The 72089-nt window shown below is 44.8% G+C and overlaps 1 pseudogene; it reads right to left on the bottom strand.

Moving 5' to 3' along the window:
- Nucleotides 1-22490: 22490 nt before the first annotated feature.
- LOC147718434 (uncharacterized) lies at nucleotides 22491-53200 on the bottom strand (annotated as a pseudogene).
- Nucleotides 53201-72089: the final 18889 nt, after the last annotated feature.

The raw sequence follows: 72089 nt of genomic DNA, 5'->3' as shown, positions 1-72089 counted from the left end.
AAAGATCAGTTCAGCAGATGAAGAGAAAGAAACCCCTGGTCACAAGAACAGCACGGGTATTGTGCTCGTGAAAGTCAAGGATGCAAAGGCCTCTATCCAGCATCACAGCTGATTTTCCACTGTAGAGTTGGGAAGAAGGCACACCTGTCCAGCCTCGACGACGCTCACGATTGTTTTTGGGCTAATGAATGAGTCACTGAATTTGAGCATCAACTAGTTCGAGCGACCATGTGTGTGTTACTATGCAATCGCCCCGACGGGCGCAGGGGTCCCTTGAGTGAGCTGTCCATTATAGTGGGTGAATGGCGGGCAGACGGTGCAAACCACGAGTGTGTGGGCGGGGCCAAACGGGCAGGGCTACCATGCGAGTTCACATGCCTCTTGTGTGTATAAAAGGTCAGAGAAAGATCAGTTCAGCAGATGAAGAGAAAGAAGGTCCTGGTCACAGGAACAGCACGGGTATTGCGCTCGTGAAAGTCAAGGATGCAAAAGCCTCTATCCAGCATCACAGCTGATTTTCCACGGTAGATTTGTGAAGAAGGCACACCTGCCTCGACGACGCACAGGAAGGGCATGTTGTAACTATTTTAGGATGGCGCCGGCAAGCTGCCAGCGCCATCCTAAAATACTTACTAAATTAGCTTCAACAGGAAGCTCTAATAGATAAAATAAAGCAGGTGCGAGCACCTGCTTTTTATTTTATCTATTAGAGCTTCCTGTTGAAGCTAACTAAGTAACTATTTTAGGATGGCGCTGGCAGCTTGCCGGCGCCATCCTAAAATAGTTTCAAGTTGACAGGCCTGCCAGGCTTCAACTTTTGCCCCCGGAATCCGCCGCTCGCGGATTTGCGAATTCGCGGTAAATTCGCGGGAGTTCGCGGATCGCGAATTTACCGAAAATTCGCAAAATCCGCGAGCGGAACGGATTTTGCGCTCATACTTAAATGTTACACTCCTTAGCTGCTAATAAAAAGGCGGGAGACTCTACACAATTAGGTGAACGGGAAGTCAACAATAATTCCCAATTAATATCCCCTTGCAAAACTGTTCCCCAAATAGTAAAAGGGCCTGCGATAAACAGTGACAACAGAGTAACTGACCCGAGGGGTAGAGATCTGGGCATTGAGGCAGGCCAGTGCCTCACAGGGGGTCTGCAGTCTCATCAGGAAGTCGGTGCTCAGCCATCTAAACCAGCCATGGGCCCAATTTATTCTAACAAGTCGGCACAAGGTATAGACAACCGATCTACCTTAGATCTACCCCCCCAAAGCACTCCTTTAGTGGTGGTTTTGGCCAAAGTCCCCCCTCTCCGTCAAGGGGAAAGAGAGAGGTACTATTTTCAATTAAAGAATAAGGTTACTCACTGGTTTTCACAAAATATTGAGGATGGGCATATGCTAGGTTACAATATAATCATGGCCCGCCGAGTTGCATGGTTGGGAAGCTCCAGGGAAAATCGAGAGGGTAACTGTATAGTCATAAATTTTAACAGTCTGAAACCAGTAGCTAGGATCCTTAGGGAGTCAGAGCGAAGTACAAATGGACAGGGGATAGAAATACTGCCCGTGGGTTTTTTTTACAGACCAGGCAACCAGGGTAAATGTAATCACTGGAATCCCATGAATAAGACACCTGCAAATAATTTTCGCTTTCCATTGGGAACAGGAGGGTGGAATATAATACCCATGAAAACAAATAGAGCTTGGCACAGAGGAGACCCAGGATATATCACAGAAGCTGAGGTCACAAATAGATTTAATATCCTCTCAGGCCTCAACGACTGCGACTGACTGTGTAATAACCAAGCCAACTGTCACTGGCAGGAAAATACTAATCCTCTTCCTGTTTATCCTTCATTTCGGGTTGATATGATAAATGAAAACACTGATCCTGTTGCAGTTATCGGATACGTAACGGCCTTTTCTACTCCCCCAGTAGGTATCCCCCCAGGTCTTTCTTATGGTGAGAGGGATGGTTTGGGAAAGCTAGTTTCATGGAACATAGCTGGCATGGGCTTTAAACAGGATTGGTTAAACTTTGCTAATACTTTCGACGTGTGCATTTTCCAGGAGACGTGGCTGTGTGAACCCTCCTTTGCCCTGGGGTATCTGAATTATTCGGTTCCAGCAACGAAAGGGCCTTCAGGGCCGCCCTATGGGTGGCTTGACCATCTGGGTCCGGCAAAGCATGTTGCTATCTATCAAGGTGGTCGAATTTGGAAGTAAAGATATCCAATGCATTAAAGTGGATTTGGGTCCTCTAGGACGGCTTGACATTTATAATATCTATGCCAGGGGCAACAAGGGTGGGAGGTCAGAAGTTTTAGCGGCTTTGGCCTACCTCCTTGAAACCCTTTCGCCGGACAATAACATTATCATAGCCGGTGACTTGAACCGCACTTTTGAACCTTTGGCCATTTGCGACGACTTTGTTAGGGAGGAAGAGGACAGGCAATGGGGGGTCCCCAAATTAGAACTGAATACTGTCACTCGATGGTCGAAAGACATTGTCTGTTTAAATGCTATTTGCCTCGAAAGGGTCTTAAGGGCACTTAACAGGAGGACCAAGAGTGACAAGGCGGGGGCATGCACCTTTGACAATGGGCGATACAGGAGTAGAATAGACTATGTCATGTGTAGCTTGAAACTGTGGAAATTAGTCTGCGATATGGAAGTTAAATGGAGGATCGAAAGTGATCATAATCCGTTGTGCGTTGAGCACAAATGGTGGACACCCGACAATGAAACCTCAACTTCAGGGAGGGGTAGTGCCCCTTCGGTTGTCCCCACAAATGATATGCGTAGATTAAAATGGCCTTACGTTTTGTCCAACCAATGGTCTATGGACTACATTAAGGCTGAGGCGGCTAAAGCGATAACTGCCATGGAGCAGGTCAATCCAACCATATCATGTCCAAATACAGTAACAGAAATCCATCCCAATTGTTTTTCTAAAATTAGGAACCATTTTCTGAAACTAATAAAGAGGACTAGTAGGGTAACTATCAAGCCAGCAAAGTGGTATAACTCCCAGTGTAGGAACGCCCGCTTGGCTTTAGGCACCGCAATCAAGAGGGGAGAACTGAAGGCTATTCATATTGCTAGAAAGGCCTGTAAGGATAGCATATTCACAGCCAAGCAAATGTGGGATGAATCCCATTGGAATGAGCTAAAGAATGTGAGTGGGAAAAAAGACTCCAGGCTCTTTTGGAACATTGTAAAATGGGGCAGGGGTGGTGTTTCTGATCCTCCTGACAATAACGTATCGGAGGAGGAGTGGGTCAACTATTTTAAACCCGAGTATGCTGAAACGCAATTTTGTCGGGAGATGGCTGGGTTTAGGCCGGTTTACTTTAAAGATAACTCCTTTAGTAATAATGAAGTAATGATGGCCCTCAGTTCAGTGACTAGCGGCAGAGCCCCAGGCTTAGACAGGGTCCCGGCGGATCTCTTTATTAATGATAAAGAGCTGTGGTGTAAATATATTTTTCTTCTTGTTAATGCAGTGGCACAGGGTGCTCCCGTACCGACATCCTGGCAAGGTGCAATTATAATACCTGTATTCAAGAAGGGTGATCGATCCAAACCCGGGAATTATAGACCCATAAGCTTAATTGACACCATCCAAAAGGTGGTGGGGAGGATGGTTGTCAATAAGCTTTTGATCTGGGTGGAGGAGAACAACGCCCTGTCTCTGTTCCAAGCCGGTATTCGGAAGTCCATCAGTACGATGGACCAGGTATTCCGATTTACCTTACTGCAGTGGCGAACTGTGTTGCTGGGCGAGGGCAGCCTGTACGCAACATTTGTCGATTTGCGGGCTGCCTTCGACCTGGTACCAAGGACTAAGCTGTGGTCGGTACTGAGGAACCTGGGTCTGCCAGAAGAATTACTGACAATGATAATGCGGCTGCATGAAGCGAACTTTGCCAAGATTCAGTGGGGGGGGCAAGGAGTCATCACTGCAGACTTCCCGGTTGAGCGGGGTGTCCGGCAAGGATGTTCAATGGCCCCCACACTCTTTTCCCTGTTCATTAACGGAGTAGTGGCTCGCATGCTATCTGCTAACGTGGACGCTCCCTCTTTGGCTGGTATTAGGATACAGATTTTAATGTTTGCAGATGATACCCTGATTTTATCTAAGACTCCGAGCGGCCTACAGCGAGCATTATTTATCTTTGATAATTTTTGTGGGGAGCATGGCTTAGAAGTCAATGTGGCGAAAACTAAGCTAATGGCCTTCAACCCCCATTGAAGTTTTAGATCTAAGCTGAGTATGAATGATCGCCTTCTAGAGATAGTCAAAGCTTTTATGTATTTAGGTATTTATGTAACAGATGACCTTAGATGGTCCCAGCATATAGACATTGCAGTCCTACGGCATAGGCAATTGGCTGGTGCTCTTGGCTCGGAGCACAGAAAATCTAGGACTAAACCAATTAAGCCAGCACTGCAGATCTACGAGGCCAAGGCCCTCGGCTTTGCACTATATTGTGCCGAGTTGTGGGGCTTTGAGAAGCTTGAGCCATTACAAACATCAGAAAATAAGTTTCTCAGGGCAATCACTGGTCTCCCCAAAAGTACTCCTTTACTCCCACTTAGGTACGATCTGGGTAGAAAGGCTGTAGTAGATCTAGCGAGGCTCCGTCCAATCCTATATTGGAGGAGGCTCTGGACCACTCCTGAGCTTCACCACTATGCCGAGGGATTTGAAGCTATAATTAAAGCGGATGTGTTCCATAAAATAAGATGGCTAAATGTCCTTAGAACTATGCTGGGTGATCTTGGTCTCCAACTGCTCTGGGATGACCCGTCAGGGGCCGCATTCCCAAGCAAAAAAACTCTAAAGGATATTTATTGGGAATATGTGGCTACTCGGAATTGAAGAGACACCAAGGCTGGTTCTATGGCTGGAGGCTTTTTAGAAGCTAAATTGTATCCCAGTCTAGAACTCTACCTGGGATACTATAACCTCGCCCAGGGATAGGAAGCTCTTCTTTCAAATTAGAGCTGGTGCTCTCCCCCTTAGGTCTTTAACAGGCGGGTTGGGGGGTTCATCTAATAGCAATTTTCCAGCCTGTGGAGCACACAAGGAAACAATTGGTCATTTTTTATTTGCTTGTAGAACCTAGGTAGAACCCAGGCGCATTTGGTTAACACCAGTGTGCAAAAACCTAGGTACCACCAGAAGGGATGTAGCTTTAAGAATTATTTGCACTAGCACTTTTGTCCCCCTAGTTATAGCTGCAGCCAAATATCTTGGATGGGCATGGGCTATCAGACAGAGGGTTTTAGGCAGCTGATTGTTTTTATTGTTCTCAGGGATTGTCTGTATTTTATTCTACCTGTATATTTCATTTAACAATTTTATATATGAATTAATGTCTTCTAAAAGTAGTGGTGCTTTTTTACAGATGGTTTTATATATGTGATTGTATGTGCTTTTATGAGAAAAAACTCGAATAAAGCATCTTAACAAGGAAAAATAAAATGCCAATAAAGATACGTTATTGTCATTTTAATTTTCCTTTTTGCACAGTGGGCAAAGCTCCTCCGCCTTAGCGGTGGAGCCGCTTCTGCAGGACCTACAGACAAACAGTACAATTGCATAGCAGTTAGATGTCAGATAGCTGCAGAACATTACACTTTGTATTAAAAAAATTAGTAAACATAATAAGTTGTTGCCATAAGTGTTACTGCTGTCTTGAGTGTCTCCTTAGGCCCTTTACTCTTCATCATGTCCTCTTGCACTAGAGCTCTGGAGAAAGTGAGCGCTATGCAAAGACAAACTACCTTTTGATTTACGTTTTTTGCCGTTTTATATAGCGCAAAGTCGACCCGAAGGTATGGGAGTGGTCGCGCTTTACATGAACACCAGTTACGTTACATAAAAGCATATATTTTTTTCCTTTTCACTTTTTCTGACCACCAGCAGTGTAAAAAATGCACCATGTTGTGTCATATTTACAAAGAAACGCACCTAGGTAAATGCGTCACTTTGTAAACACCTGCTCCACATTATACCTGCACCAGGTATAATGTATGCATGGTGGGCATCCCAACGCAAGAAAGGGTCGTAGAAGTGACACAGTGAAATCTATAAGATTTCTCTGCAACACTTCTAGGAAGCAGATGCGTCAATATCTTACGCCTGCCTCATGGCAGGCATAAGACTGACGCAGGCACATTTAACATGGGATTTGCCCATGTGTAATGACCCATTGCAGGAGTTGTGTCAATTTTGTGACACATTACAGCAATGCGTCATTTTTGCAACTACAGATACGTCAGAAATACTGACGTATCTGTAACTCCTTGTAACATGATGCGTCATACTATAAATATGACGCATCATTGGTGTCGCAAGGGCGGCGCAATGAAAAGTGACGCATCGCTGTTTTCTCGCTGGGATGCGTCACTTTTCATAAATGAGGTCCAAAGTGATTTGCGCCGATTCACAGGATGTTGACCCATAGGAATTTTCTTGGGTGCAGGTAACCTGGTCTCAGTTAATAATACAGCTATGAACTTTCGCTGTTTTGCTATCTTATTTTCACACAACAGCTGTTGAGAAAGAAAAATAACTCTAGGTGGCAGTGTGGTCCTAAAGAAAATGAAAGTGAAATGCGAGCAAATAATTCTCATTTAAGATTACATTTTTTTTTAAACACAGGCATCCTCAGCGTTTGTCTCTTCCTTTCAGATTACCTCTGACAATGGTGATTGTGGATACAGAGGCTTAAGACTTGAGACCTAACGGTGATATGTGCGCTATACAAGACTTTTTGACTCGGACTTTGACGAGACATTACTTTGAATTCTCTGTTGGCATTTTTTGTGTCAATTTTGTTTTTTTGTTGACCTGTGACAATGCCACAGTCAAGGTGTCTCACAGGGTCTGTGCTTTGATGCTCTGGGGTTAACGATCAAAAGGATTTATAAAATCATACAAAAAATATGTCTTTTTCACTGAGCTGCTAGACAGTCTGGCGATACAAGGTGCTACTAAAAAAGTCTCATAATGCATCTAGAAGCCATGGCAGCAAGTGACAAAACAATCTGACCTGTCTGTCGGTCTGGGATGGGGAATCTGTTTTTTTGTAAGAACACAATCACCTTTTGCAGTATGCATTTCCCCCCTTGCCTTATTTTTTCTTGTTTGCGTTGTAAAACCTACTTCACATGTGAAAATAGAATCGTACTATCTTCTTGCTTACCTTTTCGCGTGAATCCTTGGAGCTTTTATTTTTCATTCTCATCTTCTGGAATTTCAAGGAGACATTTTACCTGCTGCCAACAGAGCTGAATTCTATGGATATTTCTTGACAACATTATTTATTTGAAAGTGTGTAGAATTGTCACTGAGCAACCTTTGAAATACAGAAGCTACCAGGCTCGGACTGAGATAGAGTATAGGGGCAGGAAAGCACTAAATAGCTTTAGAAATCAAACCAAATCAGAATTTGGAAGGGTGTCAGTTTCAAATGCAGATTGCTTATGGTATGTATTAATGTTTTGCAACTGAAATCCATCCATTAAACATTAATATTTTATTGAATACTAAAGAAAGAGGAGGTATGAAGCCTGGTGCTTGAAAAGCACCATGAACTTGCTGCATCTATGCCTCTGAGCCGGAAAAACACTGGTGCTGTCTCGGCTGTACACGTCTCATGAAATCTCACACTGCTGATGCCACGGATTATCAATCAAGCATTTAAAGTGGAAGCTTCTAGCACTGTTCTGTCCCTTTATTTTGTTTTGTGTATGTGACGCTTGCACCTCTGTTCTATCCCTATATTTTGTATATGTGAAGCTTGCACCTCTGTTCTATCCCTTTATTTTGTGTATGGGAAGCTTGCACCACTGTTCTGTCCCTTTATTTTGTGTGTAGGAAGCTTGCACCACTGTTCTCTCCCTTTATTTTGTATATGTGAAGCTTGAACCACTGTTCTATCCCTTTATTTTGTATACGTGAAGCTTGCACCTCTGTTTTTTCCCCTTATTTTGTATATGTGAAGCATGCACCACTGTTCTATCCCTTTATTTTGTATATGTGAAGCATGCACCTCTGTTCTATGCCATTATTTTTCATATGTGAAGCATGCACCTCTGTTCTATCCCTTTATTTTGTATATGTGAAGCTTGCACCACTGTTCTATCCCTTTATTTTGTATATTTGAAGCATGCACCTCTGTTCTATGCCATTATTTTTCATATGTGAAGCATGCACCTCTGTTCTATCCCTTTATTTTGTATATGTGAAGCATGCACCTCTGTTCTATCCCTTTATTTTGTATATGTGAAGCTTGCACCACTGTTCTGTCCCTTTATTTTGTATATGTGAAGCATGCACCTCTGTTCTTCCCCTTTATTTTGTATATGTGAAGCTTGCACCTCTGCTCTATCCCTTTATTTTGTATATGTGAAGCTTGCACCACTGTTCTGTCCCTTTATTTTGTATATGTGAAGCATGCACCTCTGTTCTTCCCCTTTATTTTGTATATGTGAAGCTTGCACCTCTGCTCTATCCCTTTATTTTGTATATGTGAAGCTTGCACCTCTGCTCTATCCCTTTATTTTGTATATGTGAAGAATGCACCACTGTTCTATCCCTTTATTTTGTATATGTGAAGAATGCACCACTGTTCTATCCCTTTATTTTGTATATGGGAAGCATACACCTCTGTTCTTCCCCTTTATTTTGTATATGTGAAGCATGCACCACTGTTCTATCCCTTTATTTTGTATATGGGAAGCATACACCTCTGTTCTTCCCCTTTATTTTGTATATGTGAAGCATGCACCTCTGTTCTTCCCCTTTATTTTGTATATGTGAAGCATGCACCTCTGTTCTTCCCCTTTATTTTGTATATGTGAAGCTTGCACCTCTGGTCTATACCTTTATTCTGTAGACGTGAAGCTTGCACCTCTGTTCTGTCCCTTTATTTTGTATATGTGAAGCATGCACCACTGTTCTGTCCCTTTATTTTGTACATGTGAAGCATGCACCTCTGTTCTTCCCCTTTATTTTGTGTGTGGGAAGCTTGCACCACTGTTCTGTCCCTTTATTTTGTATATGTGAAGCTTGCACCACTGTTCTGTCCCTTTATTTTGTATATGTGAAGCTTGCACCACTTTTCTGTCCCTTTATTTTGTATATGTGAAGCTTGCACCTCTGTTCTATTCCTTTATTTTGTGTATAGGAAGCTTGCATCTCTGTTCGGTCCCCTTATTTTGTATACGTGAAGCTTGCACTACTGCCTGTGCTGCACACGTTCCTACAGTGTGTGTGTGCCACCTGCCGTCACTGCTGCTGCCTGCAGCTTGAGCTGTTCTGCATGAGGTCAAAAGTGGCTTTTCTGCTGCTGACTGTACTGTGCTTGAGCTATGTGAGATAATTATGCACTGCTGCTGTTCAGTACTGTGCCTATTCTGTGTGTGGTGGGAGATGTGTACTGCTGCTACTTGAACTATAACTAGGTGTGTGTGTGCGCACGTGTGTGGGTGTGTGTGTGAGGATGAATTACTGCAGCAGATATTGCCTGTTTTTTTTGTATGACGTGGATGCTTGCACTATCTATGTCCATTATGTCTGTGCCCTGCAAGTGTGAAGGGAGTGAGCACTATAATTTCCCACTTCTTTCCTTCTGGCTAATGAGGGACGTGTGCACTGTGACTGTGACCCTTTTGCTGTGGGTTCTGTTCTTTTGCACTGGGCCAGGGACAGACTAATTTGCATGTAGTCAGGTTCTGAGCTGGGATGGTGCAGTGAGCTAAAAAACGATGATGGATCAAGCCCTGATCTGTTGACTGGGTAGGAGTATTCTGCTTAATTCAGAAACTCTGTCCATCACCACCCCCTTTTCTGAATCGTGGGTTCTGTTCCTGGCATGTATGAGTCAAGCTCCCACAGGCGCACACTGACGCTGTATCTGTACCTTGGGTGTGAGGCAAGGTTGCAGTCCTTCTGCCCGGTACTTTACTTGTTGCTTGTGTTTGAAAGAGTCTTTCTGAAGTGCTGCCTCATACAGCACTTGTGCCACGTGTTTAATGGACGTTTCCTGTAGGGCTGCCCAGTGCTGCATGTATTCAGTCTTCGAGGCAAGCTTGCACCGAGGATGCCTAGCCTTGTGTCTGTCTGTGTGCCGAGGCTTGCTCTGCATTACCTCGTCTATGAATAAGAGAAGCTGCTCTGATCATTGGCTTCACCTTCACGCTAAGCCGCTCACCTTTCTATAAACGTTTGCACATTTCACTCTGTGGTAGAAATAGAGGAAGGTTTAGCCTCCTGGCCAAACACAACGGGAAAAGTGACCACAATGATTAAATGGCTGCAGAATGAAGCCCAGATGGCAGTGGTAATAACGAACTGTCTTTATTATTTATTGATCTGCCATCAAAGAGCCGGGACTTCAAAGCACTGTGCTCCAGGTGTCAAGTCAAGTCAAGTCAAGTCATAAAATTTGTATAGCGCACTACATACCCAGGGGGTTTCAAGGCGCTTAGGAAGGGGAGGAGGATTATTTGTCAAATATCCACGTTTTAAGCTGTTTTCTGAAAGCTAGGTGTTTCTGGGTGAGGCGAAGGTAGGCGGGGAGTGAGTTCCATGTTTTAGCAGCCAGGTATGAAAAGGATCTGCCTCCCATGGTGGTCTTGTTGATGCGAGGTACAGTGGCGAGGGCTTGGTTGGAAGAACGTAGTTGGCCGGAGGGGGTGTAGAAGGACAGTCGAGAGTTGAGGCAATCTGGTCCGATGTCGTAAAGTGATTTGTGTGCGTGGGTTAGCAGTCGGAAAGTGATCCTCTTATTGACTGGTAGCCAGTGGAGGTCTTTAAGGTGACCAGAGATGTGTTCGTTGCGTGGGATGTCTAATATGAGCCTGGCTGAGGCGTTTTGGATTCGTTGGAGTTTCTTCTGGAGTTTAGCGGTGGTACCTGCGTAGAGGGTGTTTCCGTAGTCCAGTCGGCTCGTGACCAGAGCGTGGGTGACTGTTTTCCTTGTTTCGGAGGGGATCCAGCGAAATGTTTTTCTGAGCATGCGAAGAATGTTGAAGCAGGAAGAGGATACGGCGTTGACTTGTTTGTTCATTGAGAGTGAGGAATCCAGGATGACGCCAAGGTTCCGTGCGTGGTCTGTCGGGATGGGTGCTTTTCCGAGGGCTTCCGGCCACCAGGAGTCGTCCCAAGCAGAGGGGGATGTGCCTAGGATGAGGACTTCTGTTTTGTCTGAGTTCAGTTTCAGACGGCTTTGTTTCATCCATTCGGCGACTTCTTTCATTCCTTCGTGCAGGTTAGTTTTGGCGGTGTTGGGGTCATTGGTGAGGGAGAGGATCAATTGAGTGTCGTCCGCGTAAGAGATGATGTTGAGGTTGTGTTGGCGTGCGATGGCCGCGAGGGGGCTCATGTATACGTTGAAGAGGGTGGGACTGAGTGAGGATCCTTGAGGTACGCCGCAGATGACTTCAGAGGCCTCGGACTTGAATGGAGGAAGGCGGACTCTCTGGGTTCTTCCGGTGAGGAACGAGGTGATCCATTCAAGTGCTTTTCCTTGGATTCCGATGTTATTGAGGTGATGTAGGAGGGTGCTGTGGCAGACTGTGTCGAAGGCTGCAGAGAGGTCGAGGAGGATGAGGGCGACTGTGTCTCCATTGTCCAGTAGAGTGCGAATGTCATCTGTTGCTGCGATGAGGGCGGTCTCAGTGCTGTGTTTTGCTCGGAAGCCAGATTGTGAGGGGTCGAGGGATTTGTTGGCTTCGAGGAAGGCGGCGAGCTGGTTGTTGACGGCTTTCTCGATGACTTTGGCCGGGAATGGAAGAAGCGAGATTGGGCGGTAATTTTTGAGTTCGGTGGGGTCCGCTGTTGGTTTTTTCAGAAGGGCGGTGAGTTCAGCGTGTTTCCAGTCTTCTGGGAAGGTGGCGGAGTTGAAGGAGCAGTTGATGACGTCTCGGAGGTGCGGTGCTATGACGGAGTCTGCTTTGTTGAAGATGTGGTGAGGGCATGGGTCTGTGGGTGATCCTGAGTGGATGGAGTTCATCAGTCGGATGGTGTCCTCAGTGGAGATTGGGTTCCAGTCGTTAAGGGTGTTCACGGGGGGGAGATGGACAGCAGAAGGTAGGGTGGGTTGGTTTCCGGGTTGGTTGTCAAAGCTGTTGTGGATGTCTGCAATCTTGTTGTGGAAAAAAGAGGCTAGGGAGTCGCATAGGGTTTGAGAGGGGGTGATGTCGTTGGAGTTGGCCGAGGGATTGGAAAATTCCTTGACGATGTTGAAAAGTTCCTTGCTGTTGTGAGCGTTGTTGTCGAGTCGATCCTTGAATGCTGCTTTCTTGGCTTTTCGGATTAGTTGGTGGTGAGTGCGGGTGGCGTTTTTGAAGGCGTCCTTGGTGCTGGTGGTTGGATCTTTTTTCCAGGCCTTTTCAAGGGAGCGGCAGAGTTTCTTGGATTTCTTGAGATCATCGTTGAACCATGAGGCCTTCTTGCTGCCAGGTTTGTTTTGACGTTTTTTCAGTGGTGCTAAGGTGTCGGCGGTGTTGGATAACCATAGGGTGAGGTTAGCGGCGGCTTCGTTAGCGTTGGAAGAGGGGGCTGGTGTGTGTTGAAGGAGTGATGCGGAGATTTGGTCCGTGGTGATTTTGTTCCAGTTCCTTTTCAGGGTAGGTTGGAGGTGGATGCTGGGTTTTGGTTTGTTGTAGGTGAAGTGAACGCAGCTGTGGTCAGTCCAGAGGAGGTCCGTAGTGTGGCTGAAGGAGACATGGTTGCTGGAGGTGAAGATGGGGTCGAGTGTGTGACCTGCGATGTGGGTGGGGGAAGTGACTAGTTGTTTAAGTCCTAGGTTGGTGAGGTTGTCCACGAGGGTGGCGGTGTTGTGGTCGTTGATCTTATCGAGGTGAAAGTTGAGGTCTCCCAGAAGGATGTAGTCTTTGGAGGTGAGCGCGTGTGGGGTGATGAAGTCCGTGATGTTCTCACTGAATTTTGCGCGAGGTCCTGGTGGTCTGTAGAGGAGGGTGCCTCTGAGTGTGGTCTTGGGGTCGATGTGGATCTGGAAGTGAAGGTGTTCGGAGTTAGCGAGGTTGGCGTCAGAGCTGGTTGAGATGCGGATTGATTTCTTATGGACGATAGCGATTCCTCCTCCTGTGTGGCTGGTGCGGTCCTTGCGTGTGATCTTATAATCTTCAGGGATGGCAATGGTGATGTCTGGGGCGGAGGAAGCATTCATCCAGGTTTCCGTTAGGAAGGCGATGTCCGGAGAAATGGTGTCTAGTAGGTTCCATAGGTCAATGGCGTGCCTGTGGACTGATCGGGTGTTGAGAAGGATGCATTGTAGGTGGTTGGGGTCGGGAATCTGAGGTGTGGTCGTAGCGGAGATGTTGTCGGTGCCGATGAATTTGCAGGAGTAGCAAGAGAAAGGTCCATGGGTGTGTCCAGGGGCGGCTTGGACACAGGTGGGAGCGCGGCCGGGGTTAAGGGCTAGGAGGGTGGCGGCATCGTAGGTAATGCGGGGGGGCTGGGCAGCGCGAGGGGCAGGGGGTCTGGCGCTGGGCGCGGTCCAGGCGCGGACGGGCGTAGACGGGCTTACCTTTGGCGCACCTTCGGTGCGGGTTGGGCGCAGTCGCTGCGCGTAAACGCTGCGCGCGGGAACTCCTGTCATATATGGATGGTGGAGGGGGAGGGGCGAGGGCGTCTCAGCTGGGAGGCGGGTCGGGCACACGAGGAGGAAGATAAACAAACAAAATGGAGGCGGGGGAGGAGCAGGTCGGAGCGCTCTGGGCAAATGCGCATACAATGTTAAAAAGCTGCCAAATTGATTCACTATAGCGCTAATAAGGCAAAGCGCTACACAGGGCACACAGCAGGTCAAAGCAATTCCAAGTATCACACAGATATTAGCAGAGCAGCGCTACGATACCAGCTTGAAGTCAGGGGCACAAGGAGCGACCACTCTATCCGTGAGGAGGAGTGAGTCACAGCGTTTGCAGCAGAGCAGCGCTGTATTAAGCTCGTGGGAGGGCGTCTCAGCTGGGAGGCGGGTCGGGCACACGAGGAGGAAGATAAACAAACAAAATGGAGGCGGGGGGAGGAGCAGGTCGGAGCGCTCTGGGCAAATGCGCATACAATGTTAAAAAGCTGCCAAATTGATTCACTATAGCGCTAATAAGGCAAAGCGCTACACAGGGCACACAGCAGGTCAAAGCAATTCCAAGTATCACACAGATATTAGCAGAGCAGCGCTACGATACCAGCTTGAAGTCAGGGGCACAAGGAGCGACCACTCTATCCGTGAGGAGGAGTGAGTCACAGCGTTTGCAGCAGAGCAGCGCTGTATTAAGCTCGTGGGAGGGCGTCTCAGCTGGGAGGCGGGTCGGCCACACGAGGAGGAAGATAAACAAACAAAATGGAGGCGGGGGGAGGAGCAGGTCGGAGCGCTCTGGGCAAATGCGCATACAATGTTAAAAAGCTGCCAAATTGATTCACTAAACTAGGTGATAGTTCAGTGTTGCACAAGGCAGGCTTGTATGGACTGTATGCAATCCTGTTAAACATAAAAGACAAATCAGTAATCCTACCAAACACTGTGGCGAGTCATAGCAACCATGTTTTGAGTTTGCCTGTGTGTGACATGTTCATGTTTGCACCCTACTAATGAGTGACATTTCATTTATTGACCTCCAACGTAAGACTGCACCCATCAACAACACGAATTGAGACAGTTGTCCTCAGCACCATGAGTCGTGGCCACTTCCAGCAGCAGGACTCCCCTGCGAGCACCACATCCACGCCCGCTAGCAGTTGCCTGGCTCAGCTCCTCCAGATTCTAAGCAAGCACAACTTCTGACATTACCCCTGCAGGAACTGCCTCCCCATAGGCTTGCCTGCAAGCACTAACATGTGTAACAACCACATTTTCTGCAGGCACCTTCAGGCTTTGGTGCTGCTGGTTGCAGCTTTCTGAGTGAGGTTGAGTCCTTGTTTTGAAACACAGAGCAGCCAATGTTGTGTATTGCTGCTTTGGAGGCTATCAGTAAGACAAAGTTGACCTTGCAGATATCAGCGGAGAGTGGTACAGTGGTCATGTATGTGGAGTGATGCTGATCTTGACAAAGGACAATTGTCTGATCCTTTTTATGATCCATTTGTGAGCTGACTCCAAGATTACTGAGGAATTTTGATTTCTTTTTTTTTTAGTTTGAAAATCTTTATTGAGTAGATTAAAGCAATGTAAAACATCAGTACAATAGCAATACAAAAAATTAGGAGAACATTTGAGAAAAGTAATGGAAGACATTGCACCAATAAGACTAAAACCCCAGAGGGGGTGAGCAATGTACTAAGGATAATATGCTTTTATAAGTTTACATTTTGGGGGAAAGAAAGAAGGGAGGAAGGAGAAAAGAAAGGAAGAGGGAAAGAAAGAAAAAAATGCAGCAATTAAAAAATAATTACAATGAAAGTAAGGAAAGGATATTGTAAAATATAAGTATAACAAGTAATTATGTGGTACATCTAGATTAAAAATCCGTTAAAGGGGACCATAATAAATCACGTTTGATCAACAGGGGGATGGATGAAGCACATGCACGATCTAATCTATGATGATGACAAAGTAAATTCCACCAAGCATTGTAAACAACATTCTTAGTATCTTTCCAGTTGGTTGTCATAATTTGAAAATCAATAGAAATACAGAGATCAATAAATTTACGAGTATGGGGCGGGACATCCCAAACAAGGGCCATACCACCCAGAAAAACAAAAGAAATATCAAAAGGAACAGTAGTAGATAAAATATTGTTAAGTGTAGACCAAACTTGCGAACACATTAGTTGAACTTTAGGGCATATACTAAACATGTGTAGCAAATCACTAGTAATGCAAGAACAAGACCAAAATTTTTTAAAGTCTAATAATTTGAATTTAAATAGATCACAAGGAGTATAGAAAAGTCTATTATAGAAAAAGTAGAGGGCCTGCGTGGTACTGGCAGAGCGAGAGGCTGAGTGTAGTTTGGACCAAATGGAATCCCAGGTGAGCTCAGAGAAAGTGTGACCTAGGTCCAACTCCCAAATAAGTTCAAGTTTAGTTTTAGGTCTATCAATTGGGGAGGGAGAGAGTAGTTTATAAATGGCCGAGGCTCTAAGAGGGACATGAAAATTTGGAGGGGAGGCAAGAAGAGGAGGAGAGAAGGAAGGAGGGATGTCCTGTTGGATAATAGAGGATAATATAGGGAGAAGTGCATTGAAATGTGAAAAGTGTTTGTTGGAGATACCAAAAGAGGAGCGGAGTTCCTGATAGGTTAGTAAAGCCTTATTGGTAAGAAGCTGTCTATAAGTAAGAATTCCTTTATCGATCCATTCCTTCCAGAACAGTGCTCGATTGCGCAGTTTAAGGGATTTGTTATACCATAATGGAGTATCCAAGTGAAGAGAGGAGGGCAAAGAAAATGAACGGAAAAGGCCAAGTGTTAAAGCTTTAGAATGTTTAAAAATAGGCAAAGCAAACTTAGGGGGAGGCTGGGTGAGATTAGAAGCAATAAGAAAAGAAAAAGGGATAATTTGAGCTGATTCCAGAGAGCTCCAAGCTGTTATAGGTCAGGAGGTGGAGTCAAGAAGAAAAGGCCAAATTTGTTTGAGAGAGAAGGCAGAGTGAAAACGTGAAATGTTCGGGAAGTTAACTCCACCGAGATGTTTAGGTTGTTGAAGGCGAGCCAGAGAGACTCTAGCCTTACGCTTATTCCATAGGAATTTGGAAAAGAGACTATTAATGGACTTAAAAAAGAAATGAGGGAGGGAAATAGGGAGCACAGAAAGACAAAAGTTCACAATAGGAAGGAGCATCATTTTGATTGTAGAAAGACGACCCCACCAAGAGAGGAAGAGGGGAGACCAGCGTTCTATAAGGGAAGAAAGTTTTTTAAGGATGTCGGAATGGTTGATTTTAATAGTCTCTCTAATAGTGTTGGCATAAAGGAGTTCAAGACATTTGATGGAACTAGAATTCCACTGAAAACCAGAGCCATGAAACATGTGAGGAAGACAAAACTTATTAAGCGGGAGAACTTCTGTTTTATTAATATTTCATTTGTAACCAGAAACGGAGGAATAATCATGTAATAAGGAAAAGAAAGCAGGAAGGGCAACAGCAGGGTTGGAAAAAGCAGTGAATTTAATCTCTACATCCTTGTAGACAAAACCGGAATAAGAAGGGGATTGTCGGATTTTTTCAAGGAAAGGTTCTAGCGCTAAAATAAAAAGGAGAGGGGATAATGGGCAACCTTGCCTGGTTCCTCTGTGGAGGGGAATGTAAGCGGATTGCAAACCATTAATCCAGATAGAAGTAGAGGGAACAGAATATAGTATTTGGACAAATTTGAGGAAAGTGGGGCTAAGACCATGCCATCTCAGGGCACCAAACATAAAATCCCAATTAACACGGTCAAAAGCCTTCTTGGCATCCAGGGTAATGGCTGCTATAGGGTTCTCCATTTTAGCAGAGAGATGAATAATGTTGAGAAGGGTCCTCGAATTGTCGGTAATAGACCTGCCTTTGACAAACCCAGATTGGTGAATATTAACTAAATCGGGAATAATAGGATTGATACGTAAGGCCAAAATTTTCGCATATATTTTACAATCAGTATTGATCAGGGAGATGGGTCTGTAATTTTTGCATAGGGAAGGATCTTTATCTATTTTAGGGAGTAGAACGAGCATAGCCTGCGTGAAGGAACCTTTAGACTCACCTGTATTAATAAAATGATTAAGTAATTGGAGTAGATGGAGAACCAAGACAGATTTAAAATGTAGGAAGAAACGAACTGTAAAGCCATCAGGGCCAGGCATCTTATCAATGGGGAGGAGAGAAAGGGCAGCAAGAATTTCTTTGTCCGAAATTGGGGCATCAAGAGGAGAGAAATCTACCGAAGGGGTGGGAGGCTTAGGGATGGAATGAAAGAAAGAATCCAATTGTTCAACAGAAGGGGTAGACTCAGGGGTATAAAGGGTGGAGTAGAATTGAACAAAACAATCAAGAATTTTAGAATCAGAGGATTGAGGAGAGCCGTGAGGGTCCGTAATGGTAACTATCGTAGATTTCTGTTTTGTAACTTTGAGATAATTCGCTAAAGCTTTACCAGCCTTATTACGGCCACCATACATTTTTGCATTGAATTGGAGAAGCTGATTAGAAGCAGAGTCCCAAGAGTGTTTATGAAATTGCATTTTAGCAGTAATGAGAGAAGACAACGAATCGGGAGAGTTGGTAGTATAATAAAGATGCTCAAGTTCCTTGATACGTTTAAGAAAAGAAGAGGACTGTGAAAGTGCCTTCTTCTTTTTGCGCGCCACAAAGTCAATGATACAGCCACGAGCAGTAGCCTTAAAAGCATCCCAAAGGAATCGAAAATCAGAAGAGGTGTGTAAGTTATTAATAAAGAAATCATCCATGAAGTGAGTAAAGTGTTCAGTGAAAGAGGGATCAAGTAAAAGGGAGTTGTTAAAGCGCCATCTACGGGACTGGGGTGAGGGGGAAGGATAGTCCATATCCAAAATAACAGGGGCGTGATCAGAGATAAGGATAGAGCCTATTTCAGAATTGGTCATGAATTGGAAGGCGTGGTGGGAGAGAAAGATGTAATCAATGCGGGAGAGGGAGGCATGTACAGGGGAAAAAAAGGAAAATTCAAGAGAATCAAGGGTGTGAGATTCTCCATGAATCTATGAGACCTCTAGAAGAGATGGATCTGTGGAAGGACTTCTGCATTTTATTGGGAACATAATGTGCCTGTGATTTGCGATCCAGAAAAGGGTCCATCAATTGATTACAATCCCCCCCAACATTCATATCTTCGTTAGCATTAGAGGAGAGGAGGGAGGAAAAGTTATTCCAGAAGGAGGGATCAATACCTTTCGGACCATAAACATTGCAAAGGAAGAGGTGAACATCGTTAACCATACAATCTAGGAGCAACCACCTACCATTAGAATCAGCAGATTCTTTTTGTATTTGCACAGACAGAGCTTTGTGAAATAGAATAACAACACCATTCTTATGATTAACAGCCGGAGAACAAAAAACATCCCCAACCCACTGTCTACGTACCATTGACAATTCCTGAGTAGAAAGATGCGTTTCTTGAAGAAAGGCAATTTGACATTGTAAACGGGCAAGATGAGACAAAACACGTTTCTTTTTTTTTTTTTTTTAAACCTTTTTTGTGCAGATAGTAGCATACAAATACGGGCCTACAACCAATTAGGCCGGCCACGAAGCAATCTGAAAAGCACGTAAAGCAATAAAGAGGTTTCACAGCAGTCACCCAGTATATTGCAAACAAGTAGTTCAATCGTAGAGGAGCTGAGTGGGACCGCCGGAAGCAGGATCAAAGAAGGTTAATTTTATAATAGAAATTATAGCCGGATCAGTTGCAGTTTAATCATCTGAGTGCCCATGGCAGGCCACGAATCAAGCAGCAAGACATTAAGGCATCAATAAAAATGGTAAGCAGCAATAGTCTACAGCAATCAGAATATAGATGCCATATTTCCAATCAGTACCCAGCGTAGCCCTCCATGTGCACACAGACCACCAAATTATTATACTTATACCTAACTGAATAACCAGAACGGCAAAAGGAGTTACAGGCATTCTCTATTTTGACCCAGAAGATAAGAAAAAGGGGGAACACTAAAAAAGAAGAAAAGAAGGAGGAACGCCGTGCTGCTGTACGCGCCCCCACAGCGATAAGGGCGAGCAAAGTGATTGGGGACCACGTTATTGGGGGTGGGGCGTTCAAGTCAGGATATCCGTGCAATCAATATGGTATAAAGTAAGAATACCTCACCCTCCCACCCCAAAAGCAATCACACCGTGGGAAACATGCACAGCCACGGCGTCCTAAGAAAGGGACACAAAAGAGCCGTAGAAACTAAAAAAAAAAAAAGGTCAGAAAAAGACCCCAACCCAGCCACCCCACCCTGCACCCCTGCAGAAGGCTACGGCCTACCCCCCCCAGCAGCGTGCCTGTCGCCCTAAATAGGAGACCCAAAATATAGGAAAAGTTAGAGAAAGGGAGAGGAAACAAAAGAGACAAAAAGGAAAAAGAACCTAGGGGAGAGTAGAGCCATCATTCGAACCTTCCGGCCCCTACCCCCCGCCATCACACTCATTGATGCAACATCAAAACAAAATCGACATAGTCTCAGGTATCATAAACCTTCGAAGGAATCGTCCATAATATCATGGTTGAGGGCACTCCTCATCTCCATCCGCCAACCATTAGTCCTCCGGGTCCAGAACCGGCTCACCCCTGTCCTTTCCTAGCCATCGCTACCGCGCGCGGTAGAGTTGCGGGTAGCAAACAAATCAAAGTGGAGAGGCCCTATGGTCGAAGCAGGACAGACCAGGGGAGCAAACCAGAGGACTCCAGAAACCAGTGGCCAAGCAAGAACTTTGTGCGGCAGTCTAGACGTTTCAGCAACGACAACGGGAACAACAAACAGTGTGGGTACAGTCTCACCGGCCAGGAAAGTAGAGTCGTCCCCGCAGGATAACACTGGGGTCTCGCCGGGGCAGTCCGAATCGGCAATCTACGTTGTGCCCCGATCAGTCGAGCAGGAACGGGCTCCGACGCAGTGCCCAAGCCCGCGCCTGCCACGAACAAGGCAACCCCGGGATCCGGGATCGCTGGTGTATAGTCTTGCCGATGCACAGTGACAGAACTTCTCACGGCAACAGAGGGGGACGAAACCGCACACACTCGGAGCCGAGCCGCGTCCATGAGGGACGGCCCGACAGCAATGGCGTCCATCCTTCTATCCAGCACAAGGGGGTCGAGGGCCAGGGTTGCGTGTAAAGTCTTTAAGGCATCAAGGACATCACCAAGCGTGGGCTCCCGCTCACATGACCAAACCCCCGTACACTTCGGCGACACAAATTCGCCGACCTGGTTCAGTCCGTGACTCAGGGCGCCGGCCGCCATCTTGTAGATCCAGCCGCGTCCCCGTGCGCTTCAACTTCTGGAGCGGGCTCTCAAGCAAGGCCACCATGGGAGCCCCCTCGAGCCCGAGGAATGGCAACCTGGGTGCAGAAAGGAGAGCCACCAAAAGGGGGACTGCTAGCGCCACCGCCCCGCGGGCGCCACACGCCGAATCCGGGCGCAGGGCTTCAAGATGGCCGGACAAGGCAACAAAGGGGGGAGCCTCCTACACGGTCTTCCCCCGTCCACGGCGTGCCGCACCTCACCACGGGACCCTCCGGCCGCTGGACCGGGCCCAATCCGTTGCCATCGGCATAACCGCACTACGTCCTCTCCCAGCCGACCTCTCCTCTCCACCAGGGGCCGCCGTCGACGCCATCTCGCCGGCTGACCTCTGCAGGCAAGTCCCTGGTCTCTACGCCGCGGAGGCCCCAGACCAAGCAGGGGTGTAACTTCGGATCCGCCGCTCGCAGGAGCCCCTGGGACAGATGGTGAGTACAAGGTTTCCTTCGTCTTTCTGAGTCTTCCCGAGTATGTCGTCTCGGGGCAGGATGCGTGTCAGGATATGTGTGCTGGGCAGGAAGGCTAGCGGAGCCGAGCTACATTGCGGCCATCACGGTTGCGAGCTTGGCTCCTCCCCCCAACACGTTGTTTCTTAATAGGGTTGCGGAGACCCTTAACATTCCAAGAAATGAGTCAAAAACCTTTCATAGGAAGAGAGTGAAAAAGGAATAGAGTAAGAAAGTAGTGCAGGCTGTAAGAGAAAAAAGGCAAGAAAATAGAAAGAGGTAACTCGCAACAAACATGATGAAATTAAAAGAGGAGCAGAATAAACCCCAAACATAAAAGGAAAGAAATATCAAAGAAAGACGATACAATACCATCATAAGGAGGTGCAAAGGGGGAATGAGAGAAAATGAGAAGAAGGGATTAGAGGAACTAGTACCATTGCATCGGAGAAGAGGAAAGAAGAGTAATAGGGGAAGGATGAGTGAAGTAAAAGATGCTGAGAGAAATCAAAAAGGAGAAGGAAGGAAAGGGAAGTAAGTAGGAAGGAAGAAGGGAGCCAAAAGCAACCCTAGAGAAGACAGCAAGAAGAAGGATGGCGAGAAGAACCAAAAAGGTTTCAGCCTTACAGAACATGTAACAAAAAAGGACAATGAAGTGAGAGCGGGAGCAGCGAGAAAAGACGACCGCACAAGAAGAAAAATATAAAGGTCGAGAACACAGTCCGAGGAACTAAAAGAAGAAAAGACTAGAAAAAGAAAAGAAATACAAAGAGAACCAAGGACCGAGCACGACATAAGAACAAATGAAGGAGACTTACCAAACAAGTATGCAGGGAATCAGCATACTGGGATGACGGAAACGAACGATGACACAATACAATGGAGAGGAGGGCAAACGAAACAACAGGAAACTGACCTAAGGAACGATAAAAACAAAAGAGTGAGGTGATATGAAGGAGGCAACAAGTCAACACATGGTAGACAATAAAAAAAACACAGAGACAGAGACATTGTAAGCTAAGAGCCGCTTTGCTCCATGGAATCTTCTCTGTGGGAATGGATGAATCTGCGGAGATCAGCCGGATCTTCGAAGCTGTAAGACTGTTCCTTGTATGTAACCTTGAAAAAGCAAGGATGAATTAGACCATATCTAGCATTCATGGAACGAAGCGTAGGCCGCAGATCCAGAAATTCTTTTCGACGCGTCGCAGTCGGTTTGGAGACATCCTGAGAAAAAAATTGTTTGTGGCCTGACCATAGCAGTTGCTTGTGTTGTTTGGTTGAATGGAAAATAGCCATGAGGTGAGAATAGAAAAGAAAATAAGCAATAATGCCTCTAGGTTTTGAAGATGAGGAGGAGTTTTTAGGACCCAGACGGTGCGCTCGTTGAATATTGACATCCACATGTTTAGGCATACCAACAATTGGTAAGACTTGGGCTTTCAAAAAAAGGATAATGTCGGACCCTTCAGAATTCTCCGGAATACCATAAATACGAAGGTTGTTGTGTCTATTTCGATTTTCCAAATCTTCAGACGTTTTCTTGAGGACCTGAACCTCCTTGGTGAGATTTTCCAGTTTGGCGGCAATATCTTGGGCGTCACTGATTTGTTGCTCAACAACAGTAACCCTTTTGTCAAGATTAGACCACTTATCATCCAGCCTTTGCAGGGTAGCAGTAGTGTCTGCAATAAAAGGGCGAATTAAGCGAAGTTCTTCCATAAGGTCCTCAAGAGTGACAGGGAGCGGAGACTTGGAAGGAGATGGTGGGTCCTTCTTCAGGCGTTTGCCCACAGGTGTAGAATCCTTACGTGGGGTGGGAGCAGCATTGGAAGCTTTTGTATTATGTCCGTGCTCCATATTGGCAAAGCCAAAAAAAGAAAAATTAAAGGCGTAAGTTAAAGTATGAGCAGCGTACCGTAGGATGAGGGCTGCAAAGTACCAAAAGGAGCAATGAAATGCTGAATTAATGTGCCACTAGGAGTCTGCAGAGCACAAAAAGGAAGTTGGAATGGGCCCAGGAGATGCAAAACCCCAACAGAACATTGTCCAGGCAAGTGTTGAGGTAAATAGTAGAAGCCAAGGTCGGACGACAATGGGGAAGCCAAGAAAAAAACACCAAATGCCACAAAAGAGTTCAAATGCCCTTAAAAACCATTGTAATAGCAAAAAAACAAGGACATTGGGTGATATTCCTGAAGTGGGCACATTCTGGGTGGTTTAGAAGCAAAATAAAAAAAAAACAATGAAAAAAAAAATGGCGGCCGTTTCCAAAGTAATTGCATTTATGCAAAAAAAATGACCAAAACGATCAGGAAAGCGTGCAGAAACATACCCATGTGCTGGGGGGCAGTTCCGACGCTGCAAACGGCCGTTTCCGCCGAGAAACGCCTTCTAGAAACAGAACCTACACAGCAGAAGCACCGCTGAAATCGCGGAGCTCAGGGGGGAGCGCCCATCTTGATCGTCGCGTTGCGCGCCCTCTCGGAATTTTGATTTCTTAATACATCTTCTAAAGCACTTGGAAACCCTCTGATAGGGCAGTACTTTGTAGAAGATGCAGGGAATGCTTCACCATCAGCATCCGTGCTGTGCCATGGGAGCAGTAACTGATGCAGCACTATTGGGACCATAAGATAAGCAACAAGAATCATGGTCACACTGAGATCAGCTTTCGATGCTACATAGGTAGTGAGATTGGTTTACTATACCGCTGGACTTTGGATATATGCTGCTTGTATAATAATACTTCTTACGATGTTCAAAAGCCCACATCCAGCTCAGTGGACCAGTGGTTCTATGTCATGAATGACATCTTCATTCCTCCCTTTTTAGTAGACAGCACCTCACACTTTCCAATTGCACAGTGAAAGTAGAGCTGTGCCACTAGCAGTGTAAGACTCCCTCACATAGTTCACTTGCACCCTCAATTAATGAACATGACAGATTGCTGCAAATGTATGTGTCAGGTCCTCTGCACACCAGTAGGTCCTCTGAAGCTACCCTGGAAGGTAAAATACATGCCCTTAACCTAGAGGGTACTCTGTCTTAGAGTGAGATGCTGGGCCTTGAACCTTTCCACTCACCCACAGAGCAAGGGAAGGGTGACCTCCTGAAAGATAATTCAAAGAGCCTGTGATTAAACAACTCATCTAGTGGAAACATATGGACCAATCCTTTAGACAATCTAATGACGAATTAGTCCTTGTTCCTTGTCCGCCCTACTCATATAAGTTCTTGTTTTAAGACACACTACAACCAACCCTCTTAATCATCCTACTGATTTGGAGGAAGCCTCACAATGCAACTGTTGAGATGTCCATGCCAATACTATGAGCAGGATGAAGAAAAAACAAATCTCTCAGAGTAAACCCCTGCTTCAAAATGAATTCCCTACAGCTGCTACCACAGTTGCTATCTGGCAGCTCTGACCGCAACAGATAATTTGCTCATGAAGAGTGAGAGCCTGATTCAAAAAGGCAAATTTGCACTTTTGTATACAATTGTTTGTTAGTCACAAATGTATGTTACTAGTAGTATCTTTACAAGTTCGGAGTCTCAACTCACAAAAAAATGGGACTGTCCAATCTTTTCATGTACGGAGACTTCATAGTGCGAGGAACAAAAATGGCACCCACATGCTGAGGCGGCAGAAAGTGAAGCTTTGCAGGTGACAGGGGTGTGCTTCTAGCCCTGTCAGGGCTTTGTGGGCTAGCAATCAATCAATCAATCAATAAATCAATCAGAGTACTTGTAAAGTGCGCTACTTAGCCGTGAGGGTCCCAAGGCGCTGAGGGGGGGGGTGCTGCTACTGCTCGAAGAGCCAGGTCTTGAGGAGTCTTCTGAAGGCGAGTAGGTCTTGGGTCTGCCGTATGTGGGTAGGAAGGGTGTTCCAGGTCTTGGCGGTGAGGTAGGAGAAGGATCTGCTGCCGGAGGTCGTTCGTTGGATGCGGGGGACAGCGGCGAGCGCGAAACTGGCGGAGCTGGCGGGTGGGCGTGTGGAAGCTGAGTCTGCTGTTCAAGTAGGCTGGTCCGGCGTTGTGGAGTGTTTTGTGCATGTGGGTGAGGAGCTTGAAGGTGATCCTCTTGTTGACGGGGAGCCAGTGTAGGTCTCTCAGGTGGGGTTGATGTGGCTGTGGCGGAGGACGTTGATGATCAGTCGGGCGGAGGCGTTTTGGATGCGTTGTAGTCGTCGTAGGTGTTTGGCTGGGATTCCTGCATAGAGTGCGTTGCCGTAGTCCAGTCTGCTGCTGACAAGGGCCTGTGCCACCGTTCTTCTTGTTTTGGTTGGGATCCACTTATAGATCCTGCAGAGCATGCAGAGGGTGTTGTAGCAGGAGGAGGAGACAGCGTTGACCTGCTTAGACATGGAGAGGGAGGAGTCGAGGATGAATCCTAGATTGCGTGCATGGTCGGTGGGTGTTGGTGTTGTGCCCAGTGTGGTCGGCCACAAGGAATCGTCCCAGGCTGAGGGGGTGGGTCCGAGGATGAGGATCTCCGTCTTGTCCGAGTTCAGCTTCAGACGGCTGCTCCTCATCCAATCGGCGACGGCCTTCATTCCCTCGTTGAGGTTGGTTTTGTTGCTGTGTGAGTCCTTGGTGAGGGAGAGGATGCGCTGGGTGTCGTCAGCGTAGGAGATGATGTTGAATTCGGGATGGCTGCGCACTTGTGTGAAGGGGGCCATGTAGACGTTGAACAGAGTTGGGCTGAGGGATGAGCCCTGGGGGATGCCGCAGATGATGTCGGTGGCTTCAGGTCGGAAAGGTGGGAGGCGGACACTCTGGGTTCTGCCGGAGAGGAAGGACGTGGTCCAGTCAAAAACCTTCTCTTGGATTCCGGCTTCTAGGAAGCGTGTCTTCAAAGTGCGATGGCAGACCGTGTTGAAGGCGGCTGACAGGTCCAGGAGGATGAGGGCTGATGTTTCGCCGTTGTCTAGTTGGTGCCTGATGTCGTCTGTGGCAGCGATGAGGGCTGTCTCCGTGCTGTGGTTTCATCTGAATCCGGACTGGGACGGGTCCAAGCAATCAGCCCCTCAAGAGCACTAACTTGGGAAACTGGGATCGTGTGAGGAGCTGGATGCCCGAGGAGTGACTGGGCCAGCCCCCTAGAGGACTAGGCATGTTTGCAGGCTCTACTGTGTTGGTGTGCCCCAGTGGGGCACTCCCTGAGAAGGCGCCCTGCTGGCGCCTACCTACATGCACCTTAGTGACAGGATACCAGTTTTGGTGACAGTTAGCACTCTATAAATGATATAAATAAATAACGAGCCATGAGGTACCGCAAACTCAATTGAAACGAACCTAAAAAAAAAATATATATATCGAGAGCAAAGGCAAGTCAATCAATCAATCAATCAATCAAATCAAAAAAAAATTTGTATAGCGCGCTACTCACCCAGTAGGGTCTCAAGGCGTAGGGGGGGAGGGGGGGTCCTTTACTGCTCGAAAAGCCAGGTCTTGAGTTGTTTCCTGAAGGAGAGGTGGTCCTGGGTCAGCCGTAGGTGAATGGGGAACGAGTTCCATGTCTTGGCCGCCAGGTAGGAGAAGGATCTTCCTCCAGCATTGGCTCTGCGGATGCGTGGTACAGTGTTGAGGGCGAGGCTGGCCGATCGTAGCTGGCTGGTGGGTGTGTAGAAAGTGAGGCGGTTGTTGAGGTACTTCGGGCCCATTTCGTGGAGAGCCTTGTGTGCTTGGGTGAGGAGTCTGAACTTGATCCTCTTGTTGACGGGGAGCCAGTGCAGGTCTCTTAGATGGGACGAGATGTGGCTGTGGTGAGGGATGTCCAGGATGAGTCGTGCGGAGGCGTTCTGTATGCGCTGGAGTCTTTTCTGTAGTTTGGCAGTGGTTCCCGCGTAGAGGGTGTTCCCGTAGTCCAGTCGGCTGGTGACGAGTGCCTGGGTGACTGTCTTCCTGGTTTCGGAAGATCTTACAGAGCATGCGCAGGGTGTTGAAGCACGATGACGACACGCCGTTGATTTGTCTGGTCATCGAGAGGGAGGAGTCCAGGATGAAGCCCAGGTTTTGTGCGATGTCCGTTGGTTTGGGGGTGGTGCCCAGGGCAGGGCGCCACCAGGAGTCGTCCCAGGCGGAGGGCGATGATCCCAGGATGAGGACTTCCGTCTTGTCTGAGTTCAGTTTCAGGCGGCTGTTCTTCATCCACTCGGCGACGTCTTTCATCCCTTTGTGTAGGCTGGCTCTGGCGATGGTGGGGTCGTTGGTGAGGGAGAGGATCAGCTGGGTGTCGTAGGCTTAGGAGATGATGTTGAGGTTGTGTTGGCGTGCGATGGCTACGAGGGGGCTCATGTAGACGTTAAAGAGGGTGGGGCTGAGTGAGGATCCTTGTGGTACGCCACAGATGACTTCGGTGGCCTTGGATCTGAACGGGGGGAGGCGGACTCTCTGGGTTCTTCCGGTGAGGAACGAGATGATCCACTCCAGAGCCTTCCCTTGGATACCGATGTTGCTGAGGCGCTGTACTAGAGTGCAGTGGCAGACAGTGTTGAACGCCGCAGCTAGGTCCAGGAGGATGAGGGCCGCAGTTTCGCCATTGTCGAGCAGGGATCTGATGTTGTCGGTGACTGCGAAGGGTCGAGGGATCCGTTGGTCTCAAGGAAGGCGGCGAGCTGTCTGTTGACGGTCTTCTCGATGCCTTTGGCAGGAAAGGGGAGGAGCGAGATGGGGCGGAAGTTCTTGAGGTCGGTGTGGTCCGCTGTTGGTTTCTTTAGGAGGGCGCTGAGCTCGGCATGCTTCCAGCTCTCCGGGAAGGTGGCGGTGTTGAAGGAGATGTTGATCATGTCCCAGAGTTGGGGTGCGATGATGGAGTCGGCCTTGTTGAAGACGTGGTGGGGGTAGGGGTCGGTTGGTGATCCGGAGTAGATGGTGTTCATTGTGCGGGTGGTGTCTTTGGTGCTGACCGTGGTCCAGTTGCAGAGGGTGGTGGTGGGGGGCGTTGGTTTGGTGGTTGGGTGCGTGATCTGTGCGCCGAAGCTGTTGTGTATGTTGGTGATCTTACGGTGGAAGAAGGTGGCGAGTGAGTCGCAGAGGTCTTGCGAGGGTGTGATATCGTTGTTTACGGCGTTGGGGTTGGAAAACTCTTTGACAATGCTGAAGAGTTCCTTGCTGTTGCGGGTGTTGATGTCCAGTCGTTCTTTGAGTGTTGTCCTTTTGGTGGTGCGGATCAGCTGGTGGCGTTTGCGGGTGGCGTTCTTGAGGGCAGTCATGTTTGCTGTGGTCTGGTCGTGGCGCCATGCTTTTTCAAGGGTGCAGCAGTTTTTCTTGGATGTTTTGAGTTCGTCGGTGTACCAGAAGGTTTTCTTGCTGCCGGGTCTGTAGGGAGGATTCTTCAGTAGAGCGAGGTCGTCGGCGAAGTTGGTGAGCCACTGTGTGAAGGTGCGGGCTGCTTCGTTGGGGTCCGTTGCGCTGGCGGAAGGGTTCAGGCTGGGATCACACCAGGGGAACAGTGAGAGAAATACAAGGCGCAAGAACCTACTATACAAAACGAAGCACTAAACAGTAAACAAGCGGTAGGAATACAGAACACTGAAAACTGGGCACAGAGGGGCAGAAAAACGGAAAAAACGGTCGAAAAGAGCGAGCAGCAGCGAGGGGTCACCGAGGTCAGGGAAGGACCTGTGGTACTAGGGGGAGCCGCGCCTACAGCTGGTGGCCGTGCGGCGTGGGGGTGTCCTGAGTCAGGTCACTTGAAACTAAAGAAATACCTCATCACCTCACACGTTTACATGAACATTTGAACTCACAGGCAGTAGCGGCTACTACCGGATGGGGGTGGTGTGCAGGGGGAAACAGGGAGGATTAATTCATTTTTTTTAAACTTACATTATAAAGGCCGGCCACCGCCTCACCTGCATCCTCTTCCTTCTTCCTCTGCAGTCCAGCGGGAGCAGGAAGCAGCCGACACACAGGCTCCTCTGAGCCAATCACAATGCTGCAATGCAGTGTTTGGATTGTCTGAGCACTGTGGATCGGTGCTCAGTCTCGAACCGGGAGCCTGCATGTTCTTAGCAGGCTGTGTCATGCAGACTGGTAGGGACATGCAAAGTGTACATGAACTGATTGGTCAGCCCAAGAGGGCTGGCCAAATAATTCATGCGCACCTTGGGAGTGCACACCACTCCTCCCGCTGCGCTGCGCTGCCCAACGCCGCCCGGCCCCACACTACACACAGCCCACTGACTCAATAGGAAAAATAAAATGCTAATAAAGATACGTTATTGTCATTTTAATTTCCCTTTTTGCAAAGTGAGGCAACGCTCCTTCGCCTTAGCTGTGGAGCCGCTTCTGCAGGACCTACAGACAAACAGTACAATTGCATAGCAGTTAGATGTCAGATAGCTGCAGAACATTACACATTATATTTAAAAAAATAGCAAACATAATAAGTTGTTGCCATAAGTGTTACTGCTGTCTTGAGTGTCTCCTTTTGCCCTTTACTCTTCATCATGTCCTCGTGCACTAGAGCTCTGAAGTGAGCGCTACGCAAAAACAAACTACGTTTTGATTTACGTTTTTTGCAGTTTTATATAGCGCAAAGTCGACCCGAAGGTATGGGAGTGGCCGCGCTTTACATGAACACCAGTTACATTGCATAAAAGCATATTTTTTTTCCTTTTCACTTTTTCTGACGCACCAGCGGTGTAAAAAATGCACCATGTTGTGTCATATTTACAAAGAAATGCATCACTTTGTAAACACCTTCTCCACATTATACCTGCACCAGGTATAATGTATGCATGGTGGGCATCCCAACGCAAGAAGGGTCGTAGAAATGACACAGTGAAATTTATAAGATTTCTCTGCAACACTTCTAGGAAGCAAATACGTCAATATCTTACGCCTGCCTCATGGCAGGCATAAGACTAACGCAGGCACATTTAACATGGGATTTGCCCATGTGTAATGACTCATTGCTGGAGTTGTGTCAATTTTGTGACACACTACAGCAATGCGTCATTTTTGAGACTACAAATACGTCAGATAAACCGACGTATCTGTAACTCCTTGCAACATGATGTGTCATACTGTAAATATGACGCATGATTGGAGTCGCAAGGGGGGCGCAATGAAAAGTGACGCATCGCTGTTTTCTCGATGGGATGCGTCACTTTTCACAAATGAGGTCCTAAGTGATTTGCGCCGATTCACAGGATGTTGAACCATTGGAATTTTTTCGGGTGCAGGTAACCTGGTCTCAGTTAATAATACAGCTATGAACTTTCGCTGTTTTGCTCTTATTTTCAGACAACAGCTGTTGAGAAAGAAAAATAACTCTAGATGGCAGTGTGGTCCTATAGAAAATGAAAGTGAAATGCGAGCAAATAATTCTCATTTAAGATTACATTTTTTTTTAAACACAGGCATCCTCAGCGTGCGTCTCTTCCTTTCAGATTACATCTGAAAATGGTGATTGTGGATACAGAGGCCTAAGACTTGAGACCTAACGGTGACATGTGCGCTATACAAGACTTTTTGACTTTGACTTTGACTTTGATGAGACATTACTTTGAATCCTCTGTTGGCATTTTTTGTGTCAATTTTGTTTTTTTGTTGACCTGTGACAATGTCACAGTCAAGGTGTCTCACAGGGTCGGTGCTTCGATGCTCTGGGGTTAACGATCAAAAGGGTTTATAAAATCATACATAAAATCTATCTTTTTCACTGAGCTTCTAGACAGTCTGGCAATAAAAGGTGCTACTAAAAAAGTCTCATAATGCATCTGGAAGCCATGGCAGCAAGTGACAAAATAACCTGACCTGTCTGTCGGTCTGTGATTGGGAATCTGTTTTTTAGTAAGAACACAATCACCTTTTGCAGGATGCATTTCCCCCCTTGCCTTTTTTTTACTTGTTTGCTTTGAAAAACCTACTTCAAATGTGAAAATAGAATCGTACTGTCTTCTTGTTTACCTTTTCGCGTGAATCCTTGGAGCTTTTATTTTTCATTCTCGTCTTCTGAGAATCCAAGGAGACATTTTGTCTGCTGCCAACAGAGCTGAATTCAATGGATTTAGTTTGGAAACATTATTTATTTGAAAGTGTGTAAAATTGACACTGAGCAACCTTTGAAATACAGAAGCAACCAGGCTCGGACTGAGATAGACTGTAGGCGCAGGAAATCACTAATTGGCTTTAGGAAATCAAACCCAACCAGAATTTGGAAGGGTGTCAGTTTCAAATGCCAAATCCTTATGGTATGTATTAATGTTTTGCGACTGAAATCCATCCATCAAACATTAATATTTTATTGAATACTAAAGAAAGAGGAGGTATGAGGCCTGGTGCTTGAAAAGCACCATGAACTTGCTGCGTCTATGCCTCTGAGGCAGTAAAACACTGGTGCTGTCTCAGCTGTACACGTCTCATGAAATCTCACACTGCTGATGCCACGGATTATCAATCAAGCATTTAAAGAGGAAGCTTGCAGCACTGTTCTGTCCCTTTATTTTGTGTGTGGGAAGCTTGCACCTCTGTTCTATCCCATTATTTTGTGTATGGGTAGCTTGCCCCTCTGTTCTATCCCTTTATTTTGTATACGTGAAGCTTGCACCATTGTTCTGTTCCTTTATTTTGTGTATGTGAAGCTTGCATCTCTGTTCTGTCCCCTTATTTTGTATACGTGAAGCTTGCACTACTGCCTGTGCTGCACAAATTCCTTTGTATTCAAAGATGATCCTATTGTGTGTGTGCCACTCGCCGTCACTGCTGCTGCCTGCAGCTTTAGCTGTTCTGCATGAGGTCAAAAGTGTTCTTTCTGCTGATGACCATACTGTGCTTGAGCTGTGTGAGATAATGATGCACTGCTGCTGTTTAGTACTGTGCCTATTCTGTGTGTGGTGGGAGATGTGCACTGCTGCTACTTGAACTATAACTAGGTGTGTGTGCGCACGCCTGTGGGTGTGTGTGCACGTGTGTGTGTGGGAGGATGAATTACTGCAGCAGATGTTGCCTATTTTTTTTTGTATGACGTGGATGCTTGCACTATTTATGCACTATTTATGCCCATTATGTCCATGCCCTGCAAGTGTGAAGGGAGTGAGCACTCTAATTTCCCTCTTCTTTCCTTCTGCCTAATGAGGGACGTGTGCACTGTGACTGTGACCATTTTGTTGTGGGTTCTGTTCCTGGCATGTATGAGTCAAGCTCCCACAGGCGCACACTGACGCTGTCTCTCTTCCTTGGGTGTGAGGCAAGGTTGCAGTCCTTCTGCCCGGTACTTTACTTGTTGCTCGTGTTTGAAAGAGTCTTTCTGAAGTGCTGCCTCGTGCAGCACTTGCGGCATGTGTTTAAATGACGTTTCCTGTAGTGCTGCCCACTGCTGCATGTAATCAGTCTTCGAGGCAAGCTTGCACCGAGGATGCCTAGCCCTCTGTCAGTCTGTGTGCTGAGGCTTGCACTGCATTACCTTGTCTATGCATAAGAGAAGCTGCTCTGATCATTGGCTTCACCTTCACACCAAGCCGCTCACCTTTCTATAAAGGTTTGCCACATTTCACTCTGTGGTAGAAATAGAGGAAGGTTTTCACGCGAGCCTCCTGGCCAAATACATCGGGAAAAGTGAACACAATGATTAAATGGCTGCAAAATGACGCCCAGATGGCAGTGGTAATAACGAACTGTGGGGCATATTATCAAGGGGGTTTCCATCCGCTTTTTGGGCTTTAAAAGCCAAGAAAGCGGAGATAAAATTATCTCCCTATTACCTAGCTGTCGCTAACACCAGTTAGTGACAGCTAGTAGGAGATAGCGACCATCTTGTGCCCCGCTTTGCATGTCAGTGAAATTTATCACTAATGACATGCAAAGTGGGCGTGCCAAGATGTTAGCGACTGGAAACAGTTGCTAACATCGCTATCTCCTATTACCAGCTAAGCACGAATATCTCCAAAAGCTAACACCTGCCCCTGAGCAGTTCTTATTTACAACAAGGGGTGGTGAGGGACAGAGTCTCTGAATTAAACAGAATACTCTCACCCAGTCAAGAGATCAGGGCTAGATCCAACACCGTTTTTAAGCTCACTGCACCATCCCAGTTTCAGAACCTGGCTGTATGCAAATTAGTCTGTTCCTGTCCCAGTGCATGATGGGAACAGGGCAAACCAAACTACAAAAGCCAATTCTTACACTGGGAAGGAAACAAGCTACCGGGGACCGGTTTCTGGCATTTCAGCCGTCTTCGGCCCGGCTTGCTTGAATCCTGATGGTGCAATGAGCAAGGGACTCACATCTGAGTATACCCTTCCACGCTTAGGGTGGACAAAAATATTTACAACAAGGGGTGGTGAGGGACAGAGTCTCTGAATTAAACAGAATACTCTCACCCAGTCAAGAGATCAGGGCTAGATCCAACACCGTTTTTAAGCTCACTGCACCATCCCAGTTTCAGAACCTGGCTGTATGCAAATTAGTCTGTTCCTGTCCCAGTGCATGATGGGAACAGGGCAAACCAAACTACAAAAGCCAATTCTTACACTGGGAAGGAAACAAGCTACCGGGGACCGGTTTCTGGCATTTCAGCCATCTTCGGCCCGGCTTGCTTGAATCCTGATGGTGCAATGAGCAAGGGACTCACATCTGAGTATACCCTTCCACGCTTAGGGTGGACAAAAATATTTACAACAAGGGGTGGTGAGGGACAGAGTCTCTGAATTAAACAGAATACTCTCACCCAGTCAAGAGATCAGGGCTAGATCCAACACCGTTTTTAAGCTCACTGCACCATCCCAGTTTCAGAACCTGGCTGTATGCAAATTAGTCTGTTCCTGTCCCAGTGCATGATGGGAACAGGGCAAACCAAACTACAAAAGCCAATTCTTACACTGGGAAGGAAACAAGCTACCGGGGACCGGTTTCTGGCATTTCAGCCGTCTCCGGCCCGGCTTGCTTGAATCCTGATGGTGCAATGAGCAAGGGACTCACATCTGAGTATACCCTTCCACGCTTAGGGTGGACAAAAATATTTACAACAAGGGGTGGTGAGGGACAGAGTCTCTGAATTAAACAGAATACTCTCACCCAGTCAAGAGATCAGGGCTAGATCCAACACCGTTTTTAAGCTCACTGCACCATCCCAGTTTCAGAACCTGGCTGTATGCAAATTAGTCTGTTCCTGTCCCAGTGCATGATGGGAACAGGGCAAACCAAACTACAAAAGCCAATTCTTACACTGGGAAGGAAACAAGCTACCGGGGACCGGTTTCTGGCATTTCAGCCGTCTTCGGCCCGGCTTGCTTGAATCCTGATGGTGCAATGAGCAAGGGACTCACATCTGAGTATACCCTTCCACGCTTAGGGTGGACAAAAATATTTACAACAAAGGGGTGGTGAGGGACAGAGTCTCTGAATTAAACAGAATACTCTCACCCAGTCAAGAGATCAGGGCTAGATCCAACACCGTTTTTAAGCTCACTGCACCATCCCAATTTCAGAACCTGGCTGTATGCAAATTAGTCTGTTCCTGTCCCAGTGCATGATGGGAACAGGGCAAACCAAACTACAAAAGCCAATTCTTACACTGGGAAGGAAACAAGCTACCGGGGACCGGTTTCTGGCATTTCAGCCGTCTTCGGCCCGGCTTGCTTGAATCCTGATGGTGCAATGAGCAAGGGACTCACATCTGAGTATACCCTTCCACGCTTAGGGTGGACAAAAATATTTACAACAAGGGGTGGTGAGGGACAGAGTCTCTGAATTAAACAGAATACTCTCACCCAGTCAAGAGATCAGGGCTAGATCCAACACCGTTTTTAAGCTCACTGCACCATCCCAGTTTCAGAACCTGGCTGTATGCAAATTAGTCTGTTCCTGTCCCAGTGCATGATGGGAACAGGGCAAACCAAACTACAAAAGCCAATTCTTACACTGGGAAGGAAACAAGCTACCGGGGACCGGTTTCTGGCATTTCAGCCGTCTTCGGCCCGGCTTGCTTGAATCCTGATGGTGCAATGAGCAAGGGACTCACATCTGAGTATACCCTTCCACGCTTAGGGTGGACAAAAATATTTACAACAAGGGGTGGTGAGGGACAGAGTCTCTGAATTAAACAGAATACTCTCACCCAGTCAACAGATCAGGGCTAGATCCAACACCATTTTTAAGCTCACTGCACCATCCCAATTTCAGAACCTGGCTGTATGCAAATTAGTCTGTTCCTGTCCCAGTGCATGATGGGAACAGGGCAAACCAAACTACAAAAGCCAATTCTTACACTGGGAAGGAAACAAGCTACCGGGGACCGGTTTCTGGCATTTCAGCCGTCTTCGGCCCGGCTTGCTTGAATCCTGATGGTGCAATGAGCAAGGGACTCACATCTGAGTATACCCTTCCACGCTTAGGGTGGACAAAAATATTTACAACAAGGGGTGGTGAGGGACAGAGTCTCTGAATTAAACAGAATACTCTCACCCAGTCAAGAGATCAGGGCTAGATCCAACACCGTTTTTAAGCTCACTGCACCATCCCAGTTTCAGAACCTGGCTGTATGCAAATTAGTCTGTTCCTGTCCCAGTGCATGATGGGAACAGGGCAAACCAAACTACAAAAGCCAATTCTTACACTGGGAAGGAAACAAGCTACCGGGGACCGGTTTCTGGCATTTCAGCCGTCTTCGGCCCGGCTTGCTTGAATCCTGATGGTGCAATGAGCAAGGGACTCACATCTGAGTATACCCTTCCACGCTTAGGGTGGACAAAAATATTTACAACAAGGGGTGGTGAGGGACAGAGTCTCTGAATTAAACAGAATACTCTCACCGAGTCAAGAGATCAGGGCTAGATCCAACACCGTTTTTAAGCTCACTGCACCATCCCAGTTTCAGAACCTGGCTGTATGCAAATTAGTCTGTTCCTGTCCCAGTGCATGATGGGAACAGGGCAAACCAAACTACAAAAGCCAATTCTTACACTGGGAAGGAAACAAGCTACCGGGGACCGGTTTCTGGCATTCTGTTCATCACCACCCCCCTTTTTGTAAATCGTTTTTGGCCACTATAGGTGTGGCAGGGTATACTCAGACATGAGTCCCTTTCTCACTGCTCCATCAGGATTCAAGCAAGCCGGGCCGAAGAAGGCTGAAATGCCAGAAACCGGTCCCCGGTAGCTTGTCTCCTTTCTGGTGAAGAATTGGCTTGGTAGTTTAGTCTGCCCTGTTCCCATGATGCACTGGGCCAGGGACAGACTGATTTGCATATAGCCAGGTTCTGAGCTGGGATGGGGCAGTGAGATAAATAACGGTGATGGATCAAGCCCTGATCTTTGGACTGGGTAAGAGTGGTCTGTTTAACTCAGACACTCTGTTCATCACCACCCCCTTTTGTAAATCCTGAGCAGTTCTTAGCCATGTTATCCAATGGTAGGTGGATAACATGGCTGAGAGCATTAGCTCGGTAATGCATGAATATCGCGGACTTTTCAGCGATATTCATGCATTTCGGCCGATTTTTATCGTTTAGGAGATAAACCTTGATAATAGCAATGTTCCTAAGTGATAAAAATCGCCGCAGCTCGGCGATAAAAATATTGCTGCTAAGCCAACATAGCGATAATTATCGGTAATTTGCCCCTTTCTTTATTATTTAATGATCTGCCATTAAAGCTCTAGGACTTCAAAGCACTGTGCTCCAGGTGTCACCTTTGCCTAAACCAATGGCACTTTTTTCAGAGTCCTCGGAGGGATGGGGAATAAGGAAGGCAGCGCCTACAGTCCTCTTACTTACTATCCTGCCACGAGGCGCTTATTTGGTGGCAATGACATAGGTTGATACAAGTAGGTGATAGTTCAGTGTTGCACAAGGCAGGCTTGTATGGACTGTATGCAATCCTGTAAAATATAAAAGACAAGTCAGTAATTCTACCAAACACTGTGATGAGTCATAGCAACCAAGGTTTGAGTTTGCCTGTGTGTGACATGTTCATGTTTGCACCCTACTAATGAGAGACATTTCATTTATTGACCTCCAACGTAAGACTGCACCCATCAACAACACGAATTGAGACAGTTGTCCTCAGCACCATGAGTCGTGGCCACTTCCAGCAGCAGGACTCCCCTGCGAGCACCACATCCACGCCCGCTAGCAGTTGCCTGGCTCAGCTCCTCCAGATTCTAAGCAAGCACAACTTCTGACATTACCCCTGCAGGCACTGCCTCCCCATCGGCTTGCCTGCAAGCACTAACATGTGTAACAACCACACCTTCAGGCTGGTTGCAGCTTTCTGAGTGAGGTTGAGCCCTTGTTTTGAAACACAGAGCAGCCAATGCTGTGTATTGCTGCTTTGGAGGCTATCAATAAGACAATGTTGACCTTGCAGATATCAGTAGAGTGTGGTGCAGTGGTCATGTATGTGGAGTGATGCTAATCTTGACAAAGGACAATTGTCCGATCCTTTTTTTGATCCATTTGTGAGCTGACTTCCAGATTACTGAGGAATTTTGATCTCTTAATACATCTTCTAAAGCGCTTGGAAACCCTCTGATAGCGCAGTACTTTGTAGAAGATGCAGGGAATGCTTCACCATCAGCATCCGTGCTGTGCCATGGGAGCAGTAACTGATGCAGCACTATTGGGACCATAATATAAGCAACAAGATTCATGGCCACCCTGAGATCAGCTTGCAATGCTACATAGGTAAGTAAGATTGGTTTACTATACCGCTCGACTTTGGATATGTACCCCATGTATAATAATACCTCTTACGGCTTAGTGGACCAGTGGTTCTATGTCTTGAATGACTTCTTCATTCCTCCCTTTTTAGTAGACAGCACCTCATACTTTCCAATTGCACAGTGAAAGTAGGGCTGTGCCACAAGCAGTGTAAGACTTCCACACATACTTATGTTATGTTATGTGTTGGTTCTTTTTAAGCTCATATATCACCCTAAGGTCTCAGTGCTAGCCTGAACACAGAAACCAAAGGAAGAAGAGAGGGGGGACAAACTCTGGAGAGGATGGGCTCAGAATAGCAAGGTTTTTAGGGATTTATAGAATTTCTTGTGGTCGGTCTCCGTACGAAGATGCAGAGGCAGGGTGTTCCACAAAGTGGGTGCAAGTTTAGAAAACTATCTTCCGCCGTTCTTAACAGTGCGGATCTTCGGGAAAGTTAGGATGTATTTATTGGCCGATCGAAGAGTTCTGGCTGTCTGATACCTTTTCAGTTTGTTTGTTAGATCTTGGGGACCATGTCCACTAAGGATTTTATGTACCAGCAAACTTTTAAGTTGATCCGCTTCTTGACTGGAAGCCAGTGAAGGGCTTTCAGATGGGTGCCGAGGGAGAGTGAGGGGGTAGGTTTAGAACCAATCTGACTGCTGTGTTCTGCAGGACCTGGAGCTTTGTTAAGTGCTCTTCATTTATGGATGCCAAGAGGGCATTGCCGTAGTCCAGGCGGCTAATTATTAATCCCTCGACCAGTGGCTTGCGAGAAGACAGCGGGCCCATTTAAAGATTTTACAGAGGCTACGCATTAGTCCATGACAAATGCGGGCCATGTGATTGACGTGGGTAGACATAGAGAGTTTATTGTCAATTAGCACTCCTAGATTGCGGGCTGCCGTCTTAGGTGAAGGGCATGTGCCTGGGTGAAGGCCACCAGTCATTTCTCCACAACATTTGTGCATTACTGAAAAAGCAAAATTTTGGTTTTGCTTGCGTTGAGTGGGAGATGATTGTTTGTCATCTAGTCGTGAATGTCTACCATACATTGCCTGAATCTGTGTTTGGTGTCAGTTGGATGTGGTCCAAGGGTGATTAGCAGTTGAGTGTCATCAGGGTACGACACCTTCAAAGCCATGAGCTTTAATAACATTGGCTAAAGGTGATACATACAGATTAAAGAGTGTGGGACTCAGGATGGATCCCTGGGGAACACCCTTGTCAATTGGTTTGCTGCTGGAAGTAAAAATCTCCTATTTGCAACTTGGTCTAGCAATCGGTCAGGTAACTCCTGAGCCAGCTCAGCGTGGAGCCCTCGACACCCAGTTCTCACAGGCACTACAAAAGAATGCAATGGGAGATGGTGTTGAAAGCTGCCGACAGGTCAAGTGGGACCAAGGTGGCGGATTGTCTGACACCAAAGTGATTCTAAGACTTTCCCGAAGAGAGGAAGAAAAGATATTGGTCGGTAGTTATGGGGCTGTTTCGGGTCTACGGTGGGCTTCTTTAGAATAGGTCTGACTATGGCCTCTTTCCAACTTGAACGCACAATAGAATGGGATAATGAAAGATTGAGGAGTTTAATTAGACTTGGAAGGAGGGCTGGTCCGATTTTAGACAGAACCTGGGAGGAGACTGAGTCGGTAGGGGAGCCAGATTTAACCCTCCTAAGGGTGGATGAAACGTCTTCCTCAGTGACTTTGTCTAATTCCTTGAGAAGAGCGGGAAGCGGGAGGTGATTGTCGGCAGGTCTCTGATTTTGTGGTTCACTGGCTGTGTGGTGGAAGAGACTATGTATGCTGTTGATTTTATCTACAAAGAAAGATGATAGGGAATCAGCCCACTCTTGCGAGGCGATCTGATGGGATTACAAGGGGGTGGGGGGGTTGGTGAATTCTTTCAGTATCTTATACAGTTGTTTATGTGAGTTTGAGGCCTGATTAATTCTGTCCCCTAAGTAGATCTTTTTAGCTGCGGCAATGTGGTCAATATAGCGCCTGTGTAATGTTTTTTAGTCCTGTCTATCTTAGGCACTTTTTGAGTGTCTCCACTTGCGTTCAACCTTGCTAGGGGCTAATTTGTCTATTTTTAGGTCTGGGGTGTACCAAGGGGAGAGTTTATGAGGACGTTTGACTTTTTTTTGGGGGGGGCGATTCTATCAAGGGTCTGGCAGAATGTTTCCTCGAGGGACTCAGTTGCCTCATTATGGTGGTACAATTCTGATAGGGGAGGGGGAACAAAATGTGAGGAAAAGGAATCTAAATGTATTTTATCCCAAGACCTGCTTGACATAGGTTTTTCCAAGAAATCTTGACGGGTCGGAGTTACCTGTATATGGAATTTTAGTAAGTGATGGTCAGACCAGAGAACAGGAATTGGTGAATCGACCTTCATGTGGGGCGAGTTAGTAAATAAAATATCTAAAGTGTGGCCTGCTATATGGGTGGGACCTATCATCAATTGATTGAGACTTAAGGTGTTTAGGCTAGAAATATGATTGTTAGAATGCGGGTTGCATGAGAGTTCAGCATGGTGATTAAAATCTCCAATAAGAGAAAGTTATTGGCGACCAGGACAAGTTTACTTGCACCGTCTAATAATGAACGTGACAGATTGCTGCAAATGTATGCGCAAGGTCCTCTGCACACCAGTAGACCCTCTAGAGCTACCCTGCAAGGTAAAATACATGCCCTTAACCTAGAGGTTACTCTGTCTTAGAGTGAGATTCTAGGCCATGTGCCCAGAGGAACCTCTCCACTCATCCACAGAGCAAGGGAGAATGACCTTCTAAAAGATATTTCAAAGAACCTGTAATTGAACATCTCATCTAGTGGGAACATATGGACCTATCATTTAGACAATCTAATGAAGAACTAGTCCTTGTTCCTTGTCAGTTCTACTCATATAAGTGACAAATTCATGTTCTAAAGGAACACTACAACAACCCTCTTAATCATCATACGGATATGGAGGAAGCCTCACAATGCAACTGTTGAGATGCCAATACTATGAACAGTAGGAGCAAAACAACAAATCTCTGTGAGTGAACCCCTGCTACAAAATGTATTCCCTACAGCTGCTACTACAGTTGCTAATAGGCAATGATGCCCGCCACAGGTAATTTGCTCATGAACAGTGAGGGTCATATTCACAATGGCAAATTTACACTATTGTGAAAGTTTACAATTGTTTGCTATTTTCAAAGGTATGTTACTAGTAGTATCTTTACAAGTTCGGAGTCTCGACTCATATAAAAATAGGACTGTCCATTCTTTTTATGTATGGAAAATTCACACTCATAACAATAGTACTCGTAAATCCCTTTGTGAATCACAAATAATCATAAATGTACAGAAAAGTGTATGTTTACCTTTGTGAAAAAGGCCCTGAGTACTTTGGGAGTGCGTGGCTGACCACACAGAAAGAAAGCCACACTTCCTAATAAGCTCCACTCACCACCTTTCATCCGACCCCATACTGTCCCTGCTGGGACCTGTCCAGAGTAATGGCAGAGCTTCCTGATCTGCCTGCACCATAGCGGTAACTGGGACAAGGGCCCCCTGAGTACAGCAGCAGCTGAGATGGGTTTAGAGCAGAGTCCACTTCTCGCAGTGCGAGGATCAAAAATAGCACCCACATGCTGAGGCAGCAGAAAAAGGATCCTTGCAGGTGACAGGAGTGTGCTTCTAGCCCTGGCAGGGCTGTGTGGGCTAGCAATCAGCCCCTCAAGAGCACTAACATGGGAAACCGGGATCGTTTGAGGGGCTGGATTACCGAGGAGTAAATGATCCAGCCCCCTGGAGGACTAGGCCTGTTTGCAGCCCTACTACGTTGGTGTGTCCCCACTGGGGCACTCCTGAGAAGGCGGCCTGCTGGCATGAGAATCACAGTGGCCGAATGGCCAACAGAGGCACTTGGGGTAGGACAGTAAGGCCCCTGCATCAAAATGCTGATTGAGACAGGTGAGGGGTGAGCCTAGTCTCCCTGCTGCCCCACACAGTAACTTGAGAGGTGACCAACGTGCACCTGTCATGGAGGGGCTGGACATCCCTGGAATCCTCTGGATCCCTGAGACAGACACTGGCAAAGCACAATCACAGACTGGGAGTGATAGCGAGTGAGTCCTGATGAGGACTTGACAGTTGGACACCCCTTGCCTGACTACTACCCCCCCCCCCCACCAGAGTGGAGTCACAGCACCGCTGGCCCACGGACCCTATTTGTGGTGGACTTGACATTTTGGACCTATTACTTAGGAAGAAGGCACATCTTCCCCATTTCTCTATGAGATGCATACATCTGCCAGTTATGTTTAAGAATGCACAGAGCACACAACTTAAATGACAGTTAACTTCTTGGTTAGTATAAAGTTAACTTTTTTGTACCTATGCTTTTGTCAGATATGTGTTTGGTTTATGGCGGTCAACCATGACATATGCCATTGTTATAAATGATGTCGTAGGTTGACTGGGGTATGATCCCTGGTCAAGCAGCAACCACACTGGTTGTCAGGGTAAGAGGTAGGCAAGCCCTAAATAAACCTGTGCTCACCCAATGGTAACTTGGCACAGAGCAGTCAGGCTTAACTTTGGAGACAATGTGTAAAGTATTTGGTCAACACTTCCAACAGTAAAACAGGGAAAACATCACTAAAAAGATTCTAGATTAGACAAATAGCTCTTGATTCAATAAATAAAACAAGACCAACATGACAAAAATCTAATAAGTAGAACACAAGATATCAATGTTAAAAGAATTGAAAATAGTGCAAAAAACACAAAAGCACCAATAAGGGACATCTGGTCAGAGTAAAGAATTCAGGTCGACCGCTAAAGAGTGCAGGCCAGCTACAGGGACCCGATTGGACCTGCTAAGCAAAAGTGCCTAGGTCCCCAATACATTTCGGGTCTGTTAGGTACTTCGTCAGGGGGGATTTTGCTGAAAATTATGATAATTATGTAATCAAATGCTCATAAACAAACAGCAAAAATTCATACTGGTGACTAAAATATTAATAAACATGTCATGTAAATGAGATGCAAAACAATAGCTATGATTCTAAAACAGATGCAGAAAAACACACATGAACAAGCTTTCTGCGAAGTAGCTAGTTACACATTTTTAAATCCTTCAACAATAATCTTATCAAATAAAAAATAGATGAATGGTACCAACCCTAGAAACTAAGAAATTGATGATAAGTAGCGACCCTTGAAAGAAAGAAAGCAAGCATTGTGCCTAAAGTGCATAAACACATGTGCATAAACACATGAAAATTCTCCCCGAAGCTACTCTTGCTGAAAGCGTGATTGCGGACAAGAACAAATGAAACTGCACTCCAATGTCACCCATTTATATTGTGAAAATAAGAGTCTAGTGTACAGTCAATTCTGGTCAGTACACTTAAGGGTGAAAACTGAATATTAAAGACTTGAGCTATCCTACCAAACACTGTGCTGAGTCTGCATTGCTGCAAGTTTTGAGTTTGTGTATTTGTGACATGTTCATGTTTGCACCCTGCTAATGAGTGACATTTCCTGGCCTTATGTGTGACATTTTGAGTGATCCTTTATAGCAAACACACTTATTGACCACCAACTTGAGGATGCAGCCCATCCACAGCAAGGACTGACACAGTTGCCCTCAGCACCATGAACTATAGCAATGAATCATGGTCACTACCATCACCAGGACTCCCATGCAAGAACCGAATCCACCCCCCCTGCCAGTATTTGCCTGGTTCAGGTCCTCTGGTTACTGCACTGACACCCTCCAGATTCTAAGCAAGCACAACTTCTGAGCATTCTCCCGCAAGCACTGCCTCCCCACCTGTCGTGTAGTTCCTATAAACCTATATAGGATCTGCATGTTTATAAAACATAAACTGTAGGATTGGTGTCCAGACTGATTCCGGACACCCCCACCTGGTATGTTTACCTGTATACCAGCGAGCTCACAGTGCCACCGTAAACTCCTCTTACCAAGGAGAGAATAGTTCTTGGCAACTATCAAACATGACAACCCTGTCCCATCAGGGATCGTGGAAATAGTACAGTACTTTTTTGCTCAGTCACTCATGCTCACTTTGTCTCAGAGAGAGATACACAGAATTAATAATGGAGACATTTTTCAACAAGTATTTATTTAACCAATGTCATAGGTGTGCTGAAACAACCAACAGATAGAAACATATATAAATGATTGTAAGCACCAACAGAGTAAGTGGATGGTAGATTTCTACTATAGTGCTAAAATAATGAATATATGCAAGCATATAAATACATGACAGTAATAATGCGTACTCCTACAATGCAACCCTAACTTGATGTGCCTAAGTGTACCTAGCATAGGTGTAGAACCAAGAATCCCCCTACGCTGAAGCCAACCCCATTACCTCAAGTGAGAGACTGTGGGACCCCATCTTGGTCTCGAGATGGATGCCCTGCGAGGGATGTCAGACCACTGTGAGCTGGATTGTCTGTGTGCAGGAACCTCAGCCCCTCGGGTCAGTTCATCAGCATGGAAGTCTTGTCTCGTCTGCCTGCCTGGAAAAGATATGGTGTGTATATACCCAAGAGGTGCCCCCAGGGGACTCTAACTTGCTGTGTCATGCCGGCTGAGGCTGACGGAAGGGATGACCTTTATACATAGTTATTATGCAGAAGATGGTAATCCTGCTGTGATTCTGGGAATCCACATGCCTAAGTAATGAGGCTAGTATTGGGGGGAAAACCACGCAAGATTCTTGCAGTGCTTAATTAAGCAGAAGGTCCATACCAAAAACCTGTTATGTAGTGTAGTGGTACAGTAAATGTAGGTGAACGGTTAGGGGACTACTCAAGCCTATATTGGAGTACCCTATGAAACATAACACCCACTCCTCATCTGACAGGATTACATAATAAAAAGGGAATGTCCTTCTAATCAAACATTTAAATATTGTTAAAAAGGTGTTAAAAAAGCTTCTAAAAATTCATAACATCTTAAAAAAATATACTCTAAAAGTCCTATAAAATATGTTATAATATATAAATATAGTCTGAGCCACTGAGTATGTCTGAAAGCCATGGAGCTCAGAAATAGTATAGAAAGAAAAAGTTGTTTGTTTCGAATTCCAATTTCAGTTGTTTTGGAAAAAGGCAGAATTCTTCCCAGCATACGGACAGACAAACGTTTATATGTCCTGTGTGAGAGTTGCAAAATCACTTGTGCTTATCTTCGATGACGACACTCCCTATAACACCTCACAGATCAGGTCAATTGAAGAAAGATGATCTTCCTCATTTCCCACAGCCGATGCTGGGGAAGCATTGGCAACATCCAAAGCCTGTGTGCCTGAAGTAGAGCTAGTACCCATCCAACTGGAGCTGAAGCATCCAGTGGAGGCTCTAAGAATACTGACATTAACATTGGATTAAGCTCGGGACACTGCAGTATATGGACCATTAACGGGTCTAGCAATGCATCCACGTCCAGTGGCGCAACCAATAAAAGTGTTAGACAGAGGTCAACACGCATTCATAGCTGCAGAACAAGCAGCGGAGGATAGGCAAAACCCAGTCAATCTGTTGTGGTCGAAACAATAGGCACCAAGACTCGCTTAGCTCCTAAGGTGTGCCAAGATGGAGTACCATGCGATCACGGTAACGCCTCTCCAAGAGCGCTTTTTTGATTTTCTTGGTGGCTGGGACGTCCATTGCATTAAAATCAGAAGAGTAATCAAACATTTCACTTGTTGAAAATGCTGCAGACAGTTCTAAATCAGACAACATGTTATTAACAGTTTCAAAATCCCTATCGTCAGAATATGTACTTGAGGTGATGATATTTTTTAAATACATTTTAAATACATTTTGTATTTTTAAGAGTTCAGTGGGACCAAATACATCATATGAAACCGTATCGCAAACTATTCCATCAGGAACTGGAACTGCTGTAATGTTCACATAGGACAGGTCTCTATGTTCACAATGAGATGACGTATGAGGTTTCACTACCAAGTTCACTTTTGGTAAAGCAAATCGTTCTGGGAGAGATTGTCCATTCATGATCAAGGAAAAGACAGTCACTAAACCTATCCAGAAAAATAGGAACATTATACAACTGCATATCCAGAGCTGTAGCCATGGTATGACTAAGTATGTCTTTTTCAGAAAAACATAAAAATCATGAAGTTGTTTTTTGCGTGACACTGGAGCTGGTGGTGTCTCAGGTTCACTTGGATCCTGGGAAAATGTGTCAAAATTGTGAAGTAGCAAGATGCAGTTTGTTCTATCTTTGGTAGCTCAGCAGGTTTTGTTGAACTGGCAGTTGTCTCCTGAAGAGGCATATTGATGTAGATGTCAGTGGTAGGCTGAATCGATATTTGTGCTTCACTTGAAGTTTGTTGTTCAATTTCAATTGGAATGAGTTCCATTTCATTGTTGTAGATTCCAAAACTTTGAATTGCAGACTCTTTGAATTTTATAAGTCCTTCGGTCTGAACTTTCTGTATGGTAGCTTGGAGAGAGCGGCAGCTGCCCAGGAGCCCACGTGGCCTGCTATTCAGGATCGGTCACATAGTGTGGTTTGATCAGATAAATGGAGACAATTATCTTTTCTTTCTTGCCAGCAAGAGGCGGAAGAAGTACAGTTCTTGTTCCTCTGACAGTCAGGACAGGGACAGGTTTTATGCATGATGGCCCAAATTCTTTTTTGTCCACAATTTTTTCTTTGACCAGATCCTCAACTATTGGGATTCAGGCAGGTCTTGCTGTTACTGATTTCACTTCCCCAGTGGTGGTGCGTTTTACTTGCAAGTTGCTGTGTAGTACCCGGAAATAATTAAGATCGTGTAAAACAGCAAAACGTTTATTGATATATCAAAAGGGTTTTCATCCGCCACTGTGAATTCATAATAAAGTTCAGGTACCCCCATTCATATTCCAAATGGGACTTCGTAAGGGTGACACATCCCAAGGAAGTTCTTGGCATATTATTTAATTCCCTCTGGACCTCGTATAGGTGATTGACCCAACTACCATCCAAACCTAATTCCCTTGCTCGTAAAGACTGCTTTAAGCCCCGGTTTTTCCCGTCCACAACCAAATTTCCCTCTGGATAGTATGGAGAAGAGTACTGCAGTGCAGCTTCCTTGTAAGCCCTAGAGCTTAACGTGGGGCCACGGTCAGAATGCAATGTTGCCAACTGTGAATGTCCCTCTGAAGACTCGCAAATCTTTTATAACAGTTCGAGCATCAGCAGAGCACTGAGGAAAAACCCACAGGAGTCTAGAACATGAATCCACTCCCACCCCACCAAGATGTACTTGTAAGCCCAGTCAAATTGTAAGGGGCCATTGTGGTCCAAATAGACACATGCAAGAGTTCTGTCTGATATTAGTAATGGTGTTTATGGTGGATGTGCTGCGGTCGAACCCTTCATCTGCGGACGGATGTTGCACTTAAGTACAAACGCTTTTGTCTGTTTGGTTGGATCTGGCCAGCGCGCGCAGATCTCAGACCCTTGTTTGTAGCTAGAGTTAAATCTAACCTGCGAACAATGATTGGTATTACTCCATCCCCCACAACTGGAATTTGAGCATATGGAATATTTTTTGCTTCTAACTAGTTGGTCTACTTGAGTGGAATACCTTTAGGCAAGGCTGTGCTGCTTTTGCGTGAAGCAAAGGCAGCTTCCATTATCTGTCCATTTATTCTCGTACTAGAACGATAGATTGCAGCTACAGCAGCAGTTCATACTGCCCCTTTTGCAGCTTCATCAGCCAATGAATTCCATTCAACGTGAACGCCATCTCGTTGATGACTCAGCGTGTGTATCATGTGAGCCAGCGGCAAGTTTATTTTCTACTCTGCCACTTGTTCCCAAAGCATTTTGTGCTTTATTGTGCAACCTTTTGAGTATTTACACCCATTCAGAACCCAATAGTTAAGATATTCATTGTAAGACTGGACACAGTAAAACTAATTGCACTCTATAAGTGTGTGGATTTGCTGATTCGTTTGTATTAGTGCCGGTAATAGGTTTTTAATTCTGCCATGTGTGCTGTGCAATCTACTAAAGACTGTGGGCCTCATTTATGAGGCCATGCATCACTTTTACGCTGCTGGTGCTACACTTTCTGTGACGCACCAGCAGCGTAAAAAATGTGCCTTGATGCACCATATTTACAAAGTCACGCATCTACATTATACCTGCGCCTGGTATAATGTATGCAAGGGGGGTGTTCTGCTGAAGAAAGGGTCATAGAAGTGACGCAGTGAAATCTATAAGATTTCACTGTGCCACTTCTAGGATGCAAATGTGTCAATTTCTTATGCCTGCCTCACAGCAGGCATAAGACTGATGGAGGCCCTTTCACATGGGGCTTGCCCCATGTGAAAGGACACATTGCTGGAGTTGCGTCACTTTTGTGACACACTCCAGCAATGCGTCACTTTTGCGCCATACATATAAGTTAGAAATACTGATTATCTGTAACTCCTTGCGACATGATGCGTCATGCAGTAAATATGACGCATCAATCATGTCGTAAGGAGGGCGCGCGTCACTTTTAATAAATGAGGCCCTCTGTATTCGTACAGCTAGGATGGAACTTGCTGTCCTGCTTACATCCTTTCACAATCGCACAAGCTGCGCTGTATTGTTGTTTACTACCTATGGCAGGCTGAGCAGCACTGTAAGTTTAAATAATGAATTCATACTGATCCAAATGCAATATTCCATTTGGGAGAGTTAATTCCTGTTCGTATTGCAGAAATGCCTGTGTTTTTAGTGTAGAATCAAATTTGTAGTCTACATCTGTTTCGGTGAGAGAATTAGTCCATTGTATCCAGGGAGTATGTGGCTCATTTGCATTCGGAACACTTGCTTTTGTAACAACATCTAAGGCCGGTACAGGAGTCACAATTATACTTTTGCCCTGAGCCAGTGCTCTTTCTCTTACCGTCAGAATTGTCTCTGTAGAAGCAAAAAGCATTTCAGCTTTTGTGCACAAGTGTGATTTGTATGCTATCGGCACTGTTTCTCCTTCTATGAAGGTTATGTAGGTGCACCCTGATTGACCCGCTGTTACACGGATAACTAAATCTGTGGTACTTACACATGTGTGTAGGTGTTTTGAAGCTATCTTGTCAGCTTGTAAGGAACAAAGTATATCTGTATGTTCCTGTGTCCAATTTCTAATTGAAAAATCAGGGCTGATCAAGTCGTAGAAAGGTTTTACTCTTTCTGTGTAATCCAAAATGTATGTTCTACCAAAATTTAGGGATCCCAATATAGATTGTAAGTTTTTTAGAGTTTTGGGAGGTTGGAGCAGCGCACACTATTCTAAAAAGTTAGCTGCTAGGCTTTTGCCTTCACTTGAAAGCTCATATCCCAATAATAGGACATTGAGGTGGCCTATTTTTGATTCATGAAAGATGAATTTAAGGCCCTCAAAGGTGAATCCTAAAATGATGTTGCTCACCCTGGTCAAGTGATCCTTTAAATAATCATCCGTCAAATAAATATCAACATAGAACAATGCCTACTCATCCAAATTTTGAAGTAACTCTGTTACCCTAGCTGAGAACAACCCGGGGCTACCCCTATACCTGAGAACGCTGTCAAATATCTTGTCTCATGCGCTGTATTGTGGCAGAAAAAATCCATTTGAGATGTTTAGTGCTATTTTGTATTTTTTCTACACAATGTTATTCATTAATGTGGCACTTTGTGCATTCTGTACAGCAAATGACTTTGTGCAAGTGTACAGATGTCTGTAGTTTAAAACGAGACAGTATGAATTATTGGGTTTCATTACAGTAAACAAATGATTATTCATTGAAGAGGTGCAGGTTGATAGAGGGAGATTTATTACAGGGTAGAAGGGGTCAGGGGGCTGGGCGTAGTGGCTCTGAAGCCTGCACTGGAAAGATCGTGAGAGAGAACTAGGGACAAAGGAGCAATTTGTACCGGGGTGTGCAGGAACCCTTGCTCTAAAAATAGAGAAAACAGATATGTGAGCTGTGGAAACTGAAGCTGAAAGGTTAACAGTTTTATTAAGAAGATACAACTTCTAGAAACATTAATATAAAGGCATACAAATCACAGAGTTCTGGATCCACGGCCCTGCATTCTCAGATAGCCTCATGGACCAGATATCATTTACTGAATGACAGTTTAAAACAGTCAGAGAGAGCCTATACCTTAAAAGCTTAAAGACACCTTTATAAGTTGAGATAAAATACATTCAACAAGCAAGGCACATTTCATCCGGGAATACTCACATCTGCCTATAAGTGAGAAATCCTGAAAATACAATATAAACACTTCACATATAATGAGGAAAAAGCAAGGTTAACAGAATATATAGCAAAGGCAACATTTCAAATGTAACATTTCATAAGACAGAATATAACCTAAAGCATCATAATTAATGTACATGTACTAATACATACGTTCTCAAATAACCCTTGGGAATAACTCACTTACGTGGAGTAATTCAAAGATGTCTTTGTGAACCTCCCTTTTATACTCTTTAAGATGGTGAGGGGTCTTATGCTAACGTCATCTTGCGCCACTTCGTGCTATTTATTCTCACTGCATCATTTATGGTCTGTTCCGTACCCTTCCCATCCATATGTTCAAAAAGCAGCCCTTTCCGCAAGCATGGTACTGTATGCTAGGCCAAAGGTCATGCCTTGTTGACTTGAATCTTACCGTAAATTAGCTTTAGTTGTAGTTTAACAGAAAAAGCGCCTTACAGTACCCATTATGTGAGGATATACCATCTGTATATCCTGTTACGACGCCCATCACAGCTGCATGGCTGGGCTGAGGGGCTAAGTTCCTCTTTTCTCAAATACAGTTTAGAGGATGTGGCCTCCTGTCATGTCGAAAGAATTTGATGGAAGTTGACCTTTAGCACACAAGCTGGGTGGGGGCTCTAAGACAGGAGGAGAAGCTTTGCAGACAAGTGGCGCTGGGTGAAGTCTTGGTCAGACCTGCTTTCTGCTTTCTTAACCCAAAATGGCAGTACTACAAAATGGCAGTACTCTGGCCAATCTAAACAAGGCCCAAAATGCTGAAGAGTAGGGCCTACACATAGGTTCATGCTAGCTAAGTGATAAGAACGTCCCAGGATATTTATATAGTAAAATCTTCCCCTCTCTCATTCCCTCCTCTTGTTCATATTATTGAACAACATTGAACATCATTTGATCTGCATTTTTAGCCCGTGCCGGGGGTAGTGGCCATGGTGAGTCATGAAGAAACGACTCTTCGGTGTTCAGGGCAGTTCCTAAATCTCCATGTGGTGCCCCTGATATGTCACACATTGTCTCGTAAGGATGTACCAAGTCTCTCCCCAAGGGAAGTGGTGGGCCACTATGAACCTGGACCTGGTAGTTACTATCCAGAGGAACCTGTGATGTGCGAAAGTCAGGGACGGTAAGCGCTACTATGTTTAACATTGCTAACTCTTCCCCGTCCCCTTGTCCCGTGCGTATTCCTGTGTATTCTCCTGAGTCTTCATAGTTCATCTAAACTACCTTAGACCTCAATCTCTTAACACAATACAGCATAACCTGTGTCCCAAAACACATCAGCACCAACACACATAATATAGGCATTATAAGTGTTAGTACTGTAGATAGCCATGAAGGCATCCAGTCCAAGTTGGACCAATTACGTAAAACATCTGCTTTTGCACCTCCTTCCTCAGGCATCTGTCTCCCCAAATTGTCCAAGTCCTCAATAGCCTTTGTAAGTGTTTGGTTATCCGCATCATTGGCCAAAATGATGACACAGCAGGACGACTTTCCCTCTTTTGCGCATCCACCAATATTCATCGCAGTTAGCTGGTCCAGAACATAGTGGTGTTCCAGAACCATGAGTCTCGAAGGTCGTAGTTCTTCTTTCACGGCGTTGAACCCATCACGGGTGTTGTTGATAAGCTGCATCAGCTCGTACCTGGTCACTTGGAGCCAGCGAGCATTAGCTTTGGTCTGGAACAGGGGGATAACGCCCCCGAAGAAAAGTTCAGCATCGTTGAAGATTCAGAATTCTTGTGGAATGTCCTGAAATGGGCTATGTGAGAAATACTTCTTGACTTTGTTTTTCTGGTGGTGGAGCAGAGTGACATCATCTGTCATTGGGTGGGTATGAATGTGAGAAATGTTTGCTGCTGGAACAACCAGATGCAGTTCATGCATCGTCACGACGGAACAAAGTCCTTGCCATTGGGGAGGCAGCTGCAGATAGATGTTTTCTCCACAGGCCCAATAGATGTCCATGAGGCTGGAGGTGCCGCACTTAAGGGCCGAATTAAAAAGTGTGTTACTGCAATTAGTATTTCGACCCACAGGAACTGTTCCGTTACCTAGGAAGCAAAAGAGAGGAGACTTTAGCTTGTATGCTCTTTTTGGTTTGTATGGTGTACCCTCATTGAAAGTGTATATTCTAGTTTCCTGGGCCCATATCTCAGCACACTCCCTCTCAATATCCTTATTGAAATCATGTTTGTGCTTTTGTCCTACAAATGGGCTCCCTAAGGAGGCTGCCCTACATATTAGGTCATGTGGACCATTCCACTTGCTGTTGAAATAAATATTGGCCTTCAGGTGCAGAATTGGTCTCCACTGACAAGGGCATGTGTCATGTGTATGGTTAGCTCATTGATGTTCGGGTGAGTGGCATTTCGATGGGGGCGTTGGGAAGGTGAAGTACCCTAGTATCTTATAGTAATGTTCCCAAACATGCATTATGTCGGCAGGTACTTTCATATCACTGTAAAACTCCATTCTCCTTTCAATTTCCAATGGATTAGTGATGACCGTAAATGTTACAAACTTGTCATCCCACTCTGTGATATTTACAAATGCATCATCCACTTTGGCTGAGTGGAGCTGTATCTGACCATGAATGCGGCAAAGAAACAGGTGTAAAAGACATTTGGCTGTGGGCGGTGGGACTTCTTTGGGAAAGATCAATCTATCTGAGCCTACAGTGTGAGGAATGTGTGAACATACAAAGCATGACTCATTTGTGACCTTCCTTCCAACCTCCCTCATGTCTCTGTACCACATGTTGTCTAATAGAACGTTGTGAATCTCCTTATCCTCTGCTCTCTCACTATCAAGTATAGTGTGCTGGTCAAAGGTGTAAACAACTGTTTTTTGGAAATTACTGACCCAGTCTGAAATTTGCAAAGCCTGTTCTTCCTTACGTTGGTTACACGATGTATATCTAACTGGCACTTCCTCATGACCCATTTTATCTTCGTTTATTTTGGCGGGAACTTTTAGGGTTACCTCTCATAGGGGGATTCAGCGTGAGATCAGGTACCAAGTCCCATTCTGTGGGGTCTGCTTGGGGTGAGGAAGGTGTCAAGGTGGGTGGTGCATAGGTGTCATAGCTACTGCTGGTGCTTATCCCAGTTTGCTTGTTATCAGGCAGTGTCTTGAACATGGGGTACCCTGTGGTTGTTACATTTTTAAGGTCGCTGGTAGCTCTTTTTTCTTTCTCTAATCGCACTGCTAACCAGTGGAATATGGCTACTGAAGCTACAAACATAACAAATAAAAGAATTGCAATTGTACATATCTTTTTCACTGAAAACTTGACATGGGAGGTGGGTCTGTTGCTGCTTCTCAGTCCGTAGGCCATCATACGATCTCCATACTCTCGTTCTTGGATAGTCGGGTGGTACATGATGCCCTTCTCTCAGTCAATGTTCAAATCTCGGATGGTGCCGGGTGGACCCTCACGTGGCTGAGATGAATCCATTCCTTTTTTGGCTATTCGGACAGCCGTGGGTGAAAAGTCAATTTTGCAAGTGTTCGTTGAATTTGAGGTCTCTCCTCTTCCGGACTGCTTCTTTTACAAAGATGTGTGTCCCAAAGCAGATAGGCGAAAGTTCATTAGAAGTAGGACCCTTGTTCTTTGTCTTTGATATCTGAATGGAAAGGAACTTTGAAGCATGCATTAGGGCACATAAATGAACAAACAATTCATCTTCCACAATATCAGAAGAAGGCTCAGTGTCTTGTTTTAAGTCTGGTGGAGAGAACAACCATATTCATTGATCTGTCAGTGACAAGCTGGTGAAGTGTGAGGTGATGATCAGAACTGGGAGTGTTTGTAAGTGTAAAGAAAGCGATGGGAAGGTAATATAGCCATTTCTTGGGAATGCTGTTGACAACATGAGGCATTAATGAACAAAGAGTTGTATATGCTCATATGCATTGGGGATGAACCACTCTGTCTGCAAAGTTGTGGACATGATATCACGAGGGACATGTGTAGGAAGGTGCAACTAAGTGAGTGCTACTTGCAAAATCCTTCCTGTCATTGTCTGTCTATAAATAAATAAATAAATAAAATCTGTGTACTCCCCTCTTCTTCCACAACTCTTTCTCTTTAGGTGGGGCACTTTCCCTGTATCTCACTGAGGTGCAGTTGTGCAATGAGATCATATTGCTGTGTACTATCAATTGTGTATGGAAGTGATGGATCCTTGAATGCGTTGTCGTGGTGACATAAGCAGAATCACAATATACAGTAACGCTATCATCAGCTCCATGTTTGAGTGCTGCAATCAGTGCCACTAACTCTGCTGCTTGTGCTGAGTAATGTGATGGCAATGCTATCTGCTGTACAATGTCTAGAGAGTCTGAGCATTTATTCTGATGTGCTCTGGCTACTGCAGCTCCTGTGTATTTTATTCCACTTTCTTTATCAATGGTAGAAGAACCATCAACAAAGTAGACTGTACTGTCTGTAAGGCAGAGCAGTTGTATCCTACCGGCACTCTTGCTCTGTGGTGCTACAGAGGAGTATATTTGTCATCAACATATTGTAGCAGAGTGCTGCCACATAAGAAGTTTGACAAATCATCTTTGACAGCTCTGTTGAACACACTCTGGGGGACTCACAGTAGTTTTAATGTAACCTTTTATATGTGAACTGCCTATTTCAAAAATGAAAATGCGAATAAATACTGGCTGTCAGCGTGCAATGGGACACTGAAGAGGGCAGTCTTCAGACCTATGATCGAAAAATACGGTATAACTTGAGGAATTTTTGTTTGACAGCCATCATTCTGGTCTGTGGTGTATCAGGAATGAAGAAAGTCATTGTGAGGTTCTCACTGAAATATATTCTCATATTTAATTTGGCCAAGAGATCACGTCCCAAGATATTTACTGGGGACTGTGTTGCGTAAAGTAAACGCTGTTGAATACATTTACCTCCTATTTATATTGTTACTGACTCGGTGAAAGGGACCCTTTTTATTGCCCCAGAGAAATCTAGTGTGTTTGTGCTCTCGTTGGAGATGGGCAGTGCCCCCTCCTTGATACAGGAGAATGCAGCACCTGTGTCAATCAAGAAACTATACGTGTTGTTATTAATCATGACATGCACAACTGGGTCCTCTCTAATTTTTGTGAGACATGACAATACGGGACACACTAGAGTTATCTGTGGGCTGTCCTAACTTGAATAACCTCCAGCCTGGTACTGCTGGATGATGCCCTGTGAAACCGAATTGATGGGGGGCAGTACTATAGCTCCCTGTGATACAAGAGCTTGCGTCTGGGGCACCATTTGGTACACAGGCATGTGTTGCTGAGGTAGCTGTTGTTGTATGTGATGTGTTGTTACCTGTGTGTTACCCTCTAGTACATTTAAGGCACCTTGTGAAAAATTAGTGACAGTAGTCACTTGACTCACTTGTGTAGCTACCATAACTGCATCAAGAGTCTCTCTTTCCTTTAATTTTAGCTGTTCTTTTTTTTTTTTTTAAGTTTTATTGTTTTATTGCAAGGAAATACAGCAGGGCGTTATACTAAGCAACATAGACAGAAAAAGAACATGTAAATAAAAAGGCAAATTATTTCCAAGAAAAAAAGCAAGTTATATGGCAGAATTTTGGCAGAAAACAAAATTAGAATAGCAACTGTAGAATACATAGATTTAAATTAAATCCAATCAGCAATTGGTGCCCATATTTTTTCTCCCATGGTTCTTTTTTTAACCCCCTTGAGCTTGTAGATAGCCGATTCCATATTAAACATAAATAATAATTTTTCCTTCCACATAAAAAACGTAGGGGGATCCTGGCTAATCCACTCTTTAGTGATACATGATCTAATTGCAGCCATGCACAGAAAAAGAAAATAAGAGATTGGTCTAGGCCAAGTTACAGTATGATCTATACCTAGCAGTACTAATTCATTAGTTATCTTTATGTTACATTTCAAAATAGTAAATAAAAAAATTTCAGTTTCTTGAAACAATAATGATAACTTAGGACAAAAGAAAAACATATGTAATTCATCAGCTGCATACAGTCCGCATCGGCTACAGTTCGTACCTGCCATCGTACTCCATTTAACTACTTTTTTGGGAGTATAATAAAGGTTGTGGATACACATAAAATGTTGGGATTTCATCATCCCGGTTATGAGACATTCTGCAGCCATTCTAATTGACAGTAAGACATCGACATTTGCTATACCTAAACTATTGGACCATTTAGTCTGGCATTGGCCTAGATCATCACCAAATTCCTGCATTAAACTTAAGTATATAGGGCCAATTCGAGGTTTCCTTTGTAAAAGCTCTAATAAAGAATTTTTTATCAGTGGCATAAGAGGATGGCCCTGTAGAAAACTGCGAAGTTGTAAGTATTTAAAAAAATCTACCCACGGAAAAATTGGTTATTAATTCCTGAAACGAGATCATTTGCCCATTACAAAATAAGTCCCCCACGTGCTTTATTCCTTTCTGCTGCCACCTGTGCATAATTAAATCAAAGAAAACTTCTGGGAATAACTCAGTTGATATAAGAGGAGCATAGAAATTTAATTTCGCTAGTTTAATATGTTTTCGAATTTTCTGCCAGATTCCAAAAGCAGATTTCAAAGTCTTATATTTAGTTTTTTTATAGTAGCTAGGTTCTACTATTCTCAAGAAGCTGCCCTTAACTTTCTCACCCAAAAGCAATTGATAAATTGATGGGGTCTGGCATTCCGCAAATTCAATTCTATCACCCAAAATAAGAGGACCAATATATTGTAAAACAGCAGAAAAGTAATAAAACAGAAAATACGGTACATTCCAACCGCCACATTCCTTACTAAGAATCATTTTTTTAGCTGCTTTTCTATGGCGTTTATAGCCCCAAAGGAAACGAAATGTGGTTCTTTCTAAAATTTTAAGAGAGTGTAATGAAAAATCCAGAGGAATTGTGCGAAATAAATATAGTACCTTCGGTAGGACCAGCATTTTTAAAATGTTAGAACGGCCGAAGAGGGACAATCGCAGATGGTCAAGACGCTGTAATAGGGTGTTAATTTGAGCAATAATAGGGTTTAAGTTACGCTCTGGAATTTTTTCTATAGGTAGCGAGATTTTAATACCTAAATAAGTGACTTCAGAAGAAGTGGGAATATTAGCAGGTAGGTTTTCTCCAACGCACAAAACTTGGGTCTTATCTAAATTAAGTTTGTAGCCCGAAAAGTATCCAAATTGTTTGGCAATTTGATCAATAATGGGTATAGCTGTTTGAACATCTGTAGTAGAAATCACGATGTCATCGGCGTAAGCAAGGACTCGGTAATTAGTGTTGGCTAAATGTATGGGTTTAATATTCGTTTCCAAAAAAAACCGATTAATTAAAGGATCAATATAAAAAGCAAAAAGTAAAGGAGAACAGGGACATCCTTGACGGGTACCTCTAGAAATTAATAAGGGTGAAGATAATTGTCCATTAATTCGAATATATGCTTTAGGGGTAATATATAAAGTTTGCAAGGCTTTAACAATCCCCTGCCCTAGTCCCTTCCTAAGCAAAATATCCCAAAGATAGTCCCAAGCAACCCGGTCAAAAGCTTTTTCAGCATCTAAAAATACTAATCCAATATTAGACCGAGTTGCTTGGGACCAATCCAAGAAAGAAATCACCCGGCGAATATGATCAGCGGTGTCTCTAGCTGGGATAAACCCATGTTGGTATTTAGAGACTAAAGGGGAAATAATATTGCAAAGTCTACCCGCTAGGATTTTAGAAAAGATTTTACTGTCAGAGTTTATAAGTGAAATGGGGCGAAAAGAAGAAGGCGATAAAGGAGGTTTACCTTTTTTAAGGAACACCGTAATAATAGAATCATGCCACGATTGTGGGGAGTTACCTTGCTGTGCATTTAAACATAACTCTAATAATTCTGTTTTTAATGCATTCCTGAAGTGTTTGTAAAATTCTAGGGGAATGGCGTCGGGTCCTGCAGCTTTTCCTGTGGCTAGGGACATTAAAGAGAGTTCTATCTCCTCCCAAGTAAATGGCAGATCAAGTTTCTCCTTCTCTTCAATAGAAAGAATAGTATTCAATACTGGATAAACAAATTGATTAATCTGGTCTGAGCACTCAGGACGAGCTTCATCCGTATACAACTGAGAATAAAAATCTCTAAAAACTCCCAGAATGTCTTCAGCTCTGCTAACTGTTATCCCTAAATGATTATCTATTTTATTGATACAAGCGTAAGCTGCCTTCTGCCTTGCCCTCTTTGCCAAAATTTTGCCTGAATTTTCACCCACTTCATATAGTTCTGTCCTATATGCAGAGATCTGTTGAGCAAGTTTCGTAGCATGTCGTTGGTAAATCGTATTTTTTAGAGTTACTAATTTCTTTGTAGTATTCTCCGTAGGTAACCCTTGCTTACATAGTTGCGTAAGTTTAATTTCTAAAGCTCTAAGGGGCATATTATCAAGGGGGTTTATCTCCGCTTTTTTGGCTTTAAAAGCCAAGAAAGCGGAGATAAAATTATCTCCCTATTACCAAGCTGTCGCTAACACCAGTTAGTGACAGCTAATAGGAGATAGCGACCATCTTGGGCCTTGCTTTGCATGTCAGTGATATTTATCACTAATGACATGCAAAGTGGGCGTGCCAAGATGTTAGCGACTGGAAACAGTCCCTAACATCGCTATCTCCTATTACCAACTTTTGGAGATATTCGCACTAAGCGGGAATATCTCCAAAAGCTAACACCTGCCCTGAGCAGTTCTTAGCCATGTTATCCAATGGGAGGTGGATAACATGGCTAAGAGCATTTGCTCGATAATGCATGAATATCGCTGACTTTTCAGCGATATTCATGCATTTCGGCCGTTTTTTATCGCATTTGCGATAAACCTTGTTAATAGCAAGGTTTATCTGCGATAAAAATCGCCGATGTGCGGCGATAATTTTTGTGTCTAAACAAGTTAGAGACAAAAATTATCGCTAGTTGTTGGTAATATGCCCCTAAGATTTTTAAGTTCAGAAGTTACCTGGTTTCGTGTCTCTTTTTGTTTACTCAAAGAGTAACTGAGTGTTTCACCCCGAACCCCACATTTAAAAGTATCCCAAACTATTTCTGATGATGTAGTATCTTTATTATTATGAAAAAATTCTGGGATCCAAACGTTCATACGCTCAACATAGCCAGGGTCATAAAGTAATTTGCGATCAAAGGACCATGCGTGTATAGTATTAACCATATTTAGGGCAAGCTTAATTATTAGAGGATTGTGGTCTGAGATGACTTTTGGGAGAACCTCAAATTCAATTTGTGCTGGATCGTCGTATAGTCCCTTATAAACAAAAAAGTAGTCTAATCTAAAAAATCTTTGATGCGGTGCAGAAAAAAAAGTATACCCAAATATGTTTCCTCGCTTCTCATGCCCTACATCAATTAACCTATACTCTTCGATGATCCCTTTAAGTGCTAAAAATACCTTCTTCTTCCTCCCCTTGTACGAAGCCCTACTATTAATGTCAAAATTTTCTTCCAAATGCAGATTAAAGTCTCCACAAAAAATAATATTAGGTGACCATTGTGCCAGCTCTATATTTAAAAAGTCCAATGCACCTGCATCGTCCAATATAGTTCCATACAAGGAGCATATAGTAACTAACAAACCTCCAACTTTAAGTTCTGCAATTACCCACCGTCCAGTTGGATCCTCTTTAACTCTTTTAACTTCGCCTATTTCACGTCTCTTAAGTATTGCAACCCCACGTGTATTGGAGCCTTGGCGAGTGCATCCTACCACTTCCAACCCAAGATCTTTTAGGGTCCCTCTATTGGGCCAAGTGATATGGGTCTCTTGAATGCAAACTACATCCACCCGCATAGTTGATAACATCTGGGCAAATATCCCTCTTTTTCTTTTATCATTTAAACCACATATGTTAATGGAATATATTGATAATTTAGCCATTATAAAGTGTATTTGAGTAAACTAAGCTGAACATACACAAATAAGCATCCCCTACCAAAATTCGATATCTGCCAAAACTAAGCCTTGCACAATAGTCACCTAAACATTCCAACTGTATAACCTTGCACCCCAAAAAAAAGAAATCTTCCCACCCTCCCACCCCGTTGTTTCCCCCCACCCCTCCCTTCCCACACCACCCCCCCACCAGAAGCGTAAGGGCTAGTGCCCTCATTGATGGAATGTGAGTATCAGCTGTGAGCCCCCCCCCGGATCTGACCCTCCTAGAAAAAGAAATAGCCAAAGAAAATGCAGTAAGGAGAGAAAAAAAAACGAAAGAAGCAACTAAGCCCAACACTGCTAAGAGGATCTACCTATGCGGGGTAGCTAGATCATAACCAATTAAACATAGCTTGTTCCTATAATATTTTACTACTACATAGTCTCTAGGTATTGTTGAGCTTTCATCTCTGATACAAAAAATATAGTTCTTCCTTTATGCACAACTTTGAGTTTAGCAGGGTTAAGTAAGAAGGTTTGACCCCCCTTAGCTTGCATTGGCGCCATCAACTGTTTTAATCTCCAACGTTGTTGGACAGTTGCAGCACAAAAATCTGGTCTCACAAAAAATTCATGCCCCAAACCTTTTCTGGGTTTCGAAGGTCTTGCCAAGTCATACAGAATCTCACGGAGAAGATAATTCTGCACACAGATGAGGATAGCTCTTGGATATTTGTTCCTGCCTTCCTGATCAGTCTTTTGGTTGAATGGGAACCGATGAGCTCTTATAATCTCCTTATCCCAGTCCCATCCAGTGAGATCCTGAAAGGCATCCGCAAACAAGTCTATTACAAAGCGTCGAATGTCTTTCCCTTCAGATTTTTCTCCAATTCCCAGGACACGCAGGTTATTACGTCGAGCGCGATTCTCTAAGTCAGTTAACTTCCAATCCACGTCTTGCCTGGTGCTATCCAAATCTTTGATTGAATTCTTATGTAGCGTTAGCTCATCTTCTACTGCTGAAATACGCGTCTCCGTCTCTTGCACTCTTGCATTAGTATCCGTGCTAGACTTGGCCAGACGCCGTACTACATTTTGAAGTTTTCGAACTGCTCCCTGAGTCCGAAGACCTTCCGCCTTAGTTTCTTCTCTATGAGTTAATATCATGCGATACATCGAGGCCTGTAGCTTATATATAGATTTTAAGGTAACCTCCTCAGACTCTTCTAGTAGCTCACGAGTCTCAGAGTTTTCGTCATCAGCTTCGTTGTTATTAGCACCGGCCCCGTCCCATTGAGGTTGGTCCATGACTGTTGTATTCTCCTTAGTTTTTCCCTCAAAGACCTTGCGGACTGTGTTTGAAGCTCCTTCATTGGTTAGAAAGTCAGGGCCTAAGATATCTTCCTCTGTGACTTGATTACACTCCTCCGCCCAATCTTTGAACTGAGAATGTTCTTCACTGAGGAGTTCCTCCTCCACCATATCGCCTTCCGAAGCAACAGATAGATCAGACATAGAGAAGAATTGCCCCCCAGACTCTACCGATTCTGCGTCATGTTGTTGTTGCGAGTCATTTGGTCTGGGTGAGACTCTAACTCCCTCTACCGCAAGACAAAGCTCTGAAACAGCGTCGTCGTTGTTTCCTTCCCCCCTTACACCATCCTCATTGCCATTTAAGTTAGCTCCAGCTGAACCGGTGTCGTTTTTGGAAAGTTGGTTCAAATTGGATTTATCAGGATTAGAGCGTCCGGTAGCCCTTGCTGGGGTCGCTTCAATTGTAGAGCTTTTATTAAGGGTAGTCGTAAGAGTAGATGTAGGTTTTTTCTTGAATAGGTCAGGTATTATGGGCTCTTTTAAAACCCCATTACGAGGTTCCAAATCTATTGCTGTGGTGCTGTTTGCAGCATTTGCAGAACTTGAAGCATTTGTAGGATTGACTAAATTAGAGGCGTTCTTTTTTGTAACTCTGCCTTTGGGAGCCATGTTGAGTATTTTTATACCAAAGAAATCCTTTTCTCAAAGTTCTCTAGAAAGTACAGTTTTTATCTAAGTTTTGCTAACTGCAAAAACTGCCAAAGGAAAGTACTTTTGCTAGGTGCAGCTGGTTCCGCAGTACACACAATGTAGCAAGTTCAAAAGAAAATAATGCGTTCCTCACTCACCGATAATTAAGCATACGGCAGAAGGAAGAAAATTGCTACATTTAAGAGCAACTACAGCCAAAGTTGCTTGAACATGTCACGTCTGTGCGGTAACCAAAGCACCTTCAAATCCTCCTTGAAAGTAGTGTTGGCAACAAGTATCCGTGAACTTTCCACAGTTATCCGCGGTGCAACAGTGTGGCAACAAACGTCCGAGTGTTGCCTCCAAACACTCCACACCGGCTCCGCAGCGGTTCTGCAGTTCAATCCGCCCGGTCCCACAGCTGACTCTGACCTCTGGGCGCCGTGGCTGAGAACGCCGCAGGCGCTCGAAAAACGCTCAGGCCCCCCACCAGCCGGCAGGGAAGGCGGTCAGCGCAATCCGGTAGCCGGGACCGGTGTAGCGTGTAGGAGGGTCAGCCGAACCTTCTCCTTTCTTCTTTCTCCTCGGCGCCGCAGCAGAAAGCCTCTCAGCTCTCAGCTCCACGAATCCAGTCGGCAGCAGCAGCAGAACGCCTCTCTCACGCCAGGACAGGACAGACCTCCAGGGGGAACACGCGCAGCTCCTCACACGGCTGCAGTAGCGGCCGCCATCTTGCTTCTAATTTTAGCTGTTCTAATTTAGGAGCTGTGTTCTCAATAGCTAATTGCCTTGTTTGTGACATTAGAGATTCGATGTCTGAGACATCGGCAAACTTCCGGCGCAGTTTGTTCCATAGCGCTGATCTTATTTTATTGAAAGTATCACCATCTAATTCTGAATTAGTGGTGGAAAGTCTTGTGTTGATGCGTAAAAACATATCCTCTGCATCCTCTCCAATCAGGGAGGTGAGCAGACTTTTCACATCCCTAATACCCAATGACACACCTGCGGTGTCATTTTATTTTCAAAGGCTTGTATCCACTTTCCTGCACCCTCTGTGAGGGGTGGGAGTTCATTTTTCATATTTTCTTTGTCCGTTAGGTACCAAGTGACCGAGATGGAGGGGTCATTGACCTCTTTGGACAGCAGGGGCAGCTGGTGTGATACCCCTGTGGGTCTTGTGTGACCATACCTGCGTGCGTATTTCTGCCAGACCCTTAGCCTTGGCGCATGTAGGTGTAGTTCCAATCGTCATCTCCTGCCTCCTGCAAGATACATTCTTCAGCAGTGGCCATTTCCTCTCATTCAAAAGATCCTTCTCGGGGCCAGACATTCATTTGAGGTGCATTAGCTTCTGCCAAGCCTGCCAAATTGTCTGAGAATGGATCGACATAATAGTCAGACCCTTCTCCAAGTACTACTATCTCAATTGGCGTCAGACCATTGGTCAATGGCGGTCCTGGCCTGTTAAGGGCAATGTGGTGCAGTCCTCTAGATCTGGCTGTGCTCAGGCGTGCTGTACCTGATACATCATATTCCTTTGGGATGTCCTTAGGTCGCCCTTTGTTACCTAACACTGTAACATTTTCTATCTCTGTTCTTTTCTGTTTATTCCACCTATTTTCTTCTCTTTCAAGCACATTTGACAGGTCCAAATTGTCTAGGTATAGCTGTGGTGTTTCTAGCCTATGTGGTCAAACTAATGTTGGTGATGCCTGGGGTATGAGCGTAGGTGGTGGTGTCACCTGAGTGTTATAATTAACGACTGTAGACCGAGCTTGGGGTACACTTAAGTAGTTGACTGTGAGAGAAGCTGCTGTGTTGCTGTGTGTTGTGGCTGCACTTTGGGCTTCCTGATGTAAGTCTATCCATGGCACTTGCTATGGCATGATAGTTGGGATCCCACCACTGTGTGACCCTGCTAGGCTTGCAGCACCCGCTAATTCATTGAGTGTTTGTTGTTGCTTATTAAATTGGCCCAAGCCACCCATCAGTTCAGTCATTCTATCCTCTACCCTGCCTATGTGTAATGACAGTTGCTGGAGTGTTGCTGTATTGCCAGTTGGCCTTCTCCAGTACTGTTCATGTGACATGTCCCCTGCTTCTCTACCCGGTCTTAGGCATAGGTCGTGCTCTGTCCTCTTCCTGCTAATGTCTCCCTCAGTTACTACCTCAGGGGAATACTGTTCACTGCCTCTTTTTACTTCATTGAACTGTAGCAGGTATTCTTCCTTTCGCTTGGGACCAGTGTTAAGGGGCTGCCACTCATTCCAGTGTGTCTGTGTATTGTAATGCTGCTGGCTAGGGGATCGGAATGGGCCATAATGTCTAGTTCTTGTTCTTGAGGGATTATGGTCCTCAGTGAGGGATGTGGGGGCCGGGCGGTTAGGTCTTGGGAGTGGAGTCTGGGAGCTATACTGTGAACCGCCAGAGGCCCCATTGCTCTCTTGGTCCTCTGCCTGCTGGGTGGCTGCAGAGTTGGAAGCATTTGTCATTTTTATTGTAAATAGCGTGTCAATTTGACCTGGCATTCCTGATGCTGAGCCCTGCAGTACTGAGTTTTGGGAGCTCGGGGATAGCTGGCCCTGTCTATTCTCTGGTCTACTGTCTTGTGAATCCTCTGAGATGTCTGGGACTGAGACATAGTCATGGCCTATGGCTGTCTTGTCATTTGATAAGTGTTCTAGGTCTGTCTTGATAACCTGTCCTGGATACATGCCATCTGCGTCATAGGCTGGTGAATTTGCTGTGGGTGTTGGCATTCTTCTTCTGCGTTGTGTGTAGAAAGGAGTAAGGGTGTAACTCCACTATGTGCTATAGTCAATCTCACCCGCTGCAAGTTTATTGTGTCAATTCAAAGGGCTGATATTAGTGTCCAGATGACTGTATGCGTTAGGGGCGAGACCTGAACAGATGATGGTGTTGTATCCTCAGAAAGGGCAATAACACGACCGTTCTCTATGTGTACCGTGATCTGTAGTCTTGTGTATTGTGTGGGCTGTCTGTTCATCTCTTAGAGCTACCTTTGAGGTGAGAAATCTGTGGCAGTGAATGTGACAATATTATTCTCCTTTTAACTGGCGGTCTTGTAAATATACTCACACTAATGGGTAATGCGTTGTGGAAGGATGTCTCTGTAACAGCTGTATGGGACTTGGTGAGGACTGTTGCACCAGTTGCTCATGTATTCCTTGGCGTGATGCTCTCAAACCAGGGCAAGTTGAGGTCGTATAGTGCCTGCAGAAATAATGCGTGATGCTCACAACCTTGTGGGGCGTGAGTATCTTGTGAATCTCCCTGCCCCTTCGGGCAGTTGGTGCTTGGAGGAGGCGGTGTGAATGGAAGCTGGTGGGCGAGATCAGGGCTTTCGCTATTTCCTACACTACCTAATTCTGTGGGGGGGCTCTTCAGTAGTATATGAGGTTGATGGGGACACCAGTGGTAGGTGTAAAGCTGTGTCTTGAGTGTCTTCCACAGAAGGGGAGCTTTGTGAGTACTGTGGTCCCTCAAGTGCAAGGTGTGGACTATCGGTAGGGGATGTATAGATTCGCGCTGGGAGGCACAGTCTCACTAGATGCAATGCAGATGCCCTTATCTCAGTACCCTGTGTGAGTGGGATTCCCAACAAGTTCCACGCTCTAGATATCACGGAAATTTGGCGTCTGTCAAATTTTCTCAGAGTTTGTGCGCTAATGTTCTGTACTGATATAACTTTATTATCTAATATGTGCATAACTACCTCAACTGGTTGCTGTCCACTATAGCTCATCCGTATTTTGTAGTGAAATATATATATATTTTTATATGTACTATCGCTGCCCTTATGTGTCAGTTGTTAAAAATGCAGGATAGTCTAGTACAAGTTCATCCCCTAATGCCTTTTTGATGACTAAATAGAATGCCTCTTTAATCTCTTCTTTATCTGGGCCGTTATAAACACCTTCTGGAGAGAGGTCGGGGAATTGTAGAGCACTAGGGTGTTCGCCCAAGCAAGCAACGTGGCCTTGCTGCGCAAGGGGTTGCGGGGCCACGAGGTGATCACAATGGTGGGTATCTCTAATCCTGGTGTGATCATAGAAACATGCACATGTATTGTGTGTGCAGTCTTGCATGTTCTGTAACACTGTATTCTATTCATTGGTGTGAAAATGTAACTGAAAAGAAAAAGATTTTCTGTAAACCTAAGTGACACCTATATATTTTAAATGGCAGTGAGCTTCTCTGGCTTCTCCTGCAGTGCTGATAAGGAGGGGGCTAGTCTGAATGCACCCTGAAAGGTAATAGCATAAAAATAGTATGTCTGTGACAATTATGGTGCTCACGATGTTTAGCTTACAGAATCTCTTCAGTTAGTCAGTGGCAGATCAATACACATGGGGATACATAAATGCATTTACAATCTCCCTAGTTATTGAATCTCACTAACGAACCAGTCTTCTGCATTTGGCAGTGGCCTTCAATAATGTTCACAAAATGTTTTTCAGCAGTATTACTCCACAATTAATATACGTGTGCGTATACTTAACCAACAAATCCTAAAAAAAAAAAAAAACAATGTGTGCCTAGATATTATGGTCTAACTAAGGTCAGCCTCTGTACCAGCCAGTGACTTCCAATTCAATGACCATGAAGAAATAATAATAATAATAATCACAAAAAGTTCTGTAGCTATACCTAATAAAAACCTCTATACATATATCACTAAACACCAAGCTGTGACATGTAGTCCTAAAAGTGCCTACTAAATAGCGATCATTTATTCATGTTTCTCAAACATATTTTTAGTGTTTGAATTTCTTTAAAATATTGCGCACTTTGCCCACTAGAGGACGTTAAAGGGCTTCCTATGTAAATGGTGTATAGAAAGAGAACAAAAAAATGCAAAAAAAACTTTTAAATGGCGAAAATACAATACTTTCAACAACGGGGAATCACTTAGTTCACTTAATTATTTACATAAGCGCCATCAGAAAAACCATTGGCTACGTGGATTTCCGATTTAGCTTCTTCTCCATTGACTATTGAAATGGAGGGTATATCTCTTTACTATACAGAGACTTCACTTAGAAACTTCACTTAGAATCATTTAGAAAAGCAAACAAATACTGGGTTTTATCTCTATTATACAGAGACTTCACTTAGAAACTTCACTTAGAATCATTTAGAAAAGCAAAAAAATACTGGGTTTTATCTCTATTATACAGAGACTTCACTTAGAAACTCCAGCTAGGATCACTTAGAAAAGCAAGAAAATACTGGATATTTTTCTCTATTTATTATACAGAGACTTCACTTAGAAACTCCAGTTAGGATCTTTAGAAAAGCAAAAAAAAACCTGGGTATTTATCTCTATTATACAGAGACTTCACTTAGAAACTCCAGTTAGGATCACTTAGACAAGCAAAAAAATAAATACTGGGTATTTATCTCTATTATACAGAGACTTCACTCAGAAACTCCAGTTTAGGTAAATATTGAAAAGACGACTGCTCCAATCCTTTCCTTCCCTGTCTTCCTATATCTATTGGACAGAGGATCTCTTAAAGAGCAAAAAATAAGCATTTGAAAGATGCCAGACGCACCTTCCCTTCCCTGACAATCTATTAGATTAGTCAGAGGCCCTCGCTTTTATTCAGAGAGGCTCAGAAAAAGAATGGTCATTGAAAGATACAAGACGCAGTCTTTCCTACTTTGTTTGTACAATGTACAATGTCCCAACTTCACTTTCAGTTTTCAGAACCTCCCCTCTCTTAGAAAACAAAATGCGTAGCGAGACCACTAGACAGCAAGAAACTGATAACCTGTAAGAGACACAGCCGCTCCACAAAACACAACCACCTCTCCACTGTAGCCCAGAAAAAGACAAGCACCAAAGCAGTCCAGTTATAAACTTACCCAGTGCGTTGTTCTTCTCCTATGGCTCAGTCAGAAGGGCTGCACGTCTGCTCTAGCTGCCTGTATTTCCTACAGGGCCAGATGCTTCCTGTCTGTTGGTGCTGCTAATCCGAAGTCACGGCTCCAAATGATAGAGGCAGATTTATTACAGGGCAGAAGGGGTCAGGGGGCTGGGCGCAGTGGCTCTGAAGCCTTCGCTGGGAAGATCGTGAGAGAGAACTAGGGACAAAGGAGCACCTAATTTGTACCGGGGTGTGCAGGAACCCTTGCTCTAAAAATAGAGAAAACAGATATGTGAGCCATGGAAACTGAAGCTGAAAGGTTAACAGTTTTATTAAGAAGATACAACTTCTAGAAACATTAATATAAAGGCATAAAAATCACAGAGTTCTGGATCCACGGCCCTGCATTCTCAGATAGCCTCGTGGACCAGATATCATTTACTGAATGACAGTTTAAAACAGTCAGAGAGAGCCTATACCTTAAAAGCTTAAAGACTCCTTTATAAGTTGAGATAAAATGCATTCAACAAGCAAGGCACATTTCATCCGGGAATACTCACATCTGCCTAAAAGTGAGAAATCCTGAAAATACAATATAAACACTTCAAATATAATGAGGAAAAAGCAAGGTTAACAGAATATATAGCAAAGGCAACATTTCAAATGTAACATTTCATAAAACAGAATATAACCTAAAGCATCAAAATTATAGTACATGTACTAATACAAGGGTTCTCAAATAACCCTTGGGAAGAACTCACTTACGAGGAGTAATTCAAAGATGTCTTTGTGAACCTCCCTATTATACTCTTTAAGATGGTGAGGGGTCTTATGGTAACGTCATCTTGCGCCACCTCGTGCTATTTATTCTCACTGCGTCATTTATGGTCTGTTCCTTACCCTTCCCATCCATATGTTCAAAAAGCAACCCTTTCCCGCAAACATTGTACTTTATGCTAGGCCAAAGGTCATGCCTTGTTGACTTGAGGCTTACCGTAAATTAGCTTTAGTTGTAGTTTAACAGAAAAAGCGCCTTACAGTACATATTATGTGAGGATGTACCATCTGTATATCCTGTTACGACGCCCATCACAGCTGCATGGCTGGGCTGAGGGGCTAAGTTCCTCTTTTCTCAAATACAGTTTAGAGGATGTGGCCTCCAGTCATGTCGAAAGAATTGGATGGAAGTTGACCTTTCTCACACATGCTGGGTGGGGGCTCTAAGACAGGAGGAGAAGCTTCGCAGACAAGTGGCGCTGGGTGAAGTCTTGGTCAGACCTGCTTTCTGCTTTCTTAACCCAAAATGGCAGTACTAGAAAATGGCAGTACTCTGACCAATCTAACCAAGGCCCAAAATGCTAAACAGTAGGGCCTACACAGGGGTTCATGCTAGCTAAGTGATAAGAACGTCCCAGGATATTTATATAGTAAAATCTTCTCTCTCAAAGTTTCTATTACATCTTGGTATTCACGTTGACCTTAGACCTCCCTGACCTGTTTCTTCACTTCTTCTTTAATAGGGTACTGTCTCTGTGGAGTTGGAGTGGTTTTTACTGGGATTACATGGTGAGGTAACTCAGCATCCCACCCGACGTGGTACAATATAAAGCTGGAACTAGTGCTACAGCCCACTCCTGCGCAAAGTGGCCGCTACCGGTATGGCTTAATTAGACCTTTGAGGAAGATTTTGCCACTCCTTCCTTTTCGTGCTAGGGGACTGCTGGTCCAGGCTCTTATTCTATCAAGGCTAGACTACGCCAATGCAGTCTATCTGGGTGCCCCTAAGGGGACTATCAGCATTCTACAAGTAGTGCAGAACTGCGCTGCGCGACTTCTGCTTAATGAACAAAGACGGGCCTCTGCCCGTCCAGCCCTGGTTCAATTACACTGGCTGCCAGTGCAACAAAGAATCTGGTTTAAGGCCATGTGCACTGTGCATAAGTCGATCACCGGGAATGGCCCTCCGGTGATCATGCCTATGCTTAATCTCTATTGAGCGCCTAGGACATTAAGATCAAATAACAAAAACCTTCTGACGGTTCCTAGGATCCGGCGAGCACGTATGGGTGGCCGTCGCTTTTCGCTTCACGCCTCTAATCTGTGGAATGGGCTTCTCAACTCCATCTGCCTGGAACCTAACCATCTCCTCTTTAGGAAGATGTTAAAGACCTTCATCTTTCCCTCTCTATGAGTAGTGGTGTCGTTCTATAGTTCCTGAAGCGCTGGGATGCCCTTGGGTAGCCATGCACTATAGAAATCCGTATTCATTCATTCATTCATGTATGTTTTAGGTATATAGGAACGAGGTCGGAAAATGCCGGTAAAATTACCATTTCTCCCTTTGAGCACTCCATAACAATCTCAGGTGGCCAATCCTTTTCAGCCAAATGGATATTATAGTCGTAGGTCAGGAGACTTTACATTTTTTGAGTTTGTCCCCCTTCATTTGGAGTGTTATTTCATATAACGGGTGTTAGACACTTACCCTGGTATCAGGTGTCTCCACTGTGATGTCTTCATTCAATGCCACTGTCACCAGAAATTCCATGGGACTCTGGTGAGATATTGTTTCTTCTGCTGAGCTGTCTAGCATCGTCAGAGCCAATTCCCCGTTCAGAAGTTGAGTCCACAGATTTCTGGGCATATCTAACTTTAAAAAAGATTCTTCTTTTTAAATTGAGGTTTTGATTTTGATTTATCTTCTTTTTTGATATTATAGTCCGAAGTACGCTGTGTGTCTCTGGACTTTGTCTGTTCTTCTTGTCATGTTATGACCGTCCTTCCCTCTCTGAGTTTTTTGATGAACCCTGAAAGGAACGAGAGAAACATGTATCAGTATCCTGCTACCTGTCAGGTTTTTTAATGTTATCACAATTCCTAAGGTTGTACCTCCTTTCGGAGACCTCCTGTTGAGGAGACCCACCCCTGGATTGTGACCTATTCTCTCTATTCTTTTTCTTTTTATAGTCCCTTTTTTCTTCTTAGAAAAATCAGAACCTAGCTTGGTTTTATCCTTTTCAGGACCACCCTTGAGTTGAAGTTTTGCTGCACTAGCTCTCAGATTATCTCTCCCTAATTCGGCATATGTCTCTTCGGTAATTCTAGGTAACTTGCGCTCCTGTTCTAATGGAGTGAAGTCTCTCAGATACTGGAGCATTGCTACTGCTGCTGCCTCCCCTTTTATGTTTGCTAATATATTAGTTGATCCCTGGGCAGAATTTCCTAACCCGTGCGCAGCAGGGCAACCGGGCATCTCTCTGAATGACAGCTTGTAATCGCTATAAATTAAACTGCTGTGCTGGAGCACATCGATCAGTGCCTTACTTGATGCAGGGCCAGGCAGTGAAATGCTTTAGTCTAACCCATATTCCGTGGCACTTGGCAGGATGATGAATACTTGACTATCCAACATGGCTGCAGGTGAGAATTGTATTCCACCTCTTACATACCGAATATCGTGGTTCTTTTTAAGAATGCAGACCACTTTATCACTGAATTAGTGAGTTTCTTTGCTACTACCTGTGGAATTTAGGAGAAGGTCAGTGTTTTCACTAAAAAAGAAACCAGGGTGAAAATATTAAACTAGAAAGACACACAAAAAGAAAATGTTTCTGTAATTTGAGGCGTTCCTCAATTGCTATAGTTTGTTAGAAAACCAAACTAAATACGAAACCACACCACTTTACAAAAATAGAGTAATATTTAATAAATTATTTGACAGCAAAATGACAAAAATCATATATTCTTATATCTTAAATGACATAATTCATGGTACTGCTATTTACATAACTCCATAAACCTTACATAG

This window comes from Lissotriton vulgaris, chromosome 4_1, assembly GCF_964263255.1.
Source record: "Lissotriton vulgaris chromosome 4_1, aLisVul1.2, whole genome shotgun sequence".
Taxonomy (NCBI): Eukaryota; Metazoa; Chordata; class Amphibia; order Caudata; family Salamandridae; genus Lissotriton; species Lissotriton vulgaris.
Note: the sequence above shows the minus strand (reverse complement) of the source record. Positions and strands in the feature narration are given on the sequence as shown.